At 52.5% G+C, this 71471-nt stretch overlaps 1 protein-coding gene across 1 annotated transcript; it reads right to left on the minus strand.

Moving 5' to 3' along the window:
- Positions 1-23203: 23203 nt before the first annotated feature.
- Foxo6 (forkhead box O6) lies at positions 23204-43159 on the minus strand. Its single transcript, XM_051171848.1, has 2 exons — positions 42328-43159; positions 23204-24550 (listed from the first exon to the last, which is right to left on the minus strand). Exons 1-2 carry the CDS (start codon positions 42739-42741, stop codon positions 23285-23287), a joined length of 1680 nt encoding a protein of 559 aa, XP_051027805.1. The 5' UTR covers positions 42742-43159; the 3' UTR covers positions 23204-23284.
- Between the last annotated feature and the right edge of the window lie 28312 nt (positions 43160-71471).

Consider the following 71471-nt stretch of genomic DNA (forward strand, 5'->3'; position numbering starts at 1 on the left):
AGGGAAGAAAACATTGTCCTTGGTGAAGGGGAGAATCCAAGCTCAGAATGTGTCTGTGTGCGGCGAGAAACCAGAAGAGCATCCGCCAAGCTTGAGTGGACCTAGCATTACTAACAACGAAGTCTGTGTCCCTGGTGCCTAGGGTTACCAAGGCAAGGGCCTAGAGACAAACCGGGCTGCACTATGGAAGCAGCCTGGGTGAAGAGAGCCCATCACTTTCTGTGGAGCTGGCCAGTCTGTCTTTTCTTTTCCTGACAGGGTCTCGCTGTGTAACCTAGACTGGCCCTGAGCTCACAGAGATCTGCCTGCCTTCCAACACGCCAGGCTCAAAGTCCACCACGCCCAGGCAAGTTGGCAAGTCTTCTTGCTCACCAGCTGCGAAAGGTCAGATACCTTAGGGTTCTTAATCTCCATGCCTGAGTTTGCTCGCCTTGAAAATGGTGAGTGTGGCCTAGGCGCAGCGATACACACCCCTCATCCTGACACTTGGGAGGCTGAGGCAGAAGGTTCACAAGCCCAAAGCCAGCCTGGTCTGAATAATGACGCCTTGTCTCCAAAGGCCTAAGTGAGAGTGTGCCTCTGTCACCCACCTGAGTGAAAATGCAGAGACAGTGGCCATGTAAAATAAAATACCTGCCCCAGGGTAGCTCATAAGACGCACCTAATCATGCCATCTTTCGTTTTTATCACCTTTACAGAGGTGGGGTGTGGATGGGCAAGGGCAGGGAAAGTGCGCTGAACTTTTGAGCTCTGATGAGAGAACACTCTGGAATGCAGGAGGCTTTCCTCTGACATCCAGGACTCCACCCTGAGCAAGTGATGGAGGCCCTACTTCCTGAACTTCCGTTCCGTATCAGGCACTCTGGTTTTCTTACACTGCAATAATTGGAAATAGTGCATCAGTTAGCTTTTGCTGGATAATAAGCCATCCCAACATTTCTGGCTTAAACCCACTGCTGCTTACTTGGTAAGCTTGTGCTTCTGTGGCTTGGAAATACAGCCGGGATATATTCTGCCATTGGCTGGGCTCACCCATGCATCCATCAGGAGTCAGCTAAGTGGCTTTGCTTCTGGGGGTTGGCTGGCTGTCATCAGAGCGATGGGCGGGGTCTGGCCATGTGTCTCTCTTCATCCAGCAGGACAGCCCTGGCTTGTTCACACCACAGCCAGGCAGGGTGCCAAGAGGACTGGCGGAGAACATGTAAGACCTCTTGAGACTTGGGTTCAGAACTGGCCCTGCCACATTTTGTCACAGGATGGAGTAAGTCACAAGGCTAGCCTAGATCCAAGGAGAGCAGAGAAACCACAAAGTTGTGATGGCGTGAGTGAGACTCACTCGGTGCAGAGCCTGTGGTGGTGGCGGCGGCGCACGCCTTTAATCCCAGCACTCGGGCGGGAGGCAGAGGCGGGTCAAGGTCAGTTGAGGTTACATGGGGAAACTCAGTCTTGAAAAAAAAAAAAAAAAAGACATGCTCAGCCCAGGTGACAGTTGTAGCCCCTTGCAGCCACACAGACAGGTCTCACTACCACCGCCATCTTGTATGACAAGCCCCACCCATAGGCTCTAGTGGATTCTAGAAGCAGGGAGCCTTAAGGAAACAAAATGTGCTCACTCCATAGGGTGTGGGAAGTGAGTGAGAGCTGTGACCCAGCCAGTAAGACTCAAAGAAGTACCCTGGTGTCTTGCCCAAGCTATATAGCCACCAAGTGACAGAGCCAGGGTTCAAACACTATAGTCCTACATTTGGTGCTATTCAAACGCCATTCTCCCAGGGCACAGTGATGGGGCCCTGTGTGACACAGTCTCAAATAGCCCACGCTAACAAGCATCAGCTGAAATGAGGATGGGGCAGGAGAGAGGTCTGCGGTGGGGTTTGAGGGGCCGGGGAGGATGGCTAGTGAGTGAACTGTTTGCCGTACATGCATGAGGACGTGAGCTAAAGCCAGGTTCCACAACACGCACTGTGACCTCAGTGCTGGAAGGTAGAGATGGAGAGATCCTAGGGCTGGCTGGCCAGCCATCCTAGTCACTCTGTGAGTCCCTGTTCAATGAGTGACCTTGTTTCCAAAAAGCAAGTAGAGAGTAACAGAGAGACACTTGACATCCACCACTGGTTTCCACACTCATGGGTGTGCAGCCACACACCCACGTGCACACTTACAAACATCACATGGGAAACAAACAGCAGCAGCAGCAACCACAACAAAAATCTTGAATTAGAGGCGGAGGTGGCGGGAGGGGGGGGGGTGGGGGGGGGGGGTGGGTAATCAGGGGATTGGGCAAAGCCTGTGGCCCTGGCAGAGACAATAGCTTTATGCTAAGGATTCCAGCCTGCAGCACAGGAGCATAGGACCCTGCCGGCCAGACCAACATTGACCCTTTTCTAGTCTGAATCTCTGTCTGAGCCTTAGGTTGGCAGGGTCCCATCAGGAGCTGGGTGGTGAGGGAGCTGCCTCTGGTGTCTTCCTGAGCTCCCAGCCCCAGTGGTGACAGGCAGGGCCAAGAGATCAAAGAGAGGCCACCAAGCTGAATAAAGGATCTGCCTCTCAGAAGTGTTCTCATGACATCTCTGCCAGGCTGAGGGTGGGTAGAGGGCACTGGCCTGCCAGAGGACTGCCCCACCTCCTCACCTCTACTGCCACTGCCCCTCCTCCACAGACACCAGAGCCAGGAGCACAGCTGTGCCCAGCCAAGCTGCCGGGTGCCAAGCGGGGCCTGGCGGGCTCCCTCTCATCTGTCTCTCTTTAGCAGGAACAAATGGAAATGAGGGAATCAATTAACAAGGCTCCTTAGCCAAATGACGGCAGCTCCCACCTCCCCAGCCTGTTAACCCTTTTCATCCAGGGCTGGGTAAGGCTGTTGGGCTTGCTGCTGCAAGCCCCAGCCCTGTGGTGCAACAGAACGCCATGCTCCTGTCTGTGCCAGATGCAGGTGGCAGCTGCCAAGCTGGAGAGCAAGAGCCAAAATATGAGACCCAAATTTCACCTCAACAGAATCTGGGGTCAGGGTCGGCACATTCGGAGCTACCTGCTGCTACGGACAGGCCTGGCCCTTACCTCCTTCTTCAGGGACCCCACCCCCCACCCCACCCCACCCCCAGTGGAGAAAAATAAACAGAAGAGACAGATCTAACCCAGGATGGTGAGTCACAGTCAATTTCCTTCTGAGACCCACACAAAGTCTAGGCCCAGGGGACAGAATGGGAGGTATCAAGACACTTTGCATAAACTCTGAGCACTTTTTCCCCCTCTGAAAGAAATGACCAACTCTATCTTAGTGATTCAAGAAGGTAAGAAGAAGATTCTGGAAGTCCTGGGTTGTCAGGAAGCCCGGGTTCCAGCACCAGTTCAACAGCTGACACATCACTTGATGACATTTTGAGTTATTATCGAATAGACCATTTCTCATCAAACACCATTACTTTTTGCCCAGGAAGTTCCCCAAGACTTGGGTTGGTTTTAGCCTTGAGCTAGCTATGTCCTACAACTTAAGCAGTACCATTCACAGCCTGCTCCACCATAGGCAGGGACACCAAGGTCATTCTTGTATCACACAAGAGAAACAAAGGCATATATATACTCTTGGCCTTCTATGTCCGGAAAGACTTACCAAAGTTAAGTTTTTGTTTTGTTTTGTTTTTTTAATGAGGCTGGAGAGATGCCTTAGTCAGCAAAGGGCTTGCTGTGCAATTATGAGGATCTGAGTGTGGATCCCAGCCTCTGCATAAAAAGCCAGGCATGGTGACATGCACCTGTAATCCCAGCACTGGAGAGGTAGAGACAGGAGGATCTCTGAGGCTCACTGGCAGCCAGTCTAGCCAATCTGTGAGCTCCAAGTTTAGTGGGAGAGCCTTGAAAAAATGTGGAGAGCAATGGAGGAAGATATCAGAAGGTGACCCCTGGCCTCCGCACCACACACACACACACACACACAGGCACACTTATTACATTTTTTTTTTTTTTTGAGACAGGGTTTCTCTGTGTAGCCTTGGCCATCCTGGACTTACATTGTAGACCAGGCTGGCCTCGAACTCACAGCGATCCGCCTGCCTCTGCCTCCCGAGTGCTGGGATTAAAGGCGTGTGCACTTATTACATATTTTTAAGACTATACACATATTTTTAAAAACTAAATGGCTGGGTGGTGGTGGTACATGCCTTTAATCCCAGCACTTGGGACACAGAGGCAGGTGGATCCCTGTAAGTTCAAGGCCAGCCTGGTCTACAAAGTGAGTCCAGGACAGCCAAGGATACACAGAGAAACCCTGTCAAAAAAAAAAAAAAAAAACCCAAAACAAAAAACAATAAAAACTATATGCAACTTGCATTGAAAAAATCTACCATTTCCTCACCCCAATCTTAGACTAAGGAAAAGACCTCAAAGGGAGGAAGAAGCAAGAAAGATAATCTAGCCTGTCAAAGTGGGGGACTCCTGTAGACCCAGCACTCAGGGAAGCAGAGGCAGGAGGACCTCTGTGAGTTTGAGATCAGCCTGGTCTACACAGGCTGTCCAGGACAGCCAGGACTGCACAGAGAAACCCAGTTTCAAAAAACCATAAAAAGAGGGAGGGAGGGAGGGACAGAGGGACGGAGGGAGGGAAGGAGAGAGAGAGAGAGAGAGAGAGAGAGAGAGAGAGAGAGAGAGAGAGAGAGAGAGAGAGAGAGAACAGGGCAATGGCACCATCCATCTGCCATGCCCCACCCTGACACTCCAGTGGTTTCCTGAGGCAAGGAGCCATATAAAAACCAAGACAATGCTCACTTTATATGGAGGTGGAACATGAGTGATACTGTGTTGGAGGCAGGGTCTCAGAGATGCTTTGGTTAATCCACCCACTTATGATTCCCTGTTAGAAATAGGTAGCGAGCTTCTGAGGTCAGCCATTCACCAGTTAGGTTGCCAAGTGGTAAGGTTGGCACAGGCCATAGAGATGGTTTTTGAAGACAAAACCACAGATACTCACCATACCAGCTCCGGTGAGATGCAGATACACCAAGCCTCACTTTTCTGACCTGTAAAATGGAGCAGGCCACAATGTCAACCTCAGTGAGCCTCATCTCACTCAGGCAAGTGAGACAACACAATGCCTAGGATTAACGAAGCATCCAGGCTAATCCCCCCACCCCACCCCCAGCTCTGGTTCCATAGGGCCCCAGAGCCCAGAGCTCCATAACAGATGGTGAGTGAGCAGAGAGCTGTCTCTCAAAGCCTGGGGAATTCCTCCTGCTCTTCCTCCTTGCCCAGGGCTACCCCATCCTCCAAGGCTTTTTGCTCACTGTCCTCCTGGGATGAGCACTCACAAAGATACCCAGAGCAGGCAGCCAGGGTTCAGACTCCTTTCTGGCTGGGCGATCATACTTAGACCCTCTAGCCGCCTTGTGCCTCAGTTTCCTCGCCCCCAACAACGAGACTGAGAGAAGCAGCCAACCTCACAAGGCTGTTTGGTATGTGGCCCATCACATAACAAATGTCATGCAAGTATTAGCCATTCACGTTATTAACACGGCTGGCTCCCACTCCATCCTGTTGCGGAAATGGCATGGCCCTCTGCAGGAGAGAGCTGAGTGCTAGGACAGAGCCGTAAACAAGACTGATTGACGCCGCCCGTCTGTCCTCGCTCCCATCCTAGTGGAGGCAGACACATCAACAGGCAATTGCAATGCAGCGTGACCAGGGCCACTCCCCAGGGAAGTCCAGGCTGAGGGCTGTGTGGGAGGGGGAGTGTTGTGGCCAGAAGAGAGGCTAACCCCTCAGAGAGAGCCAGGGCAGGGTCTCTGGTGGAGGTGAAGTCTGTCAGACAATACAAGGTGTCTGGATGAGAAACAAACAGGCCTAGGCCAGCAAGATGGCTCAGCAGGTAGAGGTGCTTGCTGTCAAGCCCAAAGCCCTGAGTCCCATCCCTGGAAGGAGATAACTGACTCCCTCAAATTGTCCTCTGACCTCTGTACCCATGCTACGGCACACATGTGCATGCACATATACATATGCACACACACACACACACACACACACACACTAAATCAATAAATGCTTCTTTTTTTTTTTTACAAAAGGATAGAGGCCAAGTGGAGGGGACTAAGCAGTACTTGAGAGTGGGGATGGGAAAACACATGTCACCTAGGTTTGGTGACAGGAACCTGGGAGAGAACAAGCCTGGAGGGCATCTCAGAGGTGGTGACATTGATGCTGCTCCCCTCACTGACCTGCCTGTGGTGAGTGCATCACTGAGGGGGTTGCCCAGAGACCACACGTTGGTAAGTTTGTACTTTAGTAACATTGAGTGTGAGAGCATGAGGCGTGAGGGGCATTGTTTGGAAGGGTGGCAGGTTTGCCAGGGCTCACTACGCCTGTGTAAGTCAGTGGAGAGCATGAGCAACCATGAGCGAAGTTCAGTTCAGTGTATATATCTGTGGGTGTCCCTAAGCCTATAGTTTGGGTGTTCAATGAATGGCTGTATGTGCATTTTGTGTGAGAGAATGTTTTTTGCAGGTAAAGTTGCCTGAGTGTGTGTGTGAGGGGGAGGGCAGTGAGCTGTGCCCCTGTGTTCCAGCCCTGCTGCAGAAAACACACACACACACACAAAAACCCACACACACACACACACACACACACACACACTCCTGGGCTGAGAGGGAGGGGAGGCTGCCCAGCGCTGCCACAGCCAGTCAGAACTTGCTCATTTGCATGTTAATGAAGCCCTGGGAGCTCTCCAGCTCCAGACTGACAGGAGCCCCTGGCCCAGTCTTCCCTTGACAAGCCTGGGAGGGAAAGGGAGGCTGAGATCTAGCCGAGGGAAGAGGAGGCGGCAGAGCAGGAGGGGCAGGGAGGAAGTGCCCCTTGTCCCCACCCCTACCCCAGGTTCCAACTCTTCACTGTCCAGCATCTAGCTGTGTAGCCCATGGCCTCCTGCCACTTTTCCTTCTAGGCAGGAGAGTTGGGGCAAAGCCTTCACCAGACTGGTGTGAAGTGTGGAGTCTGCTTGAGGACCCAGATCAAATGGGGGAACCCTTCAAACCACCCACGCTCTGAGAAATGTACCTGGGAGCAGGGTGTGTGTATGTGGGAAACCTCCCCCACGCCCCACCCACCCACCGGCTGCCACCCATCCAGGCATCAGACACACTACTGGAACCACTATATACTCTGCCCAGCAGGAAGAGCTACGTTCATCTGGGACCAAATCTCTCAAGTGCTTGCCACTTCCAGAGTTCGGGGGTGGGGTGGGGTGGAGTGGGGTGGGATGGGGTGGGGACGGTCAAGTCAGGTCAGGGAGGCAGCACAAATCTAGAATGGGGCCTCTGGTAACAGTGGGAGGCCCCCTGTGTCTGTGGTAGTCAGAAAGTGAAATCCCCGCACCCCCTCACCCCCTCCAGCTCTGATCTATATTCTGGGTTCAGCTCCTGGGGCTCCTACTATTTCATCCCTGAGCTCTTTGAAATCAGATTCCTACCCAGCCCCTGATTCTGTCACCGTCCCCATCTCCAGCCAGCTTCCCTTTAGGCGTCACCCCTCCCTCTCCATGCCTTTTTTTTTTTTTTTTCTTCCTTAGCCAGCTACTTCCCACAGGAGGCCATTACTCTCTGGGGAGCCCACAGCAGCTGGCTACCAAACAGACTGTCTGGTTTTGTCTCAGAAATGTGTCCCCTGCCTTGGCACAGGGACTCTTGGGTTGGGGCCCTGGCTCCTCCCTCCCAAGTCTGGGCTCACAAGGCACTTTCTTCTCTTTTTTGCTTTCCTGTCCTCCCACCTCTCTGTGCTCTGTCCTGGTCTTGGCTGAGGCTGATCTGTCTCTCCCTTAGCCTCTGGCTCCATCTCTCCCTCCTTCCCAAATGCTCAAATATTCATATCCCCCCCCCTCTCAGCATACACCTCTGCCCATTCTCCCCTTGCCCAGGCCCAGATATGTCCTTACTATATAGAAGTGGAGGCCTGGAGGTGTGGGCACCTCCAGGTCCTGGGTCTCTGCAGGTGAGGGGAGAGCCAGGCTGTTGCTGGTGTTAATTGCAGGGAGGATGGCTGGCAGAAATAAGGTGGTTTTTCTGCTTCAGTGACGACTGTTACAATCAAATTGTCCACAGACAATTAGTGGAGTGGGAGAAATAAGAATTAGATTTCTAATTATTTTCCCAGTAAAAGCCACCCTGGACCCGTGGGTGAGGGGGAAGGGCTGCTCGGTGGAGTTCACAAGTGCTTTGGGGCCTGGCATCCTTGGAGCTGGGGGAGGGGACTCAGGTTGGAGCTTGGTGGAGCCAAAGTGGGGTGGCCTAGTCCAGCCCTTAGCATCCCCACAGGGAAGCAGAGAAAGAAAGGCCTGCCTTTGCCTCATGAGCCTTCTTCTAGAAAGAGCTGGCAAACCAGAGGCTGGGGCCCTAGCATCAGCCTCGCTACTACTTCCTACCGAGTCCCATTGTTGACCCTCGCTTTGCTCATTCCAAAATATTCCAGGTGGAGTTGGGAGGTGTCAGTGGGGATAATGAGCTCTTCAGACTGAGGCAGGTGTCCTGACACCCCCACTCAGTGGTACACACATTCACACCTGTACCCTCCGTTCATATCCCTCTGCCTCCGTGGATGCCCAGACTGTCTCCGTGGCAGAAAGAAAGGACTCAGGGGATGGTGGGGACAGAGCCTCACTGACCCACAGGAGTTTCAGTTTCCACCCCAATGTCGACATCTATTGACGGGGGTGGGGGGAAGGAGTGCAAGTTCTATAACACCCGTGTGTCACTTTGATTTGTTTTTGTTTTTTGTTTTTTTGTTTTTTCGAGACAGGGTCTCTCTGTGTTGCCTTGGCTGTCCTGGACTCACTTTCTTTGTAGACCAGGCTGGCCTCGAACTCACAGTGATCCACCTGCCTCTGCCTCCCAAGTGCTGGGATCAAAGGCGTGCGCCACCACGCCCGGCCTGGCCCGTGTGTCACTTTGAAAGGAAGCAAAGGGCTGTCTGGCTTGGCGAATGTCCTGCGGTGCCAAGGGTGTGGCTCCCCCATGGCCGTGTTCTCTAATGCATTGCTGTAGTGGTTGGTGACGCTGCTGGCTTTTGAGGACTGAGGAGGCAGCAAAGGGGTGTTTCTAAGGAGCAACGTTAGGAAGCCGAAGGGAGCGAGGGAGCAAACCTTTATGAGAGCCCTCTTCGTCCAAAGGCTCTACACTGGCTGCCCAGGTCCACCAGGCCCAAGCTCTACACGGCTGCCCAGGTCCACCAGGCCCAAGCTCTACACGGCTGCCCAGGTCCACCAGACCCAAGCTCTACACGGCTGCCCAGGTCCACCAGGCCCAAGCTCTACACGGCTGCCCAGGTCCACCAGACCCAAGCTCTACACGGCTGCCCAGGTCCACCAGGCCCAAGCTCTACACGGCTGCCCAGGTCCACCAGGCCCAAGCTCTACACAGCTGCCCAGGTCCACCAGGCCCAAACTCTACACGGCTGCCCAGGTCCACCAGGCCCAAGCTCTACACTGGCTGCCCAGGTCCACCAGACCCAAGCTCTACACGGCTGCCCAGGTCCACCAGGCCCAAGCTCTACACAGCTGCCCAGGTCCACCAGGCCCAAACTCTACACGGCTGCCCAGGTCCACCAGGCCCAAGCTCTACACAGCTGCCCAGGTCCACCAGGCCCAAGCTCTACACTGGCTGCCCAGGTCCACCAGACCCAAGCTCTACACGGCTGCCCAGGTCCACCAGACCCAAGCTCTACACTGGCTGCCCAGGTCCACCAGACCCAAGCTCTACACGGCTGCCCAGGTCCACCAGACCCAAGCTCTACACTGGCTGCCCAGGTCCACCAGGCCCAAGCTCTACACGGCTGCCCAGGTCCACCAGGCCCAAACTCTACACTGGCTGCCCAGGTCCACCAGACCCAAGCTTCATCAGGACGGCTCTCCCGTTGAGACAGACAAGTTAGCAGAAAGACCGGAGGCCTTGAATAGGACAGGCTTGGGTTTGGGTCCTGACTGTGCCTTTCCACACCAGTTAGACCACTTCTTCCCCTCACCCCACCAAACCTCAGCTTTCCTCTCTGAGGAAAGCACCAGCGGCAGCCTTCTGGGATTGCTTTGCAGCCACGCGTTGCACCTTGCTTTTGAGAGTCAGAGCTATTGCCCCAACCCCTTTGACACGGACACCAGCCCCACCCTCCACCCCTTGTCCTGATCCTAATTTGGAGTCTATAGGCAGGAGTGCCCAGCCAGCTCCACATCCTCAGGCCTGACTCCACCTTGACAGGGAGTGTAGGCCTAGCTAGCTAATGTCCTTCCAGTGCCTAGTGGCCGTCCACACTTGCACACAGGTCTCATTCAAAGTGACTCCTATGATCACCCACAGACACATTCACACTTACACACCTATATACACACTCTCTCACACACTCACTCACACACTCACACTCACATCCTTCCTGGGCTAGCCCTCTCCTATACCCAGGAAGGGATGATCAGGCTGCTGTCCCTGCGGAAAATGACAGAAGCTTGAATCCTACCCACCAGGGCTGTGCCAGCCAGCTGTGGGTCTGGATTGGTTGAGGTACATACTTACAGCCATAGCTCTACTGAGTCTCCCAGCCTCCTACCTTTGGGGTCAACTGTGTGGGGTCAGCAGGGAGGAAGTCACCTGCCTGAGGACGACAAAACCCTCTACCTGTATTGATTTACCTGCTAGTTGGCCTTCTTTGACAGAGAGAGGGACCTCTCTGTCACCACCCATCTCTCTTTCTCTCCCACACCGACTCAGTAGCTTTTCCTCTGTCTGCCTGGGATCCCAGGTCTCCACAGCTCTGGGCCTGGGTCTCCCGCACCCTGCCTGGGCTATGTAAATGTGGTATTTCCCTCTCATCACCCTGGCTGCCTGGCTGGCTCACATTTAATTTGATCCACAGAGGCGCCTCTACAGAGTCGCTCATCAAAGCTAGAAGACAATTAGGTGAATGTCAGGGTGGCCTGGGTTCCACCGGGGCAGCCAGAGCCTGGAGCTGGGCTGTGAAAGGTGAAGATCAGAGGCCAAGTTAGAATTCTGGCCACCCACGGGGGGGCAGGGGGAGCTTGCCTGTGCTCAGTGGTCCGGTTCCTGCTGTGGGACCAGAGGTCTGAACTCCCCAGTGTTAGCAGGCCTATCCTGCCTGGACTCCTACTTTGAAGAGAGTGTGCACTGCTCTGCAGTAGAGGACCCCTCCTCCTGTCCCCGCCCACGGCACAGAATGCAAGAACTAAGGTTTGGAGGATCTGAGTTGTACATTGGGTCAGGATCCCCTGAGGAAAACCATACATTCTTTTCCCAGCCGCTCCCCGGCCCTGCCCATGTCTGTTCCCAAAGGGTCTGTCTGCTGAACTTCAGTCCAACCTTTTAACCATCCTTCTGGCCTCACTGCCTCTCCTGTGTTTTTTCATAGCTCTGATCATTTTGTGCTGTTTCTCTTCACTCTCCTTCTTTCACCCTCAAGCCTCGTTCTTTGCCCCTCTCCTCCGTCCCGAGACTCCTGTGGCTTAAGCCGCTTGACTATAATTTGCCATCTCAACCTCTGGGGCTGACTCTGCTCTAATGGTGCATCCTCCTGGATCCACCTACTTGGTCCTACCTCTCTCATCAGCCTGTCTGGTTATTTCCCTCCTGGCTGGTTCCTACCAGTGGGCTGTCAACACATTCGGTCCCTACCCCCCCCCCCCGGGGGGACACGTGTGTCCATATGCGTGTGTAGAACTCAGAGGACACTGGGTACCCTTCCCTATCTGCTTTATTCTCTTGAGATAGAGTCTCTTGCCAAATCAGGAGCTCACTGTTTTTGTTTTTGTTTTTTTCAAGCTAAGCCGGCAGCCAGCAAGCCCCAGCAACCCTCCTCCTCCCCAGACCTGGGGTTCAAGTATGTGCACTCACGCCTAGCTCTTTACATAGCTACTGGGGATTTGAACTCAGGTCCTCATGCTTGAGCAGCAAGCACTCCTATCCACTGAGCCATTTCCCCACCCCACCAAATAATTTGCTTTTGTTTTTTGCCCTGGCTGTCCTGGGACTTGTTTTGTAGACCAAGGTAGCCTCAGATTCAGAGATCTGCCTCTGTGCTGGGATTAAAGACATGCACCACCACTGCCTGGCTTGAAATATTTTTTTAAACTACTTTTTAAAAGCCCAATGTCTATCCTATTCCTCCTTCCATAGAGGAGTTTATAGAGAGATGTCTATACTAGATGTTTATTTTGCTGCCTCCCCAGTGCTCCTCAGCCCACTCCACATCCTTGCCAAGGTCACTGGCAACCTTCATCACTATCCCTGGCGATGCCTCAACTGGATGCAGAGACATCACTGGACATTGTTGATCTTGCCTCTCCTGTTAGCCTTTGCTGGTCTCGTGACACCTACCACTTTCCCCCACCCCATCCTCTGCAGGGATGCTTTCAATGCCTCCTCTGCCCTTGCCTCCCAGGCTTCCCTCCCAGACTACTTTCCCTGTGCTCACCCTTCACAGGACTCCTGTCATATAATTCCAGCCCAAGGCTTCAGGAACTTTCTACCAGCCCATGACCTGTGGTCCTCAGTTCCAGTCCAGGGCTGTCTCATGAGCTGAGGACCTGATTCCCCCTACACACACACCTGTATTCCGTGGCATTGCCAGTGTCTTCATAACTCACCGAACTGTCGTATTCAACCTCTTCTCCCAGCTCCAGCCACTTGATGACTCAGTCTCTCAGGCAGAGCCTCCTTCTCCTACCCTTCCACACAGGATGCTGAGGGGTTGTTTCTGAGACTGCTCTTTCTGTCTGCACAAGCCTAAGAGTTGTTACGGTCCCTCGAGGCATCATAAATTGCCTACCTTCAGGTGTTTATCACTCCCCTCCCCCTTTGCCCCCGCCCCACCCCATGGAATGACCTCTTCTTCCCTGCTTGTCTAAATACATGAACCCACCCTTCCCCCATCTTCCAAATCTAATCTCTAGCCCTTCCCCCCAGGAAACCCCTGATTTGGGCCCCAGCTGGCGTGACCGACTCCCACCCAAGTTAGGCACTCAGTCACCTCCACTCTCCTCCATGCTCAGACCCCCATGTGATTTCCCAGGCTATCAGTTGGCAAGCAGACCGTGCGACTACCCCTAGCCAATGAGCTGTGGACAGATGTAAAGGATTCCTTCCTACCTGGCCAACCCACAGAGGAGCAGGTAGCTTGGCCTTCTTGCTGTGATAAGTCTTTAAGACCATGGCAACAGAAAGCAGCAAGTTCCCTGCCTGCATCCCCCCCCCACCAAAGGACAGCAGCCCTGCTGTTGCAGCGTAGTCTCCCCTGCCCTGACTAACAAATAGTCCTATCTGCGCTACTTTCCCTGTAGGTAGCCAGAGGGTGGATAGTCTCCAGCTCCTCACTGGGTGGCTGTGAAAGTCTTGTACCCTGTGAGTGCCTGCTCATTGTGAGTCACCCAATTAGGAGATCTTCTAACAAAGCTGGGGTCCAGCTGCCAGGGTTCTGGGCACCACCAGCGAAGTCTGTAGTGAGAGCCGCTTTCCTGGCGTCGTGAGTTGTAGTAGCCCTATCCTGCCCAATTCTAAATGTTGAGACTTTCGTTCGCTCCCTAGAGGAGGAAGAATTGGGGATCTGGAAAGGGCACAGGAGAAACGGGGACAATGAATGTAATATCCTAGTGTTGAGATCATAACTGTGACATGAGTGACATTCATGTGTGAGTCCAGTTACATCCCCCATTTGTTTCGCTCAACAGTAGCCTATGCGGTAGACACGGTCACTGCCATGCTACGGGCGAGGTGTGGAGGTAGGCCTGAGGTACAGATGCTGTTAAGGACAGCAAAGCCAGGACTTGAAACCAGGATTTGGCTTCAGCACTGTTCCTCACCCCTCCCTATGTGTGTAGTGTAGGGTTCCTCCCCAGGCAAGAACCTGGCTGGATTTCAGCTTTCAGGGCTAAGGCGAGGGCAGAAGCTGAGGAAACTGATTTTCTGAGGGTCTCTGAGAGATGCCACATACACACAGGCATGAAGCTCAAGCATCGACACAGCCTCCCTCCCCTTCTGTTATAACCCATGCCTTGATGCAGGCCCTAGACTGTCCTGCTACCCAAATAGCACGGGGATTGGAAGATAACCAGAGGTTCTTGTCCTTTCTTACGACACAGTCCAGGCATACTGGGGGGAGTTGCGGTGTCGGGACTTCAGAAAGCATGCTCGAGGATAGCAGTGTGTAAGCAGGACTTAGGAGGAAAAGGACAGAGAATGGGTGAAGAGACACGTTTCTATGCCGTGAGATACTCACCCACCATGTCCAGGAGCCTGCAGTGGATGTTCCCAGTGAGGAGGATCCAAGGCTGTGCTGTGGGTATGTGCCTGCTGAGGTTACTCAGCTCGGTGACACCTCATCTCAAAGACAGAGCTCAATTAATCTCATGTCATCCTGCTTCATAAAGGAGGAGACTAAGGGTCAGAGAAGCCGACTGCCCAAGGTCACTCCACCAATGAACAGCGGAGTCTGGCCGAGTAAGGTTCAGGCACAGCGGCTGCTCACAGCTCCAGCTGTTCCCAGCAGTGCCAGCCTTGGTGAGAGAATTCCCTTGGCCCCCAAGGATATCTCCTACTTGGGGGATCAGGTTACCTGGATCTCCTGCAGCCAGGGTGAGCCCTTGCCTCACACGCCCACCCGTGTGCTAGGGACAGAAGGGGACTTTATGTGCAATCTGCCAGACTCTCCAGAAAGCACTTAGGTTTACGATGTGCATGAAATTGATCGCCAGTTGGCGCGGCCCCCGCTCACTCAGTGCCAGCCTCTCACTGGCAGGAGGCTATCCCCACCCCCACTTTCAAGGAGCATCAAAGCCGCCTGCCAAGGCCCCTTGTGAGGGTCCTTCTCCAGGAACAAGTGCATAAGGGAGGGAGGAATTCTGCCCAAAGGCCTTTCCACAGTGTACACCCGCCTTACCCGCCCCGTGAGAGTTAAATAGCTACGTGTTTTATGCCAATTTCAGCCTCTTCGGCTTCCTCTCTAACGAGCCGATGCTTTCAAAGGCCCCACTAATTGGTGTTTGTGCCTCACACGCCACGACACTTTGATAGTCACTTAGGACGTTGGTCCATCTATCACAGGCCTGGTACAAGGAATCTGTTCACCTTGCTGCACCAGGGTTCCTAGCTTGTGCATTCGGGGTGCAAACATACATGTGTGGGCGTGTGTCTGTGTGCAACATGAAGACACCCAGTTGTCCTCTCTCCTGTCAATGGGCTATCTTTATCCAGGCACACCCCTGTGCACATGTGCATAAATGCTCCTTAGAGGGTAGCTCTTGGGTACCTCTGTGTTTGTATGTCAGTGTGAGTGTGCAAGGGGATGTGAGCTTGCATGATGTGTACAACTTTCCTGGGCAGCCGTGTATGTGTGTCCATGCATGTACATGATTGGGGGGTGTGTCTACCCATGGGCACGTCCATGAGAATCCTTGCAATACAGCTGCATGTGTGGCTATGCAGGCTCCTGTTGCCAAAGCACAGGGGCGAATGCAGATGCACAAGGAGGGTATGCAGGCACGGTGGTGAGCAAGCCTGGCTCCCTGTGTGTCCTAACGCCTCTGTGTGCCTGGGTGAGTGTGTATGTAGTATCTGTGGGTGGCATGCAGGGGCAGGTGGAACACCGGGCCAGAGCCAAGGCTTTGGACTTAAGGCTTTGCTCTGCCACTTGCTAGCTCCATAACTTTGGCTCACTGCAAAGCCTCTCATCTTTGGGTTCCTCATTTGGAAAATGGAGGTAATAGAAATACGTATCCGACCCTGTCATGCAGACCAACTGGGAAGAGCTGGTGACTGAGTGAGAAACGGGACACAACAGGTGTCTGTGTATAGGATAGCTGAGGCAGGCTCTCCCTCTTCGGTTTGTGTCCCCCGCCCCCTGGGCAGACACCTTCCTTGGGGCCTTGCCGTGCAGCCAAGGGAGCTGCCTGGACACCTGGGGAGAGCTAGAAGAGTGACTGATGGTAAAGGCTGGCCAGGTCTGGAGCCAGAGCTGGGACCTCTGCGATCTTAGTCACTTTCAAAGCGAGTTTAGGCTTCTAGCAGTCACCTGTTGGGTTAACTGAGATACATACGTAGAGAGGAATTAGAGTGCAGGACGTGTTGTCAAAGGCCACAGCCTAGCAATGGCTGAGCTTCTGGTTGTCACACACGCCACACACATACCTGGAGGCCTAGATCAAGCGGCTATTTGCTGTGCTTTGGCCTGGGATGCCTGCCATGGGCTGTGAGGACAACCTGTCCAGGGGTCCAGCCCCATTCCCCTCTACAAGAACAGTGCAAACAGCTCTCCTGTCGCCCCATCACGTACTCACAGAGAAACCTACCCAGCAAGCAGGCACGAATGGCTGCTCAAGGTCACAGGACAGGAGGAAAGCTCATGGCAGAGGTCCCTGGAGGCCTCTAATATGATTCTCACCTTCTTGTTCCCTTTGCTTGCTACACTACCCCTTGGCTGACTGGGCCTGGCAGGTGGGTCATGGCAAAGGTGGGATCCTACCCTTGCGCAGGTCACAGGGCCTTTATATCTACCAGGTGACCCTTTGTGTCATCATCTGAAAGAATGACCTCCTAGATCTGGACCACACTGCCTGAGATTGTAGCCAATACATGTCCCTGCTTTTGTTTTTGTTTTGTTGTTCTTGTTTCTTTGTTTATATTTTGTTTATATGTATTTTTAAAAAATACATTTTAAATGTTAAAATTAAGGATTTAAAGTCACACCCATCCACAGCAGCACTTCAGCCCTGTCAACCGGCATTCTTATCATTAATACCACTAACTCCAAAGTCTTCACCTCCTCCAGCATTAGATGTGACTGTGTGCCACTCCCACCAATCCCTACCCTTTAAAAACCTATTGCTATACACCCGCCCCATGCTTTTCTCCAAATGTTTCTGACATGGCTCTAAAAGAAAGCAAAAATGATTCTTCTGTGTTTGTTTGTTTGTTTGTTGAGACAGGGTTTCTCTGTGTAACCTAGGCTGTCCTGGACTCACTCTGTAGACCAGGCTGGCCTTGAACTCACAGCGATCCGCCAGCCTCTGCCTCCCGAGAGATGGGATAAAAGGCGTGCACCACCACGCCCGGTGCAAAAATGATTCTTTACTGTGTATCCTCCACTCATGTCTCCGTGCCTCATGCTGTTCCAGACTCATTCTGGCATCATAAAACACAAGCCCTCCCTAGATTAGGACCCTTCCAGTATTCCCAACAGCCCTGCCCTAAAGGACCCCTGTCCTGGGCTTGGGCCCTGAAGTCTTCCCTGGGGCTGGCAGCCAACAAGGGGAGCAGAAGGGACCCAAGGGGATAGAGGCCCCCTCCTCCGGCCTGTCGCCCCACCCACCCAGCCGGTGGCCTGTCTGCCTTCCTGAGCTCATTAACTGCAGGTCACTGTTCAGCAGGAAAGACAAGGCGTGGGTTCTGCGGGCGTTCATTAGTCGTGAGAGGAACAGTGTGTGTGAAATTAGCAGTCACCTGAGGACCTCGATAATTTCATAATTAGGAGGCCTAATGGCTCCAGCTCTGGATGCCAAATGACTTAACCCCTCGCCTGCTGGGCCCCCAGGCCGCAGACCAAGGCTGTAGGGGAGGGCCTTCAGGAGCCCCTCTACTTCAGTTCCCTTCCTTAGTGCCAATCCGATCCATTTGTGTCACCCAACATCCAGCACAAAGGGCTGGCACAGACACAGGGGTGGCAAGAGCAAGGCTTATGAAGTGAATGAATGAATGCATGCATGCATGAATGAATGAACAGGTGTCTGGATGGGGGAAGGTGCTGGAGCCCCTGCTGCTGCAGGTGCTCAGAGAGGAACGCTCCAGAGAGGGGAAAGGAAGGGTGCTCCATCTGTGTAGAAAGTGGGTGGTTGAGTACACGCCTGGTGTGTGTGTGTGTGTATATGTGTGTGTGTGTGTGTGTGTGTGTGTGCGTGCACGTGCAGGCACGTGCAAGCATGAGGGCACAACACATGTGGATCTAGGTTGTTGGCTTCTAAGAACCGTGTGTGTGGTCATGTCCAGGCTGCCATCTGGGAGCATGTTCCACTGCCTCCTGTCTCTGCAGCAGGACCCAGGTGCCTCTCTGCATGCCAGCCTTTCTTGGCACCACCCGAAAGACCATGCCCAGAATGTCTATAAGGGAACTTGGGAGCATTCTTGGCAAACAAACAAGAAAAAGAAAGAAAGAAAGAAAGAAAGAAAAAGAAAAAAAGAAAAAAGAAAAAAAAAGAGTCCTAGGGGGCTTGCTTTCAATCTGCATTTGCATTCCAAGTGCAATGTTTTCACTTAGAGTGAATATTTATTCGGAATTCTGAGAAGGCTATGCTAATACTAGGGGACTGGTCACACTCCTTGGTTCACAGGGAGTAAGTTAGGATGATCTCCCGCGACCCTTCACATTTCTCAACCTGTCTCCATCCCTTCTAACCTTCCCGTGGCCCTGAAGAGACAAGCACTGGTGGAGGGATGGTGTCCTGCCTTACTCCCTGAGTGGTAGAAAGGAAGCTGTAGCCTGGAGCTGAGCGGGGCCAGAAGGAAGGAGAAAGGCTTCCGGAAAGGAGAGGAGAACAATGATGGAATAGAGAAGAAAGGGTGATCAGGAAGAAAGGGGAGGAGGAGAGGCTAGGCAGCCTGAAGGAGGTGAGAGAGGAGAAGGAGGGGAAGGAGCGAGAGAGGGCTGAGAGCATTATCAGCACTTAAAAAGCGAGCAGCTCAGTTCTTCTTTGGCACAAATAATGGCTTTTTATGAATAAATCATGTGTCAGACGCCTCCCAGGGAGTGGGCATGGAGAAGGGCGCGTCTGCTGGGCTCCAAGGCTGGTGGGGAGGGCCTGTGACAGACCCCCAGCTGTAGGAGTGTTGCTCGCTCTCCTCATGGGGCCCAGGAGGACAGAAGCTGTCTCTGAACTATCACTAGTGAGCTGGGCAGTCACTGAGCTGAGCAGCTCAGTCATTACTCTGAGGTGGTCTCCTGGCTCCGTGCTCATGATCTGGGCTGGATCCCAGGGGCTGGAGTGGCCCCTCTGCTCCCACAGACGGCAGAACAACCCAGAAGATGTTTCTGGCAGGGGAACGCCAGCCTGGTGCTCCCGAGAGAGGAGGATGTGCCAAGTCAGGCAGGCACACCCAAAGAGCAAAGCATGCGATGCACATGTGGAGACTGAGAAAGCAGTTCACACACGCATGTGGGCACATTCCGAGAGGGATACACTGTAATTCACACACTTGCATACACATAGACACTCTCAACAATATGCACTCAATAAAGACCTCAACCCCCCAACTTGCTTGCCAACACACCACAACACACACACACACACACACACACACACACACACACTCACACACACACACACGGCCACACAGACAGATGCATATGGAGCTACATGGACACACACAGACCTGCACATGCACACCAGCGGCCCACCCCTCAGCAGCCTAGGGTGAGGGCAGCCCATCTGGAATCCAGACACACTTGGGCTGTCTCTAAGTCTCACTGTCGGGTGGAGCTGGGGCATTATCCAGTCTCTATGTGATCCCCAGTGGGCAAAGACACCATAGCACAACAGCGAGGTCTCAGCTCCCCAACTCTGAGCCTGAACCTGTGTAGATACTGCTAGCTTGGAGCTCCTTCATTCCCCTGCCAGCAGCCATATCCTTGAGGCAGCAGCACCACAGGGGAATGTGGGCATTAGAGGCATGAAATCAGGGCAGGGAAGCCTGGCTGTACCCTTTGCTGGTAGTGTGACCTCAATGTCATTGCCCCTCAAACAAACCTGTAAGACATGTACTATCGGGCTGGAGAGATGGCTCAGAGGTTAGGAACCTGGCTGTTCTTCCAAAGGTCCTGAGTTCAATTCCCAGCAACCACATGGCAGCTCACAAGGACCTATAATGAGATCTTCTGGTGTGCAGGTGTACATGCAGGCAAAACACTATATACATCTTTTAGCCGGGCGTGGTGGCACACGCCTTTAATCCCAGCACTTGGGAGGTAGAGGCAGGCTGTGAGTTCAAGGCCAGCCTGGCTTACAAAGGGAGTCCAGGATAGCCAAGGCTACACAGAGAAACCCTGTCTCAAAAAACAAAAAACAATAAATAAGGGCTAGAGAGATGGCTCAGTGGTTAAGAGCACTGTCTGCTCTTCCAGAGGTCCTGAGTTCATTTCCCAGCAACCACATGGTGGCTCACAACCATCTATAGTGTAATCCTATGCCCTCTTCTGGACTGTAGTTGTGCATGCAGGCAGAGCACTGTATACATAATAAATAAATAAATAAATGAATATTAGAAACAATAAATAAATATATAAATCTTTTTTAAAAAGACATGTACTATTGCCTAGCCTTCCAGACCCCCCAAAAAAGGCAGGGGATGAGGGACTCCTGGTGACCTTATTAGGATCTGCCAGTCTTTCACAAACTGCAGGGACCTTGCTTCTCCCGGCTCTGCCACTTCTTAGCTGGTGGTCTTCTGGTGCCAATGGAGTTCTAACCCTAGCGCATCAGATTAGAGCGAGACAGCAGAGAGTCTTTGCTTGCCCCACTCTGCAAAGCCCCCGAAGCCTTCCCAACACCCCATGATAACATCTTTGCTTCTGATTCTTTGAACTCCCTCTCCAGTTCAGAGAGATGTCTTCCAGGGCTCTGACCTCCCCCTATCCGGGGAGACATCTTGAGCTTGCAGTGATGCCCAAAGCCCGAGAACTCCATTCATTTGATGGAAGTGCTCCTGCACCTCCCTCCTGTAGATCGCTGCAGGCTGTAACAGAAACAGTTATTTTCCCAGGGCTTTTTCTGCCTCTGTGTTCACCATCTCGGCGGGGAACAACTGTCTGTCCAGGTACCCAACAGCACTGACTCAGCCCCTTACTCCACAGCCAAGTCACAGGCATTCCACATACAAAAACATGCTAAATCCTTTCAGCTCCACTGCCCTCCCCCATGCCCTGGTAGTCACTCACCATCAGCACCTGTGTTCTTGTCCTGTCTCTTTTCCTTGACTACCTGTTGGTGACTTTGTCACCGGCAGCCTTTCCAATTCTGAGCTTTTAAGCCCACTCAACTTTTGGTTCTAGAATCCATGAGCGTCTTGACACTGGCTGTGCCATTTCCTGTCTAAATCTCTTCCTTTCCTAGTGCCAGCCATCCTTCAAGGCCCAACAGTGAAAGCACCCCTACAGCACCCCCTGGCCCCTCCATTCCTTACAGCCTTGATCCCATCCCATCCCAATGTCCAGAAGCCTCCAAATGTCCCCAAAGAAAACAATGTGCTACTCTCAGCTGGCTCTGAACAGGTGTTCACTGTCTTCCTTGCAGACACATGCGCCAGGGCAGGATCTGACTATTTCACATCTCTCATTTACCTGAGATGGAACCTAGATGCTGTAATACTGACTAGGGAAACAAGGCTACAGAGGATGAGCCATGTTTGTGACAGTTAATCGTCAGCAACTTGATTAGAATTAAATTCACCAAGGAGACACACCCAAAGGCTTGTCTATGAGGCTATTTCCAAAGAGGTTTGACTGAGGGAAAGTGCACTTCAAACGTGGGGAGCAACTGTCCTCATGAGCTGGAGGTCCCAGATTGAATAAAAAGGAGGAAGCCCTTAAGATGGCTCAGTTGGTAGAGAAGCTTGCTACCAACCCTGATGACTGGAGTTTGATCCCTGAGACCTACAGGATGGAAGGAGAGCCATCTCCAGAAACCTGGTTCTCTCCACATGTGCTTTGTGGTATGTGTGTGCTCTTGTAAAAAAGGAATATTTGATTTGGGCACCAGCGTTTCCCCTCTCCCCATCCCCCCATGCAATGTGACCAGCTGTCTCATATTCCTGCTGCCATGCTTTCCCCACTGTCATGGACTTTACCTTCAAAGTGTGAGGCAAAATAAGCCCTTCCTTCCTGCTGTTCCTTTTGTTGGGTACTTTGTTGCAACAATGAAAACAGTAACTAACAGGGTGCTCAGGGTGATAAAGGTGGTAAAGAAAAGGAACTGGATGGATTCCTACAGAAGTCTGTGCTTCCAAGGCTTCTTTTTAACCAAGTCTTACCTTTCAAAATCATTTTCCCTCTCTGACTTTGTGTTCTCGTCTGTAGAATGGGAGTAAAACTTGTGCTAACACAAGGCCTCCTAGTAACTGAGTCTCAGTAAACACCTACAGCCCTCTCCCAACCCCTAAGGCTTGAATCAGGAATTTCCCCATGCAGGAAACTTTCGGCTTGCACGTGTTTAAAAACCAAAAACACCCAAAAGAACAGGTGCAGAACTCCACAAAGACTTTTCCCAGCATCAGGAACTCAGTAAACGCTTAATCAATGTGCAGCTGAGTAGACCTCTGGCCATGAACCCAGACAAAAAGCTGCAGCCAAAAGGACCCTGGCATCACCCCCCCCCCCCGCCTACTATCCCTTTCACCCCCTCCCTCTAACCCAAGGCGCGAGAAATATTTAAAACAATTTTATTCATGAAAATATGCTGTACAATGCACTCTACACGGCCTCGACACGGCACACACGCACACGCACACGCTGACGGCACGGCCACAGTACACTGCCTACGATATGCGCCGGGGACGCCGCACCCACCGCCCTCCCCGACGGGACACTTATAAATATGGGAGAGAAGAGCCAGGACTGGCACGGAGAAAGGGATGTCGAATTGGGGGATGGATCTGGAACTGAGGCCCGCTGGAGAGGCGGTGACCATTACTGCAGGAGTGTGGGGTTGACTGACAGGAAAAAGGAGATGCCGGGACTGGTTAAAGTATGGGAGAGACTGACCCAGAGGGTAGCTGAGGACCAGAAGACTGAGCGGAATGGATGATCAAGATAGGTGTGAACGAGAGGGTTGCTGGCTTTGTGTGGTGGGGCTATGGCCAGTGAGGGAACGTGTCATTTGAGAATGAGATTGGAGTTGGGTGACCTAAGCGTCACAAAGGGCCCAGCAATAGGAACTGAAGAATCAGAAACGCCCCTGCCCCACCTCCTAGGTGGCTTCCAGGGTCAGCATCCACAGTGGGCCATCCGCCTTGCCTCGCTGGACCTCAATCACCCCTCCCAGGCTTCCAGCCCCAGCGGGGGATCTTAGGAGTTCAGGCAGGAATGGCAAGGTGTCCCAGGCGCTCCCTCCCATCTCCCTCTGCGCTCAGCTCCAGGGGATGTCTCCAGCTGGGCTGGGGTTACCTCCTGGATCCTCCAGTGGAGCTGGGTAGGGGGAGTGGGGACCCGGGGATCAGGATGGGAAGACAGAGGCCCCTTGGGGACAAGACCGGGGCACCCAGACTGCGTAGGGTGGCCCTCAGCCCGGCACCCAGCTCTGGTTAGGGGGCGGCGCACCAGCCAGGCCTGGGGGCGGTGGAGGCAGGGCTGAGTCAAAGTTGAAGTCCATTTCATCGCTGTCCATGAAATCGTTGAGGATGATGGACTCGACGTCACACTCCAGGCTCCCGCTGAACATGTCGAGGTCCAGGTCGGCCGGGAAGCGATCGGGCCCGGCACCCAGCGGCCCGGCTGCTGCTGCCGCATAGGGCCCGGGCAGCGCGTCCAGCAGGAGGCCGCCGGGCGGACCCCCGAAGGCTGCGGCGTGGGCCGGCGGGGCCAGGCCGGCGGCGCCCGCCTCTCCGGGCAGCGTCATAAGGCTGATGGGGTGGGCTAAGGCACTGCGCGAGGGCGCCGGCGGCGCGTACGGGGCCGCTCCCTTGCCGGGATAAGCAGCGGTCGCGCCAGCTAGCGCCAGCTCCCCGGGCGAGCCTAGCAGCGGGCCGGGCCTCGGCGCGGGAGGCGGCGGTGGTAGCAGCGCGGGCAGAGCCCCGGGGCGGAAGGGCGCGGCGGCCGGCGCGAAGCTGGCCTGCTTGTTCTCCTGGATGGTCTGCATGGGCAGGCGACGCAGAGAACCCAGAGCGGGCGGCCCGAAGCCCCCGCCCCCACCGTAGGCGCCCGCCTTGCAGCCTCCGAAGTAGGATGGAGTCCCGGCGCGTGCCCGCGGCCCGTACGCGTCCTGCGCGCCGTCCAGCAAGGCGTCCGGTAGCCCGGCGACACCGCCACCGTGCAGGCCCAGCGGACCTCCCAGCTCGGCTAAACGCGGTAGATCGCCGGGGCAGCGCGCGCCCAGGGCAGGCGACAGCGCGCTCGCGGGGCTTGGGTACATGAGTGGCGAGGACGGTGCTAGGGCCTCCAGGGCCTCGTCGTCCTCCAACTCGGCCGCCTCCCCGAGCAGGGGTCTCCCACTGCCGCGGAAGTCAGCCCACGCCTCGTAGTCGTCGCTGGCATGTGAGGCTGGGCTGGCGGCCCACTTGGCGGAGGCGGACAGGGGCCCTGGAGCCGGTGCGCCTGGAGGGCTATCGTCAGGGCTCCGCTCTGGCAGGTGCAGCTGCTTCTTCTTGCTGGCCTTGCCCTTGATGCGCAGGAACTTGGCCCCGTTGTCCATGGACACAGCCCGGCGCCTCGGGGTCTTGCCTGTCTTTCCGCCCTCAGGGTTCAGCATCCACCATGAACTCTTGCCAGTGCCCTCGTTCTGCACGCGGATGAACCGGGTGTGCAGCGACAGGTTGTGCCGGATGGAGTTCTGTGGCCGGAGATGGGGGCATGGGTCACGGGAAGAGGAAAGTGAGGAAGTCAAGGGAATCGAGGGAAAGTGATGGGTAGATTGGGACAAAAAGAGGCGGGGGGGGGGGGGGGGGGGGGGGTGGAGTCGGAGGAGAGCAGGAGGAAATAGAAGGATCAATTGGGGTAAAAGGAGATAAAAGAAGAGAGAGTGCAGGTGTGAGTATCACATTGGACAAATCCAGAATAACTATCGTTTACCCCAAACATGCCCTTGCCCTCTCCAGTCCTGCCCCACCTCCCATGTAGATCCTGCCAGAGGGCGGGGCTTGAGGCTTAAGGGATGTGGACCACTTTGAGCTCTACTCTGAACCTGTGCCACCCCTCAGCAGGGGAGCAGGAACCCATCTCCCAAACTCAGTCAAGCCTCTGGAGGGGCTGGCTAGACTATGAGGCCCCCCCAGCAGATTATGTAAGGGCTCATGGCACCGCCGCGGCTCATTTGTCCGCCCCCCTCCCTCCCCAGCCTGGCATGGAGCCAGGAGCCCGAAAACCCAGGGCTCCAGAAATCAATCTCGCGGTGACTGATTAAGCCCTGTTTAGAACTAATTGCTCTTTCGTGTGTGGGGAGAATAAATTACCTGCTTTAATTTCGTGTCTTTAAAATGCAACTGCAGGTAGAGAGGACTGTTAACCCTTTGTGGGAAGGCCTGGCCAGAGAAAGCAGAACACGCTTGGGTGGGGAGAGCCGGACAGGCATAAGCCTATAAGCTTGAGACTGTTTGGAGATTGACCCCCCCCCCCAACTTTTCTAAGCTCCTGTAAACTCCAGAGGCCCAGGACTGACGAAAGAGACCTCAGAGTTACCCCTGTAGTTGTTCAGAGGCTGTCTGTCCCTCTGACCCACCTGGCTCACCTCTGCCCCCAAACTTCTTCCTTGTGAGACTTTTAATCACCCACACATTTCCCATTTACAGTCAGGAAGATAGCTTCAAACAGGCAAAGAAGCTTGCTTAAATAAGGCTCCATAGGTCTGTCTGCTCTCCCTCAGTGCCTCCTGTCCTTTCCTCTGCCACGCTGCCTATATCTTTATCTTAATTTCTCCTGCGCCAATCAGAAGTGCCCTGCCTTGAGGACAGAGGAAGACACTGTGGGTTTACAGCTCCACCAGCCTAAGTTCCACAAAAACGTGGTGTAGAATTTCTGCTGGGCTCCCTCTGGCAGCCTTGACCTTCCTGATCAGGCACCGTTGCACAGACAGCATGGGCCTGGCTAGCGGAGGACTGGGCAGGATGCCTGGCTATTTGGTCACTTGGCTCTTTATCAGTCTCCTAAGGCTGTTGGCTCATTACATGAGCTGATGGGTGTGGTTCGGTGTTTGTGAACACCCCGGGTGCTCCCACATCTCTTTGTCTGGTCAGACCTTACCTTACTCAGCAGACCATCTTCTGAACACCGAGACTTAAGCTGAGCTGAGCACCAGCCACCTAGGGAGACCAGCACTACCCTATCTCATCCACCACATGGCAGAGGCATGACGTAATTTGCCCACAGCCCTGCAGCTAGGTAGTGATGCCAGGCACCACTCCAGCTCTGCCCAGGTTCCTGGACCTGCTCTTAACTTGCTAATCCACCTAGGCACACCCTAACCGCTAATTTGCCAGGGTTCTCCCTCCTGCCTCCTGTCCCCAACCAGTCTCCAGAGACTCTTTCTCCTACCCATCACCTCTCCATCATTGTAGCTTTCCACCAGGCTGACTGTCTATGGCACTTTATGGATTTGGGAGGCAACAGCTGGAGCTTGCCAGCCTTGCCCTGCCTGCGGCCCTGTTGGAGGGGAGCTAGACCCCCAGGGAGTGATGTTCCCTCAGGTGGATACTGCCTTCCCTGGCCCGCCCATGCACCTGGCTCCCTTGCCCCTCCTCCACACCTGTGTTCAGTTCCTAGGAGGCTTCATGTCTCTTCCCCTAGGACTATCTGCTTTGCCAGAAGCTCCACCTTCCCACCTCCCCAGTCCTGCTGGAATGGAAGTCCGTCAGGCGACACTGCTTTATGTCCTTATGTGCCAGCCTGGCTCTGAGTGCTAAGGGGAGAGAAAGGACACTGCCAGGTAACTAACTGCACCTAGACAGTACCAGTCCATTTGGCCCCAAGTACTTATCTCCCATGTACTCATCATGCCAAACCACTCAGGGTCAGGGATTGGGTTCCTTAGTTCCAAATGAGGAGGGTGTGGCTCGGAGATTGGGTTGCCAAGGTCACAAAGCTTGTTTGGCACAGAGCCAAACAGAATTTCAGGTTGATCTTTGTGGAGGACATTCCATCCTGCCATAGGCCAGAGAAGGTCAGGGAGTTTGCAGTGACTCTTAGAAAGCCAGCACTCCCATGTTCCTCAAACCTTCCGTGCGGAACACACACAGGAGACGCCCACGTGGAAGGCCGGGTGTGCGTGTGTGTGCCACACGGTCAATACTACCTACAAGTTCTGGGCTTCCTTTTTAGAACTTTGCATGTGGTTCAAACATACCCCCATTCAACCTGGTAAAGGTCCATGAAAGCTTGCAGTTTTCTCCCCTTGCCCCCACCCTGGACACAGCCAGGAGGCTGGGAGTTCAAGCCCCAGCTTCTTGCCATGGCTCTCACAGGCCAGGGAAAAGAAAGAATTCTTTCCCCAGGACTTGGTGTCATAGGATATGCACCCAGGTTTCCTGACCCCCAAGTTGGCACTCTTCCCACCCACTCTACCAAGTCTTACGTCGGGGATAACCATCCTCCTGTCCAGGGCTGTCTCTTTGTACACACTGAGGCCTGGGCCAGTTGCACTCTGTGGAGTTTTCCAGTTTGACACTGGACAGTTTTTGAAATGGTCTAATCTAGAAGTTGGCAACTTCCCCCACCCGCCTCCCCCCTACCCCGCCCGCCTCAAAGTAGGACTCTTTTTTCCGTAAATGAAACTGGATGCAAATGTGAATCATTATACACTCAAGCCCTCAGCATGGGGAAGCCCTGCCCACTCAACACCTTTAAGAATGAGGCCCTGTAGAGGGGTTCTGCCAGCCAGATGGATGGGGAAGCTGAGCTCAGAGGGGTGCCAGGCTTTTCTCAGGGTTACCCAGAGAGGTGTCCTGGAACTGAGTGAGATTTAGGTTTCTGACTGCTAAGCTGGCCTCTGTACTAAATGTGCACCAGGGCTGTGTCCCTGAGAGGGACCCATACCCTGAACCCCAGCATATCTCCTTAGGGCCTAGACACCTGATGCCAATCAGAGCTCCCAGAGAAGATCCAATGGCAAGCACTGATGACAACTCTGGCTTACCCACGAGGCCTCCTGGGAGGCCAGAGGCCATGAAGGAGATGAGGGAGGTAGAAAAGGGAGATGCCTCTGCCAGGCAGCAGTAACCAGGGCTCCCTCTTGGAGTCGCTTAGCAACCCACCAGCCACGGCCCAGGCATGCCCAAGTTCCCTTGATGCCCAGGGCTGGGCTCAGGTTCTGGAGCCTCCCACATCCCACATGTACATCTAGGCTTGGCACAGTCTCCTAGGGAAGATAGGACCTCCATGCTCTGGGGCCCAAGGGAAATGATGTAGGGGCAGAAGAAAGGACAGCAGGTTATTCGTGCCTACCCCATTATTCCTTGGAGCCTGGGCCTGGGTGAGCATCCTCCTGGGGCCCACCCACTAGGGAGAGAAGTCTGACAAGAATGGCATATGGCCAAGAGCCTGGGCTCTGGCACTCGATCCTGATGCCAGTTTCAGCTTCAACACATACACACACACACCCCGCGTGCATGCATACACACTCATATACACACCTGTACACACACCACACAAACACACATGCACACACCACACACACACCACACACTCATCCACAACACACACACACACCACATGAATAAGCACACCCTCTCATGCACATGTGCACATGTACCACACACACACACACACACACACACACACACACACACAAATGGTACAACCCTGGGGCAATGTGCTTTGGAGCTCCAGCTCCTTTGCCAGCTATGGCATCCTCCTTTGTGTCCCTGCAGCATCTTCACACAGTAAGGCTTAACCACCTGAGATTCCTCCCTACCCACCATGAACAAAGGCCCAGTCACAGCCCACACACCCTCCATGACCTCTCAGGTGTCACCCTCCACATTCCCTCCTCTGTCTCCAACCTGCCAGGCCAGACGCCCTTCCCCCTAGATGCTCACAGAGCTCTCTCATCTCCCTTTCCCAAGTCTAAATTTTTCTAAGGCTATCACCTTCTCGGTGAACACAGGTTGAAATGAATACTTAATGAACACTAACTTGAAAATCCTGTATCTGTAAGTGCTCCAAAACCTGCCAACTTTTAAGTTATAGCTTTCAGATTTGTGAGTTAGGGATGCTCAAGGTCTATGCAAATATCCCCAAATCCAAAGGAATTCTGTAGTCAGAAACACGTCTGTGGCCATGCATTGGGGGTGAGCCTCTGTATAATTTATTGGTCGTGTCTTACTGCCTGATGTCCTTATATTTGTGTGAAGGTAGTGATTTCCATCCCACCCCATTTTTTTTTCCTGTTCTCTGTGTGTTTGGCACATACTAGGCACTTAAAAGTTTGTTCAATGAAGGAATAAGAGATACACACATACAATGCTGGGTTGTAGGTGGATCTGGCTGGCACACAACAGGACTTTTTCGAACCGGGTTAGGAAGCAAACTCAGGATAGAAAGAGTTGCAAGTAGGGATGTGGGAAGAGTCAGGTCCACCGTGGTGGAGGAAGGACAGGCTCCCCAGCACCCTGAAGAAGGGATCCCCACAGCTGCTGCCCTCAGATTGCCCCAGGCTACCTCACACCCGCTGCACCATTCCCCTAGACCAGAAGACACTCCAAGAGCTTCGGAGGGTCAGAATGACCTCAACCTTGGTGCCTCCTGAGCGGATAAGGTCTGATCCATCTGGTTGTGACAGCTCATCTGTCCATCAGGACACCCTCATCTATTCACAGGACACCCTTCGCCCACGAGCAGTAATGCATTCATCTGACAGCACAACCCCATTTATCCAGCACACTGCTCCCATTTATCCAGCAAGTACAACCTCATTTGCTAACAGCATTCCATTCACCTGACGGGGCCCCTCATTTATCCAGCGAGACACCCTCATTTATCCTCCGCGTCGGACACGCTCCTTCCTCCTGTGGTGTGGCTGTGTTCTCTGGTGGTGCAACCCAGCTGATCCAGCAGGACGTCATCGCTCCTACAAGTACACTCCATCCCCCTGCCAGTGCCAGCTCATTCATCTATCTCCCGGTACAACCTCATTTTTCCTCCTAGCACAGCTTCATTCCCCCAACAGCTCAACCTCATCCAATCTTACCTCTCTAGCCAGAACCTGCCAGGTTTTGGCAGAGGGGTGGGGGATGGGGTGGGGTGGGGTGGGGCCAATGATGAGTGGAAAGAAGAGAGACCTGTCGTCCCCTCATTTGGTGTCCCTGCCTGCAAGGGGCTGCGCGATGCTTCAATTATGTGCAATTTTTTTTTTCCCCTCAGACCAAAAAGGAGCCTATGGACTTTGCTTTTGAAGTTGCTTGACTTAACCAGAGGTCCATCACTATCTCATCTGTCATTTCGTGTCCCTCCACCACCACCACCACCACGACAATAGAGAGCCAGCAGAGTGGATTCTGGATGTGGACTTCCATACACCTGCTGTGGTCTTGTGATCTCCCCCCTCAACACACACACCCAGGCTGCCCTCTGGGGGGGGGGCGGCAGGGCACATTCAGTGGTAAGCTGGTAAATGTTTAACCACCAGCTCTCCAGGAGGAGGGACACCCAGCTGATTGATTTGTATAGCTGTTACTGCTTTTGTGGCACGGATCCTCCCATCACAGCCCCGTGAAGCTGCCAGTGTGACGTCACAGAGTGACCGAACCGGAAAGAAGTGTGCGCAACTGTTCTCCTGAGCCAGCTCAGCTCAGGGATGCTGTTGGCGTGTGCCTCCAGGACCGAGGCAGGAGAAGAGTGTCACTTGATACATGCCAGGTGTAGGCAAGTTTCTTTTATCTTGACGGTCATCTCACAAGAAGAGATCATAAGTTTAAAAGGGGGGGTGGTGGTGGTGGAAAGAGGCTCTAGTGAGTTTAATGACTTCTGGATTGAACTCCCAAAGCTGGAAGTGAGGAAGCCAGATTCAGGTGTCCCAGCTTTAGATTGCCAAAGCCTATGTTCTCCCCACCCTGCCCCCACTGTGGCAGGGGTCACTGTTCTGCTGCCCATCCCAGTAGCCATCCCTGTCTTGGCTCACAAGCCCAGGCTTTTCTAGATTTTATCAAAGACAGTATATACAAACTCCCTACCCACTGCCTACCACCAACCCGGCACTGTCTTCTGCTCTCTCCCTGGTCCTTGGGGGATTCCAAGATGGTGAGTTCAGTTCTGGGTCTTCCATTCTCCCACCCATCACCACCAGGTACAAATGTCCCCACAGGCTCCATCACAGGCAAAACCTCAGCTCAGTCTCGACCCCCGACCCCCGTTAGGAGACTAGCCAGCCTCAGTGCTTTGGGGACCACCTGTGGGTCTCTGACCTCCCTGCTATGCCCCCAGCTCTCACTGCACAGATCCGGCTCTCATCCTTCGCGGCTCCGAGCCCCAGGGACAGCCCCATCCCTGTGCCTTGCCCATCCCTCTATTCCTAGAAACCCCAGCTTTCCAGGAGCACACATCTGAGTCAGAGAAACCTACAGTCTCCGGGGGGAGGGGGACACTTGCCCTTTTGTCTGGGGGTGGAGTTGGGGTGTTCAGCCCAGGCAGGCTTCCTGGTAGATGATGTCAGGATCTGAAGGCCATGTGCAAATCATGGGTACTAAGGTCTGCTATGGAGGAGGGGTAAAAGGGCAAAGGGCCACAGGTGCCCATAAGTGGGCTTAGGGTCATCAGTGGAGCAGCAGTGGGCAGCCAGGGTCCAGAACAAACCAAATATTGAAACAAGACATGAAGTCAAGAGCCAGACTACACAACCCTATTCTCCCCCCCCCACACACACACACACAAAGAGATTGCTTAACCAGCCTGGGTGAACCAGCAGCAGGAATCCAAGCTCACCCCTGACCAGCAGCCTTGGGCTTGGGTACAACTCCAGACAGATACTCAAGGCCCATGTTCCCCAAACCAGCAGACCTCACTAGGCTTCCAAGCAGCATGTCCACTCCTAGTGCCTCTGCACACTTTGCTCCCGTGTTCTTGTGCCTCTTTCCCTCCCTCCCTACTCCACAGGCTCTATTCCTCCACCCAGGCCGGCTCTGAGGCCCTTCTGAACCTTCCCACAAGGCTCGCAGACAGTTGACCTCCCCACAGCTGTGATAACTGCAGACTGGAGTTCAGCTGTCCCCGAGTCTGTCTCCTCCACTGAAGTTTGTGGGGACCACAGGAAGTGTTCAGGAAGGAGGGACCCCCTCAGTAGTGTCTGACTGTTCATGCCTGGTTCTAGTGCAGATTCCATTGAGCAACTCCTCAGACCCTACCACCAGCTACCAGGGTCCTCTTGAGCCTCCTTTTTGGCACTGCTTTCCCCAGGGGCTCCTGCTACCACAGCCTCCTGTGCCTTCCTCACAGCTAGCTTCCTGGCTCCTCAGGAGAATTCAGCATAATTAGGAAGGAAACACTACTTTTTTCCCCCCGTGAAACAGGGTCTCAGTATATAGCCTGGCTACACAGTCTTCCTGCCTCAGTTTCCCCAGTGCTAATAGGATCACCATGCTGGGTAAGACCACCATATACTAAATAGCATCACTGTATGTCACCACTGTATGTCATGACTACATCACCAAGTCTTTGAGCCAACCTTCTGAGCTTTGTATCATTATTTCACAAGGGCCAACCCAGAGGCCTTGCTCTGAGATGCCTCTAAACCAGTGGTTCTCAACCTGTGGTCTGCCACCCCTTTGGGATTTGAATATTAGATATATTCGGTCCAATTTATAATAGTAGAAAAACTACAGTTATGAAGTAGCAGCGACAAAATAACTTTATGGTTGGAGGTCACCACAACACGAGGGACTGTTTTAAAGGGTCACACCATTAAGAAAGTTGAGGACCACTGCTCTACGGAGAAGCCTAGGCCAGGCAGAAGCTGCAGAGTTCTTCTGGAACAGAAGTGGGGCTGATTAACTAGCTCAGCTGCCCATCCCCGGAACCCCTAACTACACAGCCATTCAGACTTGGCATGGCACCCCTCTAGTCTGATCACCTCTCTTATCTGCAAGCAGCTCCTCCCTACTCCTCTGCCCAGGCCTTGGGAGCAGCTGCAGTGACCTCACTCAGCCCTATCCCTGAGCCCAGCTCTGGGGAAGGCCTAGCAGCTGTGCCCAAGCCCTGCAGGCTGGCTCCTGGGGGAGAAAGAGGAGGAGCAGGCATGGTGCCAGGAGAACCATCTGCTCTCCCAGGGGCACAGCCACCCGCACAGACACTGGCCTTACCCCCAGGGGCTGCCCTTGGCCCTCTATTTCCATGACAAGGAGCTCCAAGAGTCCAGGGCAGCCCACCCAGACCAGGGCAGCAACCTCATTTGCCACCTGTCTCCTCCTGAAGCCTCAGAGTCCTTCAGGACATACTGGGGCACCACAAATGTCCACTGAAAAAATGAACAAGTGCTTGGGTGAGCTCCAGGGCCAGAGGCCAGAGGCTGGGGCCGGGTGTGCTAAGTGTGGCTGCCCTAGTCCCCCGGCCTGGCTGGCTTTAAGTCCTCACTCTCCCTGCTGGGGCCTCTGTCTTCACATCTGCTTAGCTGGCAGGTGCCTCTGGCAGAGGGCAAGCCCCTCCTCCCCAAGGCCCAGCTCAGGTTACAAGAGGAGGTGGTGGCAAGGCCAGCTGAGGACAGAGGAGGGGACAGGCAGGAGAAAGAGGAGGCCTCAGAGCTTCCCAGATTGTTGGAGGAGGAGAACCAGCAGCCAGGGTGGCAGTGGTCTTGCCTGAGGTCACATAGCCTGGCAGTGGGGAAAAGAGAATCCAATATGCCAGGAACAAGCAGCCCTAGGCGTGAGGATTGCCTTGGACAAGTGGTTTCTTATCTGTGAAAAAGAGGATCCTTGGGGCTGGGGGTAAAGTGTTTACTGCACAAGGGCTAGGCCCTGAGCTCCGCCCCTCAGCACCCGTGTAAGAGCCAAGTGTGGAAGCACACAGCCATAACTCCAGTGCTTGGGGTCAGAGACAAGTAGGCCCTGGTGCTCCCCAGCCAGACAGTCTAGGTAAAACTGAGAGCTCCGGATTCACTAAGAGACCCTGCATCAAAAAATAAGGCTGAGAGCAATAGAGAAAGAACGGCACATCAACACCTGGTCTCCATATACATAGCCCACCTGTGTACACATGTACACACACACACACACACACAGACATGTACACACATACAGAGACACGCGCGCGCGCGAGCACACACACACACACAGACACACACAGCCTTAAATTTCTCTGTGCCTCCCAAGGCTACAAGGAAGGTTCAAAAGACTCAAAAGCAATGGACCAAACTAAGGGCAGGAAGGAGATTGGGTTTCCAACACTCTTACATGTTGCACTCAGGGACCAGGATAGAGGGGGACTCCTCTAACACACACACACACACACACACACACACCTACCTTTCGTGCACAGGGAGCTCTGCCTACTGGCAAGCAGCCCTTTTCTTCATAGAGCAATGACTAACAGTAGTGGTCTCTGGTTAAGACTCCTTGGGGACTTTATAGACATCTTTCCTGAAATTCTAAGAAAGCTCAGACATAGGCCTGCCATCCCGTTTTGTAGAGGCAGAAACTGAGACTGAAGCCACCCAGGGCTCTACGGAAGGAAAGCAGAACTAGGCTCCCCTGGCGCCATTGGCTTCCCAAGCTCCTTACTCACACACAACCCAGCCAGACTCACCAGAGAGTCTTACGGCATGGTGGGCTGGCCACAGAGAGCTCAGCCTGCCATCTGGACCCTAACTCAGGCTCATCCGCTAGTCTTGCCCCACAAGTCACTCTTGAGTGACGTGTCCACTGGGGTCATCCCATCTCCCACTCCCACAGGAGCACCGGCTCTGGAGCCTGAGCTTGCCTGCCACCCCAAGCCACTCTTGTGTTTCCAGCTTCTACCCCTGCTGGGTTTCCCCCAAAAGAGCCCCGGGGGCTTGGCTCCCTCTGGTTCCCTGCCTCTGAACACCCACAGCCGATGGTCTTATGTTCTGTCCTGCCCCGCCTGCCCTGACGGTAGTTGTTCAGAGCCAGGCTCTTTGTGTCTTCATTTTTCAAGCTTGCTCTCCCAGGCCCTCAAGGTCAGCATGAGTCCTGACAGCTTTGCATAGCAGGTGCCCATCGGTGTAGCCTTGGATTACAGTACCCTCAGCCTGGGAAACAGGAAACTGCCCTGCCCTTGCCTCTGTGGCACTGTCTGTCTGTCTGTCTGTCTGTCTGGGAAAGGCAGCCAGGAATCAGGGCCCATCCCCCCAAAGCTAGAAGCCCCGAGGCCAAACTTCAAGGGGGAGCACAAAGGCAGTCTCAGGGGCTGAAAGCCAGCTTGGAATGGCTTGGCCAGAGTGCTGGATCAGGGTGAAACTAGCCCTGGGCATTCCAGTGGTGCCACACATAGTTGAAACCTCCTGATTTCTTTCTTAGTTTTCTCATCTGCCAGTGGGATAGACAGCCACAATAGCAGTATCATAAAGCAACTGTGAAAATTCAGTGAGAGAATGTATTAGGCGTTGGCACACGGCAGGTGGAATCCCAGATCAAGAAGTTCAAGGTGACCAAAGCGAGCGTCAGAGGACTGAAGCGGGCAGGAAAGGTTGACAAGGGGTGGGGGCTAGACCTGGAGCACCACACTAGGCATCCCAAGGATAGACAGACAGAGCTGGGCTGTACAGATGTTCTCTCTCCCACCTGTGGGGAACTAGCTAGAACAGGGTGTGTGACTGTCACTGTCTTCACACTCCAAGCCCAGAGAGCTTTCTGTGCATCAGCCTCCAACACCTCCGTCCATCCTGCATCAAAGGCTGGCAGGAGCAGCACATGCCAGTGCCGGCTGTGGCTCCCATCTCTCCAACCACGTCATAGACAGGGTGATTCTGATACCTTCGATAGACGAGGTGCTGGGGCAGGAGAAGCTCAGTCCACTGAAACTGGTACCACGAGGTCCAAGTCCCGGAGGGAGCTGAGCATGGGCTTAACTAGGGGGTGGCTTAGAGATGAAGCTGATGTCCAGGGAGTGCATACGGGTGGGTAGGAGAAGGCTGGGAGCCTGGACCGCCATCATCTCTAAGAAGTGGCTTCTGAATGACTGGTCATCAGACAGACCTGTTAAAATATAGATTTCGGAGCCCATGTCCAAAGAATTGAGATGAAGATTGGAAAGTATGCTGGTGGAAGCTTCCGGGGACTCTCTGATTACAAGACAGGCCTGTGGACAGCTAAGGATTTAGGCAAAGATCCTCAAGGAGATGTGTCAGCTTCCAGAACCACTTGGATGGTGGTGACTTCCATCAAAATATTCAAGTACCCTGGCCTTCCCCCCTCCAAGAGTGTCCCAAGGGATCAACCAAGGACAGCTGCCTTCTTAGGCATGTGACAATGGCAGTGGGTGTGGGCTAGAAATTCAATGTGAGGGGTGCCTGAGCATAGAGGTGGCAGGATCCACAGATGGGAGGTGGGACCTAGACAAGTCCAGCAGAGGGCCCAGGGGACCCAGAGTAGTTTTGGCTTGGTTGGCTTCCAGTGGGAGCTGAGGAGCCTTAGTGTTCTAAAACAGATCTTGAAGATGGTGGAGCAGGAAGACTGGCTACTTTGTGGGACTGAGACAGCACCAACAGTGGGAGAAACATGGCAGAAACAGATAGGTCTGCATCTAACTCCGGGCTCTGCCTTCTCCCAGCTGTGCCTGGCATACCTGCATACCTGGCAGGATTTTTAAAAGGATGAAATGAGAGAACTTGTGCAAATGATAAGGTAAGGCTGACTGCCTAGCACCCAGATTCTCTTTTCATCCCCCCCTTCCCGAAAAAGGCAGCCCCTTAGAGACCAGGAAGGTTTCTCTTAGTGAAGAGGGAGGCCCTGGGGGTAGGGTGTGGGAGGCCTCACACACACACACCACCTGGCCCCCTCCCACCTCCACATATGGGTTGGGGGGTAGGGAGAGACAGAAAACAGCCAAACCCTCCCAAACAGGAGTGGGTTTCCATGGTAACTGGGGTGCCAAGAGAAGAGGGGGTGCTCCAGATCCAGCTGTCCCCCCCCAAAGCACCCTCTTTAAGCCCTTAGATCCCAAGCTGATGCCCACCCAACACCCTGAGCACCCCCATCTGCCGGCTCTGGGGACAGCTGGGGCTGTCGTGAACACTCCCTTGTGCTAGCAGAATGGTTGCCACCTGGGTACTGAGTAGAGCAGGCATCTCTAAGTAGGAGGCTCGGGTTCAAGACTATCCACACCCGTACTCACAGGTGTCCACCAGTGAGAAGTCCTTTCGGGATCGTGAACCTCTCAGCTCCTAGCACCAAAAGGTTTGTGAGCCACAGTGCTGAAGGGGCCCAGAGACTGCGTTAAGGTCCTCTGGACTTACAGGAGGACACTGAGGACCAGAACGAGAGAGGGTGGACTCGCTCCAGCTCCCAGGCTCTGAATCATGTTCCCCACACAGGGCCTCTGTTGGACTTTACCTAGCCCTGACTCCAGGGGACCACAAAGTGTTACGCCCGGACACAGTGGGTGATGCTTCAGGGACCTGCTGGGGAGAAGACAAGCTTGTCCAGGGTCTGTCTTGCCATTGAATGGCAGTCCCACAGGGGAATGTGTTAGAGGGGACTAAGGGAGGCTGGCATCCAGCCTCATACTCTTCAACTTCTTGAGTGACCCAAAGTCTGACCTGGAGGTGGAGAGGGCCCTCACGAGGAGGGGTCAGCCCCACACTCCCCTGTGTCCCAGTCACTCAGCCCCTAAGTGGGAGGCAGGCCCAAAGGTGGGCTTAGGGAGGGGCTGGTGAGTCAGCTGAGAGGTCAGGGAAGCACCGAGGCTCACTGTCATTCACAGTTCCTGACCACCCCTCAGCCCTAGCAAGGCCCAGACAAACCCTGAACCTCAGGTGGTTGGCACTCAAAATCGGGAGATGGTGGGCTGCAGGAAGGCGCCCCAACCCTTTCCAAACCCAAACCCTTCCCAAGAAGAACTAAGGAACCGCTAGCCCTACCCTGGTGTTTCAGGGCTAGAATTGGGTTCTACCACTTGGAACTGGTACTTGCTAGGCGTGTGACCTCAAGGCAAGTCACTTACGCATCTGGAAAGAGGGCAGTAGCGAGAATGGTTAGAATGGGCAGTGGGTGGGACATGTGCTTGGTGTATGGGTCCTTTCACTAGCCTGTCCCCTGGCAGGGCTCCCTGCTTCTCAGTCCCTCAGTTCCCCTGGACAAATAAGTCCGGAGGCTTGAGCCCTCAAGGTCTGCAGCGAGCCCCCAACCCGCATTAAATGGGCGCTGAAGGGCGCTGAACTTTCGAACCCACAAACCCCCCGCGCCGTTCATTACCTTAACGCGAGTTAAAAATAACCGTCTCATCTCTTTAAATTAGTCTGTCTGCAATTACTGCCTGGCACGGCGCTGCCCGCCACCGTCCCGCTGGAGCGGCGCCAGGTGGCAGGCGGGGCCCTCACCCTGTCTGTCGGTCTGTCTGCTGCCTCTCAGCCCCCACTTCTCCCGCGGCGCGGCCACCCCGAGGCCCCTAGCAGCCCTGCCTCGATAGATCCCCAACTTGTGCAGGGTGGGGGCCTGGGTCGCATAGGGCCGGCCTAAGGGGAACTGAGAATTGGGGAGGGGGGTCCGGGCATAGCGTCGGGGGAGGGGCGCCGGGAGGCCCGGGAAGCCGGAAGGGCCCGCAGCGCGCCAGAGCTCGTGGGTGGGTGTGAGCAGGTGGCCGTGGGAGTCTGCCGGGCGTGCCAGCAACTGTGCCAGGAGCGGCTGGCACGGGCTTGTGCCCAGGAGGCGGGCAGCTGCCAGCCCCTCACTCGTGCAGTGAGGGGGGTGAGGACACCCCTCCCCAATCGGGACTCACACCGCCTCCTCCCACACCCCCACAAGCCCTTGGGGCTGGGGATCCCCGAGGACAAAGGAGGGGGAAGGCGCCCTGTTGGAGCGGGCTGGGGGGAGGGGGCGCTTACTCCCCCAACCGCTGCTCAGCGCCAGGAGCAAGACCTTGCTGCTGGCCTCTGGCTGGGATCAGCCCCTCATTCACGCCCCCACCCCACCTGGAACTTACAGGGCCAAGCCCAGGGCCAGATGGGGCTAGCACCCGCCTTCTGATCCCACCCCACAGCAGCTAAGCTGCTCCAGCCCTTTAGGGAGAGGGGAAGTCCCCATCCACTGGGCTCCTCCCCTCTGGGCCTAGGGACAGAAATGGGAGGTGCCCAGGCCTGGCCTGGGAGCTCCCCAAGGGCTGGCAGCCAGGAAACACAAAAGGAGTTGAACAACCCCAGAGTCGTTCTGTGGAAGGCACAGCAGGACAGTGCAGCCAGGAAGGCTTCCCGTAAGAAGCGAAGGCCAAGGGAACGTGGGTCCTGTGGAGCAGCTGAGACCCGGAATGGGACTAGGCCCTTTTGAGAGGCATCCCAAGGAGTCCTAACTCTCCAGGCCTCTGTCTGGTTTGGGTACCTTGAATCTGTTGTCCTCTGCAGCACTGGGACCCCTTTTCTCATCACAGATGGAACTTAAGGGCAAAGGCCCAGTACACGAGCCCTTCCCCTTCTGGAGGTGACCACGCCACCTTCCCAGGACCACTTTCTTGCCAGTCTGAGAACCCCACGTTCTGGTCTGCAACTGCAAAGCACCTCCAAATCCAGCAGGCACACCCCCTCCTCTCCACCTTGGACCATGGCAGTCACTTCCTCCCCGCCCCTCACAAAACTATCTCCCTAATTTCCCCTAACCAAGAAGACAAGCCAAATCAAGAGCCACCTCCTCTGTGAGGGGACACCTGACTCCCTAGAATACGGAGGCCACTTTCCCCAGCTCCTTGCTCCACCCACCAGCCTTTCCTGTCTCAAACCACAAGGTCCGAATGTGGGAGCTGCTCAGAGCAATGCCTCCTGAAGGTGGGGCCAAGAACTTAGGTCCCTTAAGGAGTGAGAGTGCACTTCCTTCCCACCACACACATGGAATCAAGGTTTGACCCGCCTCAGGGTTTCAAGGGCAACACTTTTGTGGAGGATGACACGGATGAGGGGATAATGGATCCCCAGCCCTGGCACTTGAGGTGTTCCCAGCCTTGGTCAAGCAGAGATTAACTGAGAGTTGGAGCTAGCTCCTCCTCCAGGCCTCTGGAGGAACTGACTGGGAGTGCCAGAAGGGGCTCAAGGGCAGGAAGTTCCAGGAAGGAGAGAAAAAGGAGGCACCCTGGGAAAGCGGAAGGCTAAAAGGGGGCATCCCCTGAGGAGGTAGAGGATGGAGTCCAGGTGGTTTCTGCCAGGAGTCCAAGCTTGGGGCCGCTCTCTCAGGACCCCCCAGGCCAGGACTGGGAGTGAGGGACAGGGAGAGCCAGTGTGTCCCCCAGCCATGAGGTGCGGTGGGAACTGCATTCAGTGGGCAGACAAGAGACTTGGGTCCTTGTCCAGAACTGCTACTTCTCTGTGACACCCTGAGGGGAGAGAGAGAGTCCTATGACCTCCCGGGGCCCCAGCCTCACAGTTTGAGAAATGAACTCACGGGGCTCGATTATCTCCAGGCACACTGCCACGATGGTCTAAGGTTTCTATTCGTCCCCACTCAAAGCCATCCAGCACCTCACTGTCAGGAGTGCCAGCAAGAACAGGTCCCAGTGGTGTGGGACCTAGAGAGGTGGCACACCTGGGTTGGAGTCCAGCTTTGCCCACTTTCCAGTTGTGGGACCTAGGGCTGCTGACTCTTGTGCACTGGGCCTCAGAGTCCTCCCCTAGACATGGTTATAGTTAAAAACCCAGCTCAGGGACTACTGAGGGCTTTATAGAAACAGGAGGGGCCTGGCATGGAGCTTGGCCCCAACTGTTTGCTCAGTGAACTGCTGCTGTCTCCTGGCTTCTGGCTTCACGTCCCTGCTCCTCATCTCTTCCCAGTCTCCTCCAGCCATGCAAGCCTGCTGGAGCTCTGCCTCTTAAAGGAAGCCCTCCTCATCTGTTCTGGTCCTAGCAATCTTTCTTTACAATCCACCCAACTCTTTTACTTTCAACACACACACACACACACACACACACACACACACACACACACACACAAACTGATGACTCCTTGTAAGGTGTTTGTGGGTATAGAACAGTGCTGACACTGACACTGTCTTTCAAAGGTGAACTTTTTTCCAAGGTGAAGGAGGAAGAGAGAGGGGAGCAACATAGACATGACTGACCTACGATGCATGCCTCAGGGCCAAAAAAAAGAGGACTCCTGAGCTAGCTAGCAAGAGTTATGGAAGGCTTCTTGGAAGAGGCATTGAGACTCTGTGCCCCTGAGGATAATGAGGACATCTCCAGGAAGGAGTGGAAGATGGGCTCAGGAAATTAAAGGGGGTGGGGGAACAAGCCCAAGGGCAGGACACACTTTGAGAGCAAGTTGTGATCTGGTGGGAACTGAGTTGCAGGGGACTGGGGAGTGGGTGGGATGTGACTCGAGTCTACTTCTCTGTCCTGTGTTCCTGGCCCCATAATGGTCAAGGAGAGCCAAAGGAAATGCCAGGATACAGCCAACCCAAGAGCTATGGGCTCCCAGATCAGGACAGTGCAACCAAGCGCATCTAGAGCTGCCCACAGCCATAGCTCCTGCTCCTCTCTTCAGACCTCGATGCCAGTCACTCTGCACAGCCTCATCTCTGGACACGGGCATATCTTCCTCATAGCAGCTCCTTCTCCCACAAGGGGTGCCTTCAAGTCTCCTCACCCTCAACCGCATAAGCTAGCCCCATTTCCCAACAAGATGGCCAGAGGAGGAGCTGGATCCGGAAGACACAATCCAGTGAAGCCCCCATCTAAGGCTTCTCTTAAGATGGCTCTCCCCTTTCCACTGCCTGCCACTGAGGACTCCCTTGGGTACCCCACTCCTTTTAGCGCATCTGGGCCCAGAAAGCCAGGGAGGTGGGAGATAAGTTTCCTAGAGTGGGTAGAGATGAGCACCCCCCAGCCCCCCACCCCACCCCACCCCACGCACCTCATGCCTCAACGCCCTTCCCTCAAGTACTAGCAGGGATCATTAAGCACCCACCCCCATGCTATACCAGGAAGGGACTGACAACACCTGCCCCGTGAAGAACTCATCTCAGGTGACCTGCCATGCTTTTCACCCAGACTAGTTGGTGCTCCAGGATGAACTCTTGACACCACAGAAAGAATTGTGGGCCCACGGTCTGTTAGCACTCTTCACCATGGGGCCGACTCCAGGAAGGGCAGGGGAGATTTGGGAGGGGAAAGCAGCCAGGAGCCCCAGGTCATGACTCCAGCTCGTTAAAGCGGGTATCCTGGTGGAGAGGGTAAAACAAGTCACACAAAGCAAAGGGGGCTCCCCAGTATCCGTGGCCTGGACATGAGTTATGCTACTATGCCCTCAAGGACAGGCTAGGGATATTCCTTTGGGATGCCTCAAAAAGGCATGCCTTGTCACCCTACCAGACCTCCAATCCCGCGAATCCTTCCTAAGGGAAGTGAATGGATACAGCTGCTGCCAGCACGCCCCCGCCTGTCAACCGAACTGCCCCACGCCCTGGGCGCGCACTCCATGACCCCTAGGGGTGTTCCAAAGCCCCCCTCCCTGCGGCCTGCCCGGAGCCCAGACGCCCCACCTTCCAGCCGGCCGAGCTGTTGCTGTCGCCTTTATCCTTGAAGTAGGGCACGTAGCGGACCATCCAGTCGTAGATCTGTGAGAGCGTGAGTCTCTTGTCCGGGGCGCTCTCGATGGCTTTGGTGATAAGGTCGGCGTAGGAAAGGTTCCCCCACGCGTTCCGTCGGGAGCTCTTCGCTTTCCGCAACGGTCCGACCTCCGCGCCCAGCGGCGGCGCTGGGGCCATCGCTGGGGCCGTCGCCCTGCGTTCCGGCCCGCAGTCCTCAGAGCCCTCGGCCACCCCTGCGCTCAACGCCCCGTCCTCGTCGCCCGCCAAGTCCGGCTGCGGTAGGGGCCAGGTACACGAGCGCGGCCGGCTCTGCGGCGCGAAGTCCGGGTCCACGTCCACCTGATGCGCTCGCAGCTTCGCAGCCATGGTCCCGCCCGGCTCGGGCGAGGCAAGGAGGGAGTCTCCGCGGAGGGTGGGCGCGCGACTCTGGGCTCTGCGCGCCCCGGGGAGGCCCGCGGGAGGGGTCCCTGGCGGCGCCGGCTCAACCGCGGGGCGCCATCGGCCGGGGCGCGGAGGCAGGGGGCTGGACGAACTGGCGTGCACGGAGGGAGGCAAAGATCCAGGCAATGAGGGGGCGGCGGCCCGGGAACCCAGCGGGTACACACCTCGCCCAGCCCGGCTTCTAGCACCTGCCGCCTGTCTGTGCTCGCAGCCAACACCGCCACCGCCGCTGCCGCCGCTCCGCGGGCACCGGTCCCGCGTGCGGGCCCCGCTCTCCCGGGACAAGGCTGGCTTGCACCATGCCGGAGCCCGAGCCCGTGCCAGAGCCCGCTCCGCCGCCGCCCGGTGAATGCCGCCGCCGCCGCCGCCGCTCCGGCTCCAGCGCCAGCTCCCGCGCCTGCCGCGCTCAGCGCCGGCTGCACCTCGGAATGGGCGGGGGACGGAGACGGGGCGGGCCCGGCGCAGAAGGAGGCGGGGCGAGCTCGCCCAGGGCCGCGGAATCCTTGCTTACTGGGTGTCCCGCCTGTAGACTGTTGGGGGCGCGGAGCTCCCGCAAGGGCGACCCCGCCGAAGCCCCGAACGCCACAGCGCCCCCTAGGGAGCAGGCGAGAAGCGGCTGGCGCGGCCCCGCCCCCCGCCGGGCCCGGGGAGGGCTACGTGGGGGCGGATCCCGAGTGCTCCCATTGGTGCACAGCGGGACTGTTCCGCCCACAGCCTTCAAAGGATCCCTCCCAGGAGCGCGTCAGCGGGTTATTGTTACAACCCGGGGTTTCCCGGGGCAACAGGAATGGGGCGGGGCCCAGACACTGGTCCCTCCCCCTTCTACCGTCCCCAGAAATGCCCCGCCCTCTGTTTCTAGACCCTTGACGTTTCCAAGTCTTTTTTCCAACAGCCAGACCAAGCATTGATCTAACTCTGCCGTCTTCTTTGTGCCATAGACCGGTCTAGGGAAAAGGGATGATTTGATAATTCCTGGATTGTAGGCCAGGCATTGCCACAACCTACCTGTTCTGTATGCAAAGGGGGCTTCCTGGGCTTTTATGGAGGTTGCAAGCACAATGTTAGAGCCTTGGTTCTCAAAGTTCAACGCATGGCAGGGTTTATCCTGCATAGTATTATAACAGATCCCTAAACCCCGACCCTCGAGTTTCTGGCGGCGGGTCTGTGTTGGGGCGGAGGCTGCACATTTCTAGCAATCTCATAGGCACTAGGGACCTCATTTTACAAACCACTGTCTTCCAGTCTGAGAGGTTCTCAAAGGGGCTGTCGGAACAAGTGCTTACTCCCCAAAATTCAGAACGGTTGGCGCGAGAGGCAGGAGAGGAGGTTGGTCGAGAACGACACTCATTCATTTAGTGGGAATATATTGAGCATCTTCGTTGCTCCTGTCTCCTTTCAGGGCCCCATGGCAAGAGCAGCAAACAGAGACAAATGAGGTCCCCACTGTATAGACTAGTAGAGGACTCAGATGTTAATCCCATCATCACGTGACCTCACAGGGAGCAGCTCCTGAGAGCCTATGCAGTCCATTACCTCATCCCAAAGGGGGACGGGAGGCGAAGTCTCCAGCCACCACTCCATCTGCCAGCCTTTGCTCAGGCTATGCCGTTTGCCTTCATTCGTCCATTCCCATCCACCCACAAGGCCCATACCAAAACTCAGCTTTAAACATCAACTTAAATCTATCACCTGGTCTAACTCCCTCTCCCCCACATGCCTGACCATTCCTTGCTTGCCCAGACACTTGCTGCCCTGCCAGCAAGTCCCTTTGGCACGGTATCCTGTTTTGCCAATCAGGAAACTGAGGCCTAGAAGGGGAAAGCAACCGACCCAAACCAGCATGGTCAGCACTAGAATTCCAAGTTTTAACCCCCTCCTGGCCAGTACCTGCTTCCTGAAGGGACTAGCGGTGAGGCAGCCTTCCCTGGGCAGTAAAAGAACTGTGTTCCCATTGAGGGAGACTGGCCTCCTCTCTAAAAACTTCCTTTCCCTCAGATTAAAACCCAGGGAGAGGCTGGGAGAGTGAAAGCAGGGCTTTGATTTCGAGGCTGGATGGCCGCCCCACCCCTCACCCCCAGGCTTGGAGCAGGCCCATCTTGCAGATGACTTGCATGGTATCAGCCTGAGTCACATCTCAAAGGCTTAAGGGTGGGTATGGGAACAGTGGGCTACCCCTTCCACACGCTCCAGGTGGTTTTGTTTAGAACCAGTCAAGGCTAAAAATCACTGCTGGTCTCTTCCCACAGTTCAGAGGTTCCCTTCTCGCCTAGGGAGCCGACACTGGGCTTGCTCCTTGAGCTCCCTGAGGGCCAAGCAAGATTCCTGCCATCCTTGAGGTCAGGCCTGGCTCTTTGTGTGACATGAGAGCTTGCTGGGGACCATACCAGGGCTGGAAGAAACTTAGCTGGGGGTTCTGGCACAGGCTACCACTGCAGGGCTAGGAAGCCAGGTTGGCAGAAATGCCCAGAGGCTGACTCAGGAACTGTTCTGCCCCTGCCTGCCTAGTGGGCCACAGCTGCTGCCTGGCCTCTCCTCTGGGGCTTATGTCTGGCACAGTCGGCTCCCTAACAAACTCACTAGGGCACATGGGACTTTCTTTTTCACTCACAGGCTGGCCCCTGTTTACACACTCATCAGGAGGCAGTCTAACATTGATTAAAAGGAGTATGGCAAGTCATTTAGCTGCTCGAAGGCCTGTTTCCTACCCTACCAGCAGGCACTGCATTCACAGGGCATTTGAAGTATGGAATAAGACTCTGAACAAATAAGACCTGACTCAGAGTCAGTCCAGAAATGATCATTATCACTCATGTGTATTTTCCCAACTCACACACACTCTCTACTGCTCATTTTTTTTTCCAAGACATGTTTTCTCTGTGTAGCCTTGGCTGTGCTGGACTCACTTTGTAGACCAGGCTGGCCTCAACTCACAGCAATCCGCCTGCCTCTGCCTCCCCAGTGCTGGGATTAAAGGCATGCGCCACCACGCCTGGCTTCTCCACTGCTCTTATGATGAGCACACACTTCCACTCACATTCACTGGCTTACACATGTTCACACCTGCCAAATGCCCTATACTCAAAGTCTTGTTCCATAACCCTTCTCTTCCCATAGTCTTCTGGCCCCCCACTGGTCCCCCCACTGGCCCCCCACTGGCCCCCCACTGGTCCCTCCACTGGCCCCCACTACCCTCCCCCATGCAAGCTCTCCAGCTCACTGTTCTTTCACTGCTGCCCACTCCCACATCCACTTTGCTCCCTGACAGGCTCCTACTTGCTTACCTTTCTATGTCTCTTCCTTCCACACACAGGCACACTTGCTTTCACACTACCTCGGCAGGAACACACACACACACACACACACACACACACACACACACACTTGTATACTTGTGCTGTGTGCTTGCCCATACAACTCAATCATGATTGTAAAACCAAATAAAGCCAGTAGCCTCCTCGGTAGCTCAGCTGGTCCACCTCTTCCCAGGCCAAGCATATACCACACACTATCCCGAATGTACCCACCTCAGTAAACACCACCCAATCCTGCCCCCCAACCCCCACCCCCCCCCCCCCCCCCCCCCCCCGTGAACTGTTTTCTCTCACTGCTTCCTCTCTGATCTCAGTCCCTCCTAGCTAGCTCTCAGAATAGCCCCTGCCACCACTGCTGAGCTGTCAAGGCCCTCCAGAGCCTGCATCCCGCTGCTCTGTGCCAGCTTCTTTGGCTCACTCAGGGGCAAGTGAGGACAAGACGGAGGCTCCTCTGAGTTCTGATGTGTGTAGCTGTTCTGTTCCCCAGGACCCCTCTCTCAGAGCCCACCTGGAAGGCAGTCAGTCTTTGGGGTTGGCTGCTGCCACCTGCACCGACCCTGCCAGGGTCTCTACTGATCCTCATCCTTCTGTGTCAAAGCCGTGAGGCCACCTGCCCCCCCCCCCCCCGTTGGGCTCAGAGAGAAAACGGTTTTACTTCGACAGAGCTAGACCATGGCAAGACACATCTGGCCCTCCCAGGATTCTCAGGAGGACCCCTCCCAAAGCCACAGTTATCAAACAAAACAAACAAATGAAAAACAAAAAGCCATCCTCCTGATACCCAGCGGAGCAGTTGACATCTGATGCCACAGTGGCAGGGAAAAAGAAGAACACGGGGGTGATGTCTGAGGACACCTCTGGAACCAGGGGAGTGGGGCGGGGACGGCGGGGGCTGGTGTCCAGAGAAGGCCTCCAGGTTGGACGGAAGAGTGGCTGTAGAAGGCAGAGGGGACATCAGGACAGCTGGGAGTACCTCCAGCGTATGCTCATGCCTGGCCCAGGCTGGGACAGTGCCCGGAAGTGGGCGGGGCTGAGCTGAAGAGGCAAGGCTGAAGGGGCGTGGCAGCATGGAGGGCCCTTTGGGAAGAGCTAAGGCCACTTCAGTTGCTCCCACAAACTATTCTTGGGGCTCAGGGCTTTCTAAAAGTAGCTCGCGCGGCCACTGAGGAGTTCCCGAGAACATGGGGACCAGGCCCAAAGGACCTGGTGTTCTCTTTGGGCCAGAGAACTGTCCACCCAGCAACAGGGATAGAGAACCAGTGCAGAGTGAGTCCTTACCGGAACACATCCATCCTGCCTTCTGATGCCCTCAGTTCCATTGAGAACTCACTGAGCCTTGCGGAGCTCCTGACTGAGCACCTGACTCCTTGAGGGGACAAGAACTTGGGCCATCCTGGTCACAGCTCTGTCCTCAGGGACGCGAGGAGAGGCTGACACTGGGGAAGGAGTGCTGCTTAAGTGACAGCATGAGCTCACACTATTCTTACAAGTGCTGGGGAGGCTGGGACAAGTGAGACTCCGGCCTTCCTGAGACTCAAACTGTGGTTAGGGAGCTCTCTCTCTCTCTCTCTCTCTCTCTCTCTCTCTCTCTCTCTCTCTCTCTCTCTCTCTGCGTGTGCGCACACGTGTGTGCACAGGGCATGTGAATGCTATGCATGCATGTGTATGGAGGTCTGAAGACAACCCCTGGTTTTAGTACCTGCCTTCCATCTTGATGCACAGTCTCCTTTGGGTTTTACAGTGACGAGTACACCAGGCTAGCCAGCTTGTGAGCTCCCAGGGATTTTCCTATCTCCTCTTTCCATCTTGCCTAGGAGCAGTGGGGTTACAGACACATGCTACTGTGTCTGATCTTACGTGGGTTCTGGGGATTCAAACTCAGGTCCTCACCCTTGTGTGGCAAGCATTTTGGTCACTGAGCCATCTCCCAGCCTTGGGTTAGTTTCTTGGGATGCCTAGGGGTATGCTTCTAGTATGGGAAATGAGCTGAGAGAAGGCAAATCAATTTCCTTTCCCTGCCCCTCTGTCTCCTAACTGTGCAACAAGAATGGCTGCAGGTAGCTGGGGTATGATCAAGATGCCCAGCCAGAACGCAGATGCAGCATAGTTGGGAAATTGCCTGACTGGAAGACACGAAGCAATGCATGGACAATACGCAGTGGCGCACACCTGTGACCTCAACAGTAGGGAGGTAGAAGCAGGAAAAGCAGAAGGTCATGACTATCGCAACTGTACAGGGAGTTTGTGGCCTGCCAGGAACACATGAGGCTCAATCTCAAAAACGACCTAAAAGCCAAGCCCAGAGCCCACCATGGAGTAAACGTCACACAAATGAACCTAGCCCTCACCTTCTTCCTTTGCCCTAAGTTCACCCTGAAGCCCCAGCCCTGGGAGTAACTCCTCCTTCTGCGCCATGGGAGGAGGCTTCACTCATTTGCTAGGGCTACCCTAACAAAGCTCCAGAAACTGAGGGACTTGCAACAACAGCGATCTGCTGTCTCACAACAATGGAGGCTGCAAGTCCCAAGGTTAAGGTGGTGGTCGGGCTGTGCAGCTTCTGAAGACTCCAGTGGAATGGCAATGCTCTGTGGCCTTACGGTGAGGACGAGGCGCTCCAGTCTCTCCTTCCTGTTCACTAACATGGTGCTCCTCCCTGTTCGTCTTCTCGGGGTCATCTCCTGTTGCCCATCTTCCTGTAAAGGGCATGGGGCTCCTGCTACTCTAGTATGTACTCTTCTTAATTGATTATATTGGTTAAGGTTTTATTTGCAAATGAGCATCACATGGTAAGGTTGCAGGAAGGGCTTACATTTAAAGGGGTACAAGTGAGCCCAGAAGGCGAGGTGTCACAGAAACTGTGTGGGATGTGGAGGCAGGAAGGTCTTCATTTCAATTTTGCCTTCCTCGCTAAGTTACCTGACTGAGCGTCTTGAGGTGTGTGTCGCACCAGCTTCCCAGAGTGGCAAGGAAAACACGGGGTAGGGATGATAGAATAAGGACTGGTGTGTCCCACAGCATCATTGCCCTTGCTTGTGACCTCTCCTCTGACCCCAAGTCTATTGTGGTCTGTCTGATTCGACAGTACTATCTGGGCTTTGGAGGCAAATGTTCTTGGCTGAGTCACCTGTCTCTGAAGTGTGAGGCTCAGGTGAGCTGGTCATCTCAAAGGTGGATGGGTGCAAAGCTCTGAGGTCATTTTACAGCACTTTCTCCTGGGCTGACTGTGGACCTCAGGACCCTGTGGTAAGAGGCATCTTAGAATGGAAGCCGAGGCTTCTGCTGAGCTTGTTAGAGCAGGCAGCCCGATGGAAGTGGCCAAGAGGAGTAGGGACGAGAAGGCCTCCTGTGTGCCAAGCATGTGCTGTGGGTCCTGGAAGTCATGATCTGCAGTAGTAGGCCACTATTCTCATTCTGTGGAAATGGGGCATCGTCTGAAGAACTGAATGGCTCCCTCCCCTGAATGAACTGAAACCCTCACCACATAGTGGCATGGGACGTGATGAACCCAGGGGGATGAAGACCTCGCCAGACACCGAGCTCACCAACGCCTTGATCTTAGACCAGCTCCCAGAACTCCTTATAAACTACATGCTTTATAATTTGCTGCGTCAGTCCTCATGGACTATGACAATGACAAAGATACTAATATTTACTGAATCCTCAGCAAGTACAGGCGCTGTGCTGGGCACCTCTGCATTTCTCACTTGATCCTTAATTGAACTTGAGAGTTTGACAATATTTTAGAAGGGATAGCAGAGACTTGGAGACAGAATAATGTTCCTCGGGTCACAGAGCCAGGCTCTGAGCCAGGGCTTTCCCACTGCAAAGTCTGTGCTTTCCACCACCACAGTTGATTTTTTTTTTTTTTTTTTTTAAATCTGGCTGCTGTCTATACAGGCGGATGATGCCAGGCATGGGTGGGACACCTTCCCAGACCGAACCTGTCTGAGACAGGGCTGGCCAGTTTCTACCCTGAGCATTATCTGGAACCACGTGCTTATTTAATTTCACTGCTTAACCGTTGCAGTGTAACACTTGGGTTAGACCTAGTAAGGCCAAGCCATGAACATGGCCCACACCAGTGCTACCATCTCACTCTTTCAAAGCTCTGATCAATCCAAGTGCCAAGTGGCAGCCCCTCAGTGGACTTGACCCTCCCTGCAGTCCTGAAACCTGGGACCATTCCTCACCTTCCCGGCAGCCTCTTTTATAATGTTCCTCTTATACTAAGTTTAGTCTGCATCTGCCCATCCAAACTGAATATAACCTCAGCTTCAGGGCCCTGGGCCTCACATGCATCCCACTTTTCTCTTCAACTACCATTCAAAGAGACCTCACCTAATGAAGGGACCCCACTCCATTCACACCCCAAGCTTTTGCTGCCTTCTGCATGCTTGTCCTCAGCCATCACTTTCCCCTAGCCTTTGTCCCACATTGTGGGACAAGCACAAGAATTGAGCCCAATGATTTTGGGGTATAATCTTGGCTCTAATTGAATGTCACTGGGCATGTCACCTTCCTGAGACATCTTCCTTAGTAAGAAGACAGCACTGAAAATATCTCCTTCATGGGGCTATGGTGAGGACAAAAAAAAAAAAAATTTATATATATATAAATTTATATATATATATATATTTATATATATATATATATTTATATATATATATAAACATAAAACAATGACATTTCCTGGGCTGGGCATGGTGGCACTCGCCTTTAATCCCAGCACTTAGGAGGCAGAGGCAGGCAGATCACTGTGAGTTTGAGGCCAGCCTGGTCTACAAGACATTTCCTAAGGGCTGACAGCATGTAGCCTTCTACCTGGGACATCTGAAGGGAAGGTGTTTAGCTGGCTCTGAGACGCCATCTTGGCAAGCTGATCATCCAGCCTGGTTATTTGTTCTGGGACATCTTGCCCTTAGCTCTCTCCTCTGGCAAGCAGGCTGTGTGGGGCCAGTGGTTGTGGGACTCTGGAATAACTGGGTCCCATGTTTGGCTGCACTTCTCAGCCCCTGTTTATTCACCACGTATGTCACAGAAGCGGGAAGTTGTGAAAGAGTGGCACAGAGTAGGTGCTTTACTTCTAACGTCATCATATGAATAAGACATAATATGAGGTCACTTCTGCACACTGACCAGCTTTCGGTTGTTATGACAACATATGAAGAAGAAAGGTTTATCCCGGTTCTTGGTCTCAGAGGTTTCTATCCATTGTCACCAGGTACATTGCCCATGGGCCCATGGCAAGGCAGTGCACCACGGCAGGAAGGATGTGTCAGAGGATGCTTCTTAGTGTAGCTGGAAAATGAGGAAAAGAAATAGAGACCACAGGCCTGCCAGCCTCTAAGAACCAGGGACTAGGGGACAGCTCCCCAGCAACACACGAAGACCCAGGTGAAAATGCCAAGTGTGGTGATATGAACTTATCATTCAAGTGCCGAGGAGATGGAGAGAGAAATAAGGACCCGTGGGGTCGCTGGCCAGTAGTCTAGCATAATTGGTGAGTTCCAGGCCAATGAGAGGCCCTATCCCAAAGGAAATGGACACCATTCCTCAAGAAGATGATACCTAAAGTTATCCTCTAACCTAAACACACATGTGCGTGTACCCCCTACACATGTGCAACTTCACACGCAAACACATACATGCACACACACATAAAAACATGACCCTCAAATGACATAACCTCTTAAAGGTTCTATATGTATGCATGCCCACAGGGTTGCCAGGATGCAGAACCAGCCCCTCATCATATGGGCCTCAAGGTCTGAACGACAGTACCAGACAAATATTCAAGAGTGCCAGAAAGACATGACACAAGGTGACTAGAGAGCGGTGGGTGACCGTGGCCTGTGCTGGTGGTTCTGGCCCTTCGTCACCACAGTACAGTAGGTACAGCAATGCTACCTTGCTGCCTGCCGGGAAGCATAGAGCTAAATCTTGTTCTTGACTGCAGTAACTACCCTCAGCTTAAGCTTATGGCTCATTCCCTCTTCTCATTTTGTTAGAAAGCTCTTACTCCTTCCCCCACTGAATGGGCCTATTGTTATTGTATGTGTCATTTTATAAAAATTAGAGTCTACCCCAAATCCTTTTTAGGAAGTAAATGTGGCAAGAATGATGAATGAGGGAAAGAAGCCCAGATGCAGGAAGCGAGTCACATGTGGCACTGGCGAGGCTTCTCCCTCGGGCCCGACAAGTGCTTCCCATCTTGGAAGTCAGTGTGGCTGTCACCTCCTCTGGGACGCTTCCCTGCCGTCGGTCCCTTTGGACATCATTGCATTCATCAGAATCCACCAGCAAAACAGAATCAATAAGAGACAGACAACAGATGATAGCAGGAGACAGACAAAAGATAGGCAGATAGAGAAGAGACATGCAATAGGTGATTAATAGAGGTGGATGAAAACTAGGTAGATATGGAGAGGAGATGGGTATGGAAAGTGAGGGGGTGTAGTTCAGTGCTAGAGTACTTGGTGACTAGCATGTGTGAGGCTTGGGCCCATTCTTTAGCATTATTTCTGGTTAAGACCCCCCAAAATGGATATAAACAGAAGATAGATGTATGTAGACAGAAGATAGATGATAGATAGACATAGATTGAAGATAGAAGGTAGACAGAAGATAGATACAAATGGATGAATAGATAGGTGACAGATAGATAGATGATAGATGCAATATATAGATGATAGATAGATAGTAGATAGATAAATGATACATGATAGATAGATGATAGATAGTAGATTAGATAGATAGATGGATAGATAGATAGATAGATAGATAGATAGATAGATAGATAACACATAGCAATTGACTTGTAATTATGGAGGCTGAGCAGTCTTACAAGCTTCCTTTTCAAGTTAGGAACTAGGTAGAGAGAAGATAAGTTTAGATAGACAGACAGACAGATAGACAGAACACAGAGTGAACAACTGACTTGTGCAATTATGGAGACGGAGAAACCTCACACCTTTTCTTCTCAAGCTGGAGATACAGAGTACCAGTGGTGTAGTTCCAGCTACAGACTGGAAATCTAAGAACCAGGACAGCCAGGGATGAAAATCCTAGCCCAAAGACGGGAAGGTGGCCACCGTCCCATTCCCAGCGGGCAGGCAGGTTCAGCTCACATAGTGCCCGTACTTCTGGCTCAAGTTCACTAACTCAAAGGCTGATCCCCTCTGCAAACACCTTCCCTGACGCCCAGAAATAACATTTAATCTGTGCACCCCTGGGCCTAGTCAAGTCCACACAAAATTAAATACTACAGTGTATCCTCAACCCTTCCTTTGTTCCTTGGCACCTTTTTGCCGGTTCCAGGTTTTCTGCTGTACTTCTCCGTTCCCACACCCATATCCTAGCCTGTGGATTCTTGATGAACATGGCCATTGTCTTCCTTATTTCTCTCTCAAGCCAGCCCAGGGCCAGTGTGAACAGGGAAGATGTAGACTAAGAGAGGAAGACATGTGTTACAGTATTTTGTATCCGTTCGGCCTGCAAAGCAAATAACTGACACAGAGAGACTAAAACGTACTTTAAAGCTGCCAGCACTTCACCGGGCAGAGTCTGAACTGATTCTAATCCACTCATAAACTAAACAAACTGCTCTAAACCATATAACATATATATATTCCAAACACTTGCCACTATGACCCCTTGGCCGGTCCTGTTCCTACCATCCTCCTCCAACCGTCCAAAAAAACCTCTCCCTCTCCAACCATCAAACTTTTCTCCTCCCTCCAGGAAGTCCCGCCTTCCACTTCCTGTCCTTCTGCCCAGCTGATTGGCTAAACAGCGCTTTATTGATGGTTGATACATTCACTTAGCATTCCTCCACAGACATGGGTCTCCCAATGGACTCAAGCCACGGCTAACAGAAGAGACTCAGCAGGCGTGTGAGCCCTTAGCAACCACAGTGGGGAACGGTGCGGAGGGCAGAGGTCTCAGGCAGGCAGAGTCGAGGTGAGTACCACATTACCCTTTTCTGACTATGCAACATCAAATATGTTACTGTAGCTCTCCAGGCCCCAGCACCCACCGCCGCTGCTGATAAAAAGATGTGTGTGCCTGTTCCGTCTTTCAGGTCTTATCGAATTTCAGACATCACAGCACCCAGGGCCACCTTTGTTCATCTATATACCCCGTGACCACCATTTAGGCTCCAATCTTAGAGATCCTTGCCCTGTTATGTTCATTGTCAGCTTGACACAACCTAGAGTTACTGAGATTGCCGGTATCAAATTAGTCGGTGGGCATGTCTGTAGGGGATTGTCTTGATTGTTTGTTAATGTAGGAGGGCCAAGCCCACTGTGGGAAGCATGATTCCCTAGGCAGACAGTTAGCTAATTAAGTATGAGCAGGAACAAGCCAGGAAGCAGCATTCCTCCATGGTTTCTGGTTCAAGATTCTGGCTGAGTTCTTGCTGTGACGTCCCTCAGTGATGAACTATGACCTGCCAGTGTAAGCCAAATAAACCTTTCCGCCCTCTAAGTTGCTTTTTGTGTGAGATGTTTTATCTGCCAACAGGAAAACTAACTAGAACACACCCTCAGATACCTGAACGAACATTGTGATTTTTCTCTTTCTTCTTTAGTCCATGCATTTACCAGTAGTGTGGCCTTTCTGCTGTCACTAGCAACGTATTTTCAATGAAATAATTATTAAGATAGTAACTATTTTATAGTAGCTGTGAAAATGAAGGGCATCCTGTGGCTTGGAACAGTGCATTACATAAAGTGCTCTACTTCAAGGCGTGGGTCCTGACTCCTGCTGCAGCCTGACCTTGTCGTCCACAACCTAATCTGCCTCTTTATTGCCCTCTCAGCTCAGTGCCATGGAGGACTGACTAAGCACGGAGCTCAGAGTCGCAAAGCCTTGGCTTCCAACCCTCAGGCACCACCTGCCACCTGTGGGACTCAGCGCACATTGCTGCTAATGGCGGCATCTTCCTTTCCAAGTCTGGGATCTGGGAAAATCCCCTTGTAAGGAAGTAACCGAGAGAGTACCTGTGAGTGAGTCTCACCAGGTGTCTAAAGAATCTGAAGCTCTGAGTGACATTGGTTGCGGTTGGCATTTTCTGAGTCTTTTATTTTTTTGCTGATGCCTACATTTCTCAAGTCGTTTTTGTATGTGCGTCCGTGTGTGTCTGTATGTGCATGCATGCATGCGTGTGTGTGTGTGTGTGCGTGCGTGCGTGCGTGCGTGCGTGCGTGCGTGTGTGTGTGTGTGTGTGTGTGGTGTGCATGTGTGGAGGGGGGTGTGCGTGCACATGCATGTGAAGGCTGGAGTCCAGATGTTTACAAGTGTCTTCTTCAATAACTTTTTCAGTTTATTTTAATTATTTAAAGACTGGGCCTTTCACTGTATTTAGAGCTCGCTGACTGGCTAGCCTAGCTGTCCAGAAAGACCCAGGGATCCTCCGGTCTCCACCTCCCAAGCACCTGGATTATATGTGCACATTTACTTCTCATGTGGGTGCTGGAGATCCGAACTAGGGTACCCATGCTTGTGCAGGAAGCACTTTACTGACTGATCCATCTCTGTAGCCCTCGTATCGCCATCTTAAAAAATTGTTTAATTCTCGTAAACTAGCCACCTCGATGTTTGATCTGGAAGGAACATGTCAACTGATGCTTCTTAACCTGGCTTGAGCTGCAGTCTTGGGCAGGTTGCTTTGTCTCCCTGAACCCCAATTATTCTTTTAGCTGTAAGGTAGCACTTGGAACGCCTACTCCACGTGAGGTCCAGATCTGGCTTTACACCAACCACTGTGATGGAACAGCTCTATGGTGACAGGCCACATACCTGGCAGATGGGAGCACTCCTACTGGCTCACCACCACCTGTTCCCACACCTCAAGCTCTGTCCTTGGCTCTCCCTGGGCTCCTCCTTGAGGAAGTACAGCGAGGAAGGAAACAGGTCCAGGGTTGCCTGTGTCGTGTCAGACTTCCACAGAACCAAGGGACTAGCCTGGGGGATCAGTTTGCCAAGTGGCGTCTCAGAGCCAGCTGGTACATCTAGAGGTCTCCCTGGTGGGAGGAGCTAGCTGTACACCCAGGCTCAGCTTGATCCTAACAGGCTTAAGTTATGACTTTAAACAAAAGAGAAACCAACAGGCGTAGAGAGAGCATGCCCTAGTCAGTTGTCCACTGTGCACCAGGAGCCTCCAGCCCGTCTTCATCTGTGAACTGGAGGTGACAACAAGGTCATACCAAGCCTTAGGGTTGCTTAGGGACCAAGTGAGAGCCATGCATCAGTGAGTGTGGAGGCTTCACTGCTTAGCCATGGGGTGGCAGGGAGGGATATTTGGGGGAGAGTTCAATTCCAGAATTGGCAGAAGCTAGATTTTTCCTGGGGCTAAGTGGGATAGTGATGGGAGGCATCCAGTTGGCCTGTGGTGTGAGCTTTGGGGAAGGGACCTTGGGAGATGTGGACCACTGGGTTTTTGGTGCAGAATGGTGATTGTGGAACAAGATGTGGAAAGAACAAAGAGCTGAAGGGGGATGCTGCCAGAAACCAGAGTGCTCCAGGGGGTTCCATAAGGACTCCTGGGTTTGAGGAAGTGGGGAGGACACAGATGAGGACATAGAGCCTCTGTCTGTGTTCCAGGTGAGCAGAAACAGGTAGGTAGGTGCAGGGAGGGGCTGAGACCCAGTATTACAGCTAGCCTCCTGGTCAACAGGGGCCCTAGTGTGCCCTTGAAAGGCTTCGGGGAGGAGGGCAGGGGGAGATCCTTCCTCATAAGATTCTGGTAGGTCTGCAAACATCTCTGGGCCTCAGTTTCCTCGTCTGTGAAAAGGGAATGCCATTCAGATTTTGGTCAAGGTTGTAATGAGACCTGGATGACCTCATGTGACAAGACACCCCAAACCGAGAGGGCTCTAAGCAAACATTGTTCTTTCTACTCTTCATCACAGCGTGGAAATGTGTGCCCAACAGTGGTCCTGAATCTTCCAGGAGGCACAGTCAGGTCAACTAGTCTCATAAAACATACTCCAGATTCTCAGCTCAAGTCATGTCTGCCTTGTTTGAAAAGACCACTGGCCCTGGTGACAGACACATCAAGGCGGGGCTACCAAGCTCTCCTCTAGGCCTGCTTGCTTGCTCTTCCACCTGCAGCCGAGCTCTCTGTCGGGGGATTTGGTGTTTAGGACATACTAAATGCCCAGCAAGGGCTCAGAGCAGCCGAGCAAGACTGAGTTGTTCTAAAAGAGACTTCTGAAGAGTCAGCCACAAGGATCAAATACCCAGAGCATAGAGCAAGGTAGAGGCATCTATCCTACCCTGTCGGTGGCCATTATGCCAGCTTCAGAGGAGGTAGAATTGTTCCCTGTGTTTCCTGTGGAAACAGATTCTGTCAGAGGTTGTGTTCCTGTTCAAAGTCACACAGGTGGCTCTACTTAGGGGAAGGAAGTCTGTGATCATCTGGGTTTGAGGAAGTGGAGAGGACACAGATGAGGGCAGGGAGCCTCGGGCAGTACTCTGGCTGTGTCCCAGTTGGGCAGGAACAGCAGGGAGAAATTAAGACCTGGTGTCACAGCTAGCCTGTTGGTGGGCAAGCTCTCAAGGGACAGACAAAATGCCCAGGCAGACGGAAGCATTTCCATCAGGCAGACCATTGCAAGGTCACCTCAGATCATCCCACCACCCCATGTGTGGCTCACTCCTCATGGAAGAGGCTCATTCCTCATGGAAGAAGGCTTGGAAAGGAAGAAGCAGAATGGGTTTATGTTTTGGTGTCCATGGTGGCCAAAGAGCCTGAAGCCACCAGCTTGCCAGCTGTGTGAATCTACATCTCAGGAGTAAGTTTCCAGGTCAAGTGTGAAACAAGGCAAGAAAACACACACCACAGGCTTCCCCAAGAAGCCTGCAAGCACATGCTTGATGGCAATGGGTCCCCCAGCTCAGACAGGATTCCTGTCACCTCCTTTGCCAGATGAGGGAATGGACCCAGAAGGAGGCAGGGATTCGCCACATATGTAGTATTTCCATTTATATAAGACATGTCTTTCCCAAAAGGCTCCTGTGCTGGGGGCTTGGCCCCCAGCTGGTGGTACTGTTTGGGTGGTGGTGGAATCATCATTATTTGGGACCCACCAATGGAAGTAAGTCACTGGGGGTAAATTATGGGATATTTTGTTCTCTCTCTCTCTCTCTCTCTCTCTCTCTCTCTCTCTCTCTCTCTCTCTCTCTCTCTGTGTGTGTGTGTGTCTGTCTGTCTGTCTGTCTCTCTGTTTGTCTCTGTCTCTTTCTCCCTACCATGATTGCTCTACCACACCCTCCTTGCCTTGAAGAGCTGACCCCTCTGAAACCATAAGCCCAAATAAATCAGCTGTCTCTGTCAGGTGTTTGATCACAATGGCAAAAAACAAACAAACAAAAACAAAACAACAACAAAAAAGATAGAGTGCACCTTTAATTCCAGCACTTGTGAGGCAGAGGCAGGCCGATCACTGTGAGTTTGAGGCCAGCCCTGGTCTACAAAGTGAGTCTAGGACAGCCAAGGTTACACAGAGAAACCCTGTCTCAAAACAAACAAACAAAGAAAAAGAAAAGAAAAGAAAGAAAGAAAGAAAGAAAAGCTAATGTGTCAATGTATCTGGTGAAGTAATGTTGGAAGGCAGTCTGGGACCCAGAACTTCTCCCAGCCAGGGCCCTAACCCTCAAGGCCATGCCTGTTTTTCCCTCCTAGCTGGTGCTATGCCAGCCACAACCCTCAGCCAGCTCAATCCACTTTCAGACGTCTAGAGCTGTGCACCCATCCCCATGGCTACCACAGTGAGTAGCCACGAGTGCGGGGAGCACAGCTGGTCCATAGTGAGGTGTGTTGAAGTATGTAACACGTTATTTGAATTTGGGGGTACACATGTAAGTGTATTCACACATATGTGTGCATACATATATGGACAGTACATATGCATGTTTGTGTGTATTTCAAGGCCAGAGACTGACATTAAGTGTCTTCATTTGCTCTCCACTTTATATGTTGAGGTAGGGTCTCTCATTTGAACCCAGGGCTCACTAATTCAGCTGGTGTAGCTGGCTAGCTTGCTCCAGCATGCCCTGTCTCTGTCTCCAGAATGCTAGGACTACAAGTGGGCTGCCACACCCTCAGGACATTTATATAGGCTCCAGGGATTTGAATTCCTGTGTTCAGACTTGCATAGGGAGCGTGTGACCCTATGTCATCTTTCCAGCCCCAAGATTTGGAATTTTTACATAAATAAATTTGTACAATTTTTATTTATTTATTTGAATAGATAAATTTTATCTATTCTTTTAGAATCTCATTAAGAATTTCTGATACTGATCAAATGCCAAAACGAGATTCTTTTGAGTAGATAAGGCTGAATAAAAAATATTTTTTGAGTGGCCATTAACCTGTTTGCTTTCACTTTTATTAAGCTGACTACTAGAAAGTGTGAAATGATACATGTGGCTCCCCTGATGTCGCCACTGAAGAGTGCAGGCTTTTGTAGGACTGCACAGGAGACTGGGTGGAACACAGTACTGCGCATGTCAGGAGGCCCCTAGCACAGGACTGCACATGTCAGGAGGCCCCTAGCACAGGACTGCACATGTCAGGAGGCCCCTAGCACAGGACTACACATGTCTGGAGGCATCCTAGCACAAGGCTGCACATGTCAGGAGGCATCCTACCACAGGTATCCTGTCTGGAGAGCGTGATTAGAATTGCCAGCTCTCAGAACAAGGTTGCATTGGGTGATCTCAGGAACCACGTTGTATGAGGGACAGTTGAAAACACCGGACATGACCCACTTGGAGAGAAAGTACCTTAAAATAGCAAAGAACTGTCACAGGACAGTGGCAGCAGGTGTTCTGTGTAGCTGAGAGAGGACCGCTGGGACTCAGTGGGAGCAGACTTCCACTCTCTGGAAGGCTGGGACTGTCTGCAGATGGGCTGGGCTGTCTAGTCAGGATGCAGTAACAAGCAGAGCCTGGGGTTTCAGGGTGGCTTTCCCTGGACTGGAGGAACACAGGCACTGTTGGGCTACCTCAGTGGAAACAGTCTTCTTTTTGTTTGTTTGTTTGTTTTTGTTTTGGTTTGGTTTTTGGAGACAGAGTTTCTCAGTGTAGCTTTGGCTGTCCAAGACTCACTCTGTAGACCAAGCTGGCCTGGAACTCACAGCGATCCACCTGCCTCTGCCTCCCAAGTACTGGGATTAAGGGCATGCGCCACCATGCCCGGCCAGTCTTCATATTTTAACCACATTGGCCACCCGTGGGCTGGGTGCATGGCCTGGGAGTGCAGGGTGGAGGGACTCTCTGAGATGTCTGCCTAATCATGGCAACGATGCAAGGCCACTTATTGGGCATATACTACAGACCAGGAGACTAACATGCTCACAGTGAGCCTCACCAGCCCTAGTGAGGCAGATAAGGAAACTAAGCCTCAGAGGGGTGGTTTGTCCAATGCTACCCAGTCTGGACAAACCGGGATTTGAACTCTCTCTAGCAGACACCGGTGCCCACTGGCATGGGGTGTCCTCCTGCGGGAGTCAGAAGGGCAAGGGGCAGCTGGAGCCCTGGGGGATCTAGCCGGTTCTTCCCCGGGAAGCCAGGGCCCCACTGGGCTCTCCAATTAGCAAGAGCAGAGAAATCAGAGGCAGCAACAAGCTCTGCTAATGAGCTGCCACATTAAACAATGAGTCACACTTCCATACGGTGCCGCTCCAGCCCTAACCCGGAACAAACAAGCTGTGAGAAACAGTTTACAAAACAGCGAGGTGTGACTGTTCCCTGCTGCCACTGCTGCTGCCACCACCAACGCCACCGCCACTACCCTGTCACCCTCACCCTCACCACCACCACCAGCACCAACACCACCACTACTATCAGCATCAACTTAACCACCTTTACCACCACCCTGACCACCACCCACTACCTTCATCATCATTACCAATGCTATCAGCAATAATACCCTCACCACCACCACTGCCAACATCAATACCATCACTTCTACCATCACTACCACCATCACCAACACAACCACTGCCACCCTCACTGCTACTCTTACCACTGTCACCACCACCAATAGCAACTATTGGTCACCAGTAGCAACCACTGTCACTATCCTAACACCACCACTCTCACCACTGCCACCGCCAATATTACCACCACTAACAATACCTCCATAACCACAGCCACTAGCATCACCGTGCAGCCACCCACAGCCATTCGCATCACTGTGTAGCCACCAACACTTCTGCCCGGTGCCTGTGTGCAAGTGTGGATGAAAAAAAGCCAGACCTGGGAGGGCCTCGTAAGTCAGCCCTGACTTTTGAGCTCTAGGGAATCTCCATCTCCAGGACAGGCCCCAAACTGTAACATCTACAGTCTAGCCATGTCCTAGGACCCATCTGTCATCTGGTCACTCTGAGTTTCAGAGTCCCTTGTGTAGCTGCAGAGACAACAATACTGTACAGCCCACTCTTTCATCAGGACTAACTGAGATCGCCAGCCACCTAAGCTGCCACCACAGAGCCAGACTACAGCAAACCGAAGATCCCTTCCTTGCTTTCCTCTGTAGAGCTAGGGAGCCCAGCTGCCTTCCCCCTTCCCTGGACCACATCACACATGTGTCCCTGGCTCACCCAACACTGCACTGGGAGTTTGGGGGTCAGGCACAGCCTTACCTTATCACTCCCAACATGGGGAGGCAGAGGGTGCAGTGGGGTACAGACTTTGGGGATAGCAGCCATGGCTTCAGATCACTCCCTGGCAGCTTTCATCTCTGAGAGCATCTATGGTAAAAAACCTAACCTGGGCCAGACTATGTGTCAATGTTTAATGAACTACGCATGGCCACCATTTTACCCAGTGAATCCAAGGAGAAGCATGACTATCCAGCCCCTGAGAGGAGGGCATGGACTCGAGCAGTCAGGTAACCTGGTCGACTCCGGAGTCAAAATTAGCTAAGGTCGGCTGAACCACATTTCCCAGAATGCCTTTCCTGTATGTCTCAGGTTAGTGTCCCTGAGTGGTTCCGCTTCTCTAAGCCAGCCTTGACTGACACTCCTGGCGACACTTCCTCACTGAGTTAATGATGGAGCTAGGATTCAAGTGGGCTGTCATCACTCAAGCCTAGATTTTTAACTAGTCTGCTCTCAAAACATCAGTTAGTACACAGTTATTACGCGGCACTTAGGCGCTACCTCTGTCGTTTCCTCCGCCAGTCCTTTCCGTTCACTTCTGGTATCACCCTGCCAGCTGTTACGGGTCAGAAAGCCGAGGAGGGAGAAGAGTCTGAGAGTCAATCCCGGACTGTTGGCCCCACAGTCCCTCTTACCTGGTGCACTCTGTCAGTTCTACAACTACGTCACCTACTACAAATTCATCTCCAACTCGCAGTTTTCCTTACCTCTAAAGTAAGGCTGCCCTACCTAAAGTACAGTATAATCGGGATAATTCATTGTGAATATGCAGTTACAGGGCGCCAATTTACTCCCTGTCCTACAACCGCTGAAGAGTTTCCAGACATTGAACACCAGGTAGCACAAAGCGGCAGTCCCCGAGAGAGGAGCAGTTAATGAGGTGAGTCCTAGGATTGCCAGCTTCCACCTGGAGGCAGTTTCCAGACACCGCCCCCCCCCCCCAAAAATCCCCCGCGCTCAAGGCGGGGCGTCGCAGCTCCCTCTTTGAATCTAGGAGGCAGAACCAGAAGCCTGAGCAGCCAACACAGCTAGAGTGCACAGGGCAGAGACCTGGAGAGAAGAGAGCTGGGGGGAGAGTGGGGGGTGGGTGGGTGGGGGGAGCTTCAAAGACCTGGAGGGCTCCCTGCGGGCCTGAACATGGCCGGCACTAGTATGTGAGGTGACTGGCCAAGCACGAGGACCATCCCAAAGGAGGCAAGGAAATACTTTCCAAAGTTCACACAGACCTGGTACCGTTTACACGCCTAGCAACCAAGCCTGCTTGACTCCCAGCACACTTAAGTGGGTTTCTTAGAAGCGGATTGCTTCTGTACTGGAGGGGAAAGGGTGGCTCTGCCTGAGAAGGCGGCAAAGCGGGCCTCAGAAGAACGCTCTTTTTTTCAAGTGACTTAGCCGCCGCATCCCAGAACAAAAGCTCAAGAATATTTATCAGAATACTAAAACGATCGGCTCGTTCCAAGGTGAAATTTACACTGTCTCGTGCCCGACCAGCGATCACCAGGCCTGCAAAGACACAGGAAAACACAACCTCGGTGAGGATGCAGTGAACCCCACTAGACATGGACCCCCCAAGTAGCAAAGGAAGATGGAATTAGGGCACAAGACATTAAACAATTATGCTAACTGTAGTCCATAGATTCTAGAAATCAGGGCAATGGTTGATCATGCTAAGTAGAAAGAGGGGGGGAGGGGAAGACCCAACAGCACAAAACCATGTTGAACTCTGCATATGGGGGTGGGGAGCTAGTGTTTGCGGTGCAAAGAGCATGCTGGATGGGACTGGCAACATGGAAGAAATGACTCTTAATTTTAAAATGTATTAATAGACAAGATCAGTGACGCTCAGCAGTTAAAGGTATTTGCCACGTAAACCTAGCCACCTGAGTTCAATGCCCAGAACCCACATAAAGGTAGAAGAAGAGAAGTGACCCCACAAAGTTGTCCTTGGACCTCTACATGCACACATGACCCACACACTCTGCAATAATAATAAACAAGTTAAAGATAAATAAACACTTTTAACCCCAGCACTCAGGAGGCAGATGCACACAGTGTGAGGCCAGCCTAGTTAGTCTACAGAGCAAGTGAGTTCCGGGACAGTCAGGGCTATGCAGAGAAACCCTGGTTTGAAAAACAAACAAACAAAAAAGGTGTAGCAATGCAAACTATCCAAAATTAAACACAAAGAGAAAACATATTTTTAAAAAAATTGTTAATGAGCTGTAGGACAATATTCAGCAGCTAATTATGAGTAATTAGAGTTCCTAAGAACAGGGTTTGGCTTGGGGCAGGGGAGCTGAAGGAACGGCTCAGTGGTTAAGAGCACTGGCTGCCCTTCAAGAGGACGCAGGTTCAATTCCCAGCACCCACAGACCGACTGTAACTCCAGTCTCAGGAGCTCTGGCACCCCCTTCTGGTCTCTGAGGGCACTGCATGCATGTGGTGCACAGACATACATGTAGGCAAAACACTCAAACATATAAAAGTAAATAAATAATTGTTTTTTAAAGCTGGAGTATAAAAGTGTTTGGAAGGATAACAAACATTCTAAGTCCGGAACAAACAATAGCCCATGCATTCTAACACTCCAGTGACCAGCAAGCACATGCACAATCAAGCATAGCATAAGGCACACAATGATAAAGTTGTTTAAAACAAGCAATAAAGAGAAAAATCTAAGAAGGTGTGGAGGAAAAGAAGATCATTGCACACAGAAGAACAAAGGATGGCCACAGACTTCTTATTGGAAACGTTCAGAGGCAGAAGACAGTGGGACATATTTATAGCACAAAGTAAGAGCAAAGACAAAGCAAAGAGCTGCCAATCTATAATTCTATACACAATAAAAGCTATTCGAAAGCAAGATGAAATAAGACTTTTACAAGATTTTTTTTAGGGGGTTGGAGAGATGGCTCAGCAGTTAAGACCACTGTCTGCTCTTCCAGAGGTCCTGAGTTCAAGTCCCAGCAACCACACGGTGGCTCACAACCATCTTAATGAGATCTGGTGCCCCCTTCTGGCATGCAGATGTACATGCAGGCAGAGCACTGTATACATAATAAATAATCTTTTTAAAAACCAAGATATTTTGTAAAAGCTGAAAGAACTGATCACAAATGGGCATGGCCTACAAGAAGTCTGGAGTCCTTGAGACAGAGGAAAAGATGATGCCTAAATGAAGCCCCAGCTCTGCAGGAAGGAAGGAAGGCCTCTGAGAACACAGATGCAGGGGGGCGTAGCAAACACTCCTTTTTCTGAAATTAGGGAGCAAGAAGATGGCTCAGTGGATGGAACACTGGCCATGAAAGCTTGAGGACTGAACCTCAGATCCCCGAGCCCACATAAAAGCCAGGTGAGGATAGTGGCTACTCACCCGTAATCCCAGCATGTGGGGGCGGAGACAAGAACTCTATGAACAAGCAGGCGTGCCAGAGTGGCCGTCTCCACGATCAGCAAGACAGCCTGCCTCAACACAGAAGGTGGGCAACAACCGAGGAAGACACCCAGCATCGACTTTGGACCTCCGCATGCACATATATGCACATATGTGTACGCCCACACATGTGAACATGCATACATGCATGGACAATACACACATACATATATGATGTATAGAGAGAGTAGAATACATCATCAACATAAACGTTGACAAGGAACTAATAAATAGGAAGTCATCATTAGATGATTCTGTGTGTGTGTGTGTGTGTGTGTGCGCACGCGCACGCGCGCATGGGTGTAAGTCTAACTGTAGGTTAGAGCTTCAGGTTGATTGCCTTCCTCAATCACTATCTACCTTATTTTTCTTGGACAGGGTCCCTCACTGAACTAGGGACTCACTAGCAAGCCTCAGAGACCCTCCCCAGTGCTGGGATTCCAGGTGTGCACTGCTACACTCAGCCTTTTCCATGGTGTTCTAGGAATCCAAACTCAGGACCTCAGGCTCTCATGGCAAACACTTTACCAGCCAATACCACGTCCTCTCCAGCCCTTGGCAGGTACTTGCAGGCACTCCTGGATAAATTAAGGATGTACACTATCACTCAAAAACAACCACTTAAGCCGGGCAGTGATGGCGCACACCTTTAATCCCAGCATTCGGGAGGCAGAGGCAGGCGGATCGCCTTGAGTTCGAGGCCAGCCTGGTCTACAAAGGGAGTCCAGGACAGCCAAGGCTACACAGAGAAACCCTGTCCCGAAAAACAAAAACAAAACAAAAAATACAACCACTTAAGCCAACGAAAGGAGGTAAAATATAGAACTATCCTAGCTAAAGAAGGCAGAGAAAGAGAAGAAGGAGACACCACACAGGGTCAATAGAAAACAAATAGCAAGAAGACAGATTTGAAACTCACTCTACCAATGACTGCATTAGATGTAAATGCTCTAAACACCACAGTTAAAGAGCCAAGATTGTCAGTTTGTTTATAAACAGCAATATCTAGCTCTATATTGCATACAATATAATGATATAAATAGATTAAAAAGTGAAGCAAACAAAACATCCCACTCTTACAATAATCAGCCCAAAACTGAAATGGCTACATTAATATAAGACAAAACAGATTTCAAGTAAACAATATTATCAGAAGCAGAGTTGTTTCATAATGACAAAAGGATCAATTCATCAAGACTAGATAATAATCCCAAGCATTTATATCCCTAGTATCATAGCATTAAAATACATTAAACAAAAACTGATAGACCTACAATGATAAATTGATACATTTCCAATTATAATTGGAGATATTTCAATATCCTTCTCTCAGTGGCTGGCAGAACAAAACAGCAGAAAATCAGCAAGTGTATATCATTGTTGGGTGGCCTTTCTGGGGTGGGGAGAGACATGAACAAACAACTCTTGCCTCATGTCTAACCCAAGACATACCAAAAATCCAACTCCATCCAAGTCTAGCCTGGTGAGCTGATGAGCTGACTAAGATCACTTCCAGGAATGTGGGTGACACAAAAGCAGATGGATCATTGAAAAGCCCACCCATACCGTGACTGGTAACTCATGAAAGCTACATTCCCAGAGATCCCTACACAACCTACAGGCAGGTTGATGAAAAAGGTTCACCTCAACACTTGTTACTGCTTACATAACCTCAGAAAGGAGACTTGTGAATCCTGTAATTTTCAGGAGGCTCCTGAGTCTTGTGTGTTTCATACACATTGGAATCTTGTAAACCTCTCTGTAGGAGAATTTCAACTAAAAGGAGCTATGGGGTAGTAATAAACTTGAAGAACACTATCAACCTGCTTGACGTAACTTGATCTTCTTTATAAGATACTTCCCACAACAACAGAAAACAAACTTTTAAGTGAGCATATAATTATTACTCAAACATAATATTTGACCATAAAACCAGGTGTAGTAAGTTTTAAATGGGCCAAAGTATATTTCTGACAACCATAGAATATATGTCAATAACAAAAAAAGATATTTAGAACTCTCCCACCCATATACCCTCAACATTAGAAAGAGAAATAACATACTCACTTATATCTGCATACTAGCCCAAGGGGCATGTCCCATGAAAGCCTTCACTTACCAGGAAACTGGGACAGAGGGGAGGACATCCTATTGGGACTCTAGATGAGAGAAGCATGGGAGAATAGCAAAGTAGAAGAATCCAGAGGGTCCTAGAAACCTACAAGTAGAACATTATGATAGGCAGATTTGGGCCCAGGGGTCCCGCTCAAACTAAGGCACCAGCCAAGGACAATACAGGTGGTAAACTTTAAACCCCTACCCAGATCTAGCCAATGGTCAGAACATTCTCCACAGTTGAGTGGAGAGTGGGGTATGACTTTCACACGAACTCTGGTGCCTCACATTTGACCATGTCCCCTGGAGGGGGAGACTTGGTGGCACTCAGAGGAAGGACAGCAGGTTACAAAGAAGAGACTTGATACCCTATGAGCATATACAGGGGGAGGAAATCCCCCTCAGGAACAGTCATAAGGGAGGGGAAGAAGGGGAAAATGGGAGGGAGGGAAGAATGGGAGGATACAAGGAATGGGATAACCATTGAGATGTAACAAGAATAAATTAATAAGAAAATTAAAAAAAAAAAAAGAAGCAGATGGAATGGGGATGAAGACTGGGAGTTATTGGAGGATAGCTTAGGAGGTAATATCCACCTGGCTCCAGGTAAAGGCTCATTTTAAAATACAAAAAAAAAAAAAAAAAAAAAAAAAAAAAAAAAAAAAAAGGAAGAAAGAAAGAAAGAGAAATAACCTGAGTCAATAATAGAAACAAAAAAGATATTAGATTACATTTTGAGTGGTGTGAGGGAGATGGCTCAGCCAGCATACAGTGCTTCCCGCCCAAGTATGAGGCATGAGTTTGATCCCCAGAAACTATGTTAAAAAAAAAAAAAAAAAAGCAAGGCATGGTTGTTGCATGTTCATAATTTCAGCACTGGGAAGGCAGAGGCAGGAGCATCTTGGGGAAAATTCACTGGCCAGTCAGTCTGGTCAATTAGGAGTCCAGTTTCACTTACAGACCCTGCCACCAAAAGTAAGATGGAGAGCAGAAGAGCGTACACAGGGTGGTCAACTCCGGCTTCTGCATGCATGTGTAGGGGCACATGAGTGCACACAAATTAAAAAATAGGGAAAATATAACAAAAATAGGAAAACTTTAATATATTGTGTGGCCTTAGTTATACATGAAATGAAACTGTAGAAACATACAGTGCCAGATTTGTGGTTAAGGAGAGGCCATGGCGAAGACTGGGCTTGGACTGTTACCTTCAGTATTTTATTTCCTACAAAAGGAGAGATTTGAGAAATAAAGATGGTGAAATGCTACGAAATGAACAGGCTCTGCGGGGGCCAGCAACGCTTCCCTATGCTTCTCCACAGCGGAAATACAAAAGGGAAGAGGAAGAAACCCGAACTCCCCTTCTCCACTGGCACACAGCAAAGAGCCAGTCACGTGGGTGCTGAGTGAGATAAAGATGTCTGCCACCCAGGAAGATGAGCCATGCCAGACACCACACCAGTCAGCACTTTGACCTTGAGTTTCCCAGCCTCCAGGAGCTGAGCAATTAGTGCTGTGGCCAAAGCCACTCAAAGCAGACTAAGACAGAATAGGTCCGTCTTTTTTTTTTTTTTTTTTTTAATCACATCCAGCCCGGTGGGTGTGATGCAAAGTGGCACACTGGCTCTTTGGTGGTTAGATGAGTATCTTTGCATGTGTCTCGCCATCAGCCATTTGGTTCATGTCTTTGAAAACAAATCTGTCCATACACTCTGTTTGTTTGTTTGCTTGTTTGTTTGTTTCCGGGTTGGTTTAGATCGTTAAGTCTACAGGGACTATTGCATGCAAGTGAAACAAGCACACACAAAGCTGGCTTACCATAGCATTGGAGCTGCGGCATTCATAGGAAAGAAAGAGCTAGCCACAGAGAACTTCTTGGAAAGCACCCCAGGATATGCTATTAAATGAAAAAGTTTTAAAGAGACACAGATTAGATAGGGTATAATTTAGAAGAAAGAATAAAAGTGTTTATATTTTCTTATAGAACCATTGAGAATTATCTACAAGAAGTGTGTGTGTGTGTGTGTGTGTGTGTGTGTGTGTGTGTGTGTGTGTGTGTGTGTGTGTTGGTTTTCCAAGACAGGGTTTCTCTGTGTAGCTTTGGCTGTCCTGGACTCGATTTGCAGACCAGGTTGGCCTTGAACTCACATAGATCAGCCTGCCTCTGCCTCCCTGACTGCTGGGATTAAAGGTCTGTGCCACCCGTGCCCAGCTGCAAGACGTTTTAATTAGCTAATCAGTTGATTTCGTGTGTGGGAGGAGGTCAGAGGACAACTTGCAGAAGAAGTTGGTTCTCGCCTTGCACCATGTGGGTGGGTCTCAGGGCTTGATCTCTGGTCCTCAGGACTAGAAGCAGCCTCTTTTACTTGCGGATTCATCTCATAGGCCCCCACGAGAAGGCTTTAAAAACAATTGCCAGCCTGGGCGTGGTTACACATACCCGTAGTCCCAGAACTCACTCAGGTGGCAGAGGCAGGGGGGATTTTTCAAATTGGAGGCAGCTTGGTCCACAAAGTGATTTCCAGGACAGCCAAGGCTATATAGTAATGCTCCATCACAACAAACAGCTAAACAAGTAAACAAACTAAGCAGACTAAGTGATAAGACCTGGGTTTATAGGAACAATGGTAAAGCCAGGACCCTTTGTTGTATAATTCACAGCATCGCCTTTTGAAGCACTTAACCATATTTCTTACTCAACACACACATACACACATCTTAACCTTTAGGCAAAGTGACTGGCCCTCAGCAAGTGTATTATTGGGGAAGTCCCAAAGGATCCTATCAATGCCATTATCACCATACTTAGTACAGCAGAGAGGCTTGCTGAAGCTCATCCGTGCCCAGCAGATAGATGCTACAGCCATGCCAAGTGCCAGGCTTACATCATTCTGCACCCCAGAGGAAGGAGAGGCCTCTTCTCATCCAGTACTCACAGCTGGCAATCTCAGGGGAGGACGATGATTGGCTCTACTCAAGTCACATGTTCATCCCTGTGCTAAGAAGCAGGAACCACAACTGAAGGCATCCTTGGGACCCTGGGGACAAAGGAGGAAGGAGAGTCACTTCTTCACAGGGAGGAAGGGATGACGATTAGGGAGCGAAAGAGGACACTGCACAGGTCGTGACAGACATGGAGAACAAGACAGCTGTGGGTGTGGCATGTGCCACAGTACGGGTCTGCGTGTGCTGGCTGTGGGAGCCCAGAGGAGGCAGACATCAGCTAGGAAGGCTTCTTGGAGGCAGAAGGTTCTGGCTGAGTTTGGGGTGATAAACAGCGGGTCTTCACAGCCGTGCAGCTGGCAGTGAGGGCCACAACATGAGCAATGTGCGTTTGTAAATCGCCCTGAGAGATCTTCCTCCTCCTGTGTGAGTTTTGCAGAGTGAGGACCAGGTTGAGCCAACAGGCATTTCCCAACACCGGCTGGCCTTGCCTCTGCTGATGACCTTCCGAATGGCGACATAAAACCACACCTGACAGACAAGAAGAACGTGGATTTGGGCAAGGAAGGGAGGTAGGCCTGCAACCTGGCCATAGTCCATTCCTTCCTCTAGCTCAAGCATCTGTTCCCCATCCTGAGGCCCTGTTGAGTCACACAAGGGGCAGCATGGCTAGCATGGAGCAAGGGAATTCACTGCTGAGGGCTCCCGGCTATAGCCAGTGACTGCTCACCCTTGTCATCCTGTTTCTCTCACCCTCTCCCACACCGTCACACTCATTAAGTGAGATATCTGGGTAAAGCTGTTAGCACCCTGCCTGGTTATCAGTGAGCTCTTGATAAATGGCTCACAAACACACAGACTCGGAGGCAGGACTCCTTCACACCACACACACCCTCTTGCTATTTCATTTCCCCGCCCCCATATCTCTCCCTGGCAGGATCCGGGTAAGGTCCCACAGGCTAGGAGGGCAGGGCGGTAAGGTGTGGAAAGCATGCTGCCTGTGAGGTAGCCCCTCCCGAGCTCGTAAATCTGGTGAAGCCCCAGGAAAGGAGCTGAGGCTGGCAGGGTGGGTGGCAAAGACAGAAAGAGAGAGAGGCTTTGGGCCTCAGCCCTCGGTGGGCTCAAAGGGCTACTGCGAAGGTCACAGCAGGGGCGAGTTTCAGAAAGAGAGACTAAACAAAA

Source organism: Acomys russatus, chromosome 29 (assembly GCF_903995435.1).
Source record: "Acomys russatus chromosome 29, mAcoRus1.1, whole genome shotgun sequence".
NCBI classification, from domain to species: Eukaryota; Metazoa; Chordata; class Mammalia; order Rodentia; family Muridae; genus Acomys; species Acomys russatus.

Coding starts and splice junctions, on each gene's coding strand:
- Foxo6 (XM_051171848.1), bottom strand. CDS start 42,741: ATGGCTGCGAAGCTGCGAGCGCATCAGGTGGACGTGGACCCGGACTTC. Junction 24,551..42,327: donor ACAGCTCGGCCGGCTGGAAG/GTGGGGCGTCTG, acceptor CTCCGGCCACAG/AACTCCATCCGGCACAACCT.